The 72,089-nt window shown below is 35.7% G+C and overlaps 1 protein-coding gene and 2 non-coding genes across 4 annotated transcripts; 2 read left to right on the top strand and 1 right to left on the bottom strand.

Annotated features, from left to right (window-relative positions):
* Positions 1 to 36,982: 36,982 nt before the first annotated feature.
* LOC141669592 (small nucleolar RNA R71) lies at positions 36,983 to 37,089 on the top strand. Its single transcript, XR_012553862.1, has one exon. It is a non-coding gene; the product is annotated as a small nucleolar RNA R71 (small nucleolar RNA).
* A 15,159-nt stretch (positions 37,090 to 52,248) lies between these two features.
* Positions 52,249 to 63,009, top strand: LOC141666774 (putative magnesium transporter NIPA4). Of its 2 annotated transcripts, XM_074472955.1 has the most exons (10): positions 52,250 to 52,846; positions 54,311 to 54,367; positions 55,307 to 55,397; positions 55,471 to 55,631; positions 55,822 to 55,949; positions 56,057 to 56,194; positions 57,311 to 57,403; positions 59,600 to 59,705; positions 60,084 to 60,772; positions 62,508 to 63,009. In XM_074472955.1, the coding sequence occupies exons 1-9, from the start codon at positions 52,666 to 52,668 to the stop codon at positions 60,191 to 60,193; spliced, it is 1,065 nt and encodes a 354-aa protein (XP_074329056.1). In that variant the 5' UTR covers positions 52,250 to 52,665; the 3' UTR covers positions 60,194 to 60,772; positions 62,508 to 63,009. The 2 variants fall into 2 exon arrangements, with proteins under 2 accessions (XP_074329057.1, XP_074329056.1); XM_074472956.1 differs by lacking the exons at positions 54,311 to 54,367; positions 62,508 to 63,009 and having other exon boundaries at positions 52,249 to 52,846; positions 60,084 to 60,482.
* A 5,842-nt stretch (positions 63,010 to 68,851) lies between these two features.
* LOC141669267 (small nucleolar RNA R71) lies at positions 68,852 to 68,958 on the bottom strand. Its single transcript, XR_012553555.1, has one exon. It is a non-coding gene; the product is annotated as a small nucleolar RNA R71 (small nucleolar RNA).
* Between the last annotated feature and the right edge of the window lie 3,131 nt (positions 68,959 to 72,089).

Below are 72,089 nucleotides of genomic sequence, written 5' to 3'. Positions count from 1 at the left end.
AGATCATTTGCATTTTGTCTACTTTCTTTTCAAGGCAATCTATGGTCTCAAACAGTCTCCAAGAAAATGGTATGACACTCTCTCTGAATTTCTTATTGAAAATAGCTTTGTTAGAGGTGTCATAGACAAAACTCTCTTTTCTAAAAAACATAAGAATGATACTATATTAGTCCAAGTCTATGTGGATGATATAATATTTGGGTCTACTAATGATAATCTCTGTAAGAGATTTGCTAAGTTAATGCACAGCAAGTTTGAAATGAGCATGATGGGAGAGCTGAAGTTCTTCCTTGGATTACAAGTAAATCAAAGGTTAGATGGAACATTTATTTGTCAATCCAAGTATCTCAAGGAACTCCTCAAAAAGTACAATCTAGAGGACTCTGCATCAGCAAGGACTCCATCAACTACAGCTGTCAAGCTTGGACCATGTGAAAACTCCATTAAGGTAGATGTCACAAGCTACAGAGGTATGATTGGCTCGTTACTCTATCTTACTGGAAGTAGACCAGATATTATGTATGCTACATGCTTATGTGCAAGGTTCCAAGTGGATCCTAGAGATATTCATCTCATTGCTGTTAAACGAATCTTAAGATATCTTAAGGGAACACCAAATCTAGGTATTTGGTACCCTAAAGAATCTGGTTTTAACCTTGTCGGATATACAGATTCAGATTATGCAGGAAGTGTTGTTGATAGGAAAAGCACCTCAGGGAGTTGTCAATTCCTAGGTAGCAGACTAGTCTCATGGTACAGCAAGAAATAACAAACAGTTTCCAACTCAACGGCCGAGGCTGAATATATTGCTGCTGGAAGCTGCTGTGCTCAGATCTTGTGGATTAGGAACCAACTACGAGACTATGGCTCTGTATTGAACAAAATTCCTATTTTATGTGACAATACAAGTGCAATAGCCATCACCAACAACCCTGTGCAGCACTCGAGGATAAAGCACATTGACATCAGGTATCATTTTATTAGAAAGCACGTCATGAATGGTACTGTTGAACTATTTTTTGTTCCAACAGAAGAACAAATAGCAGATATTTTCACTAAACCACTTGACGAATCCACATTTACCAGATTAGTTGGTAAATTGGGCATGTTGAATAGTTTTAGTGATTAATTTAGTTAATATCTGGGATCTGTTCTTGAATGAATTTACAAATGAATTTTTCATAAATGAAAAATTCATTTGCAAATTTATTTTATCATTTTATCATATTTCTTGCTTATTTCTATGTAATTTATATTATCTTATCTGTTTTTATTTTCCCTACTTGTTAATTTAAAATATCTCAGAATATTTTATTTTCTCTAAAAATATTTTTCTATGAATTTTATTTGCTAAAATTCAATAGAAATCTATTTTTAGAATAAAAATAATAAATTCTGATATATTGTCTTTGTTTCTGTAAATATTATAGGTCTGTATTTCAGTTTTACTATTTTGTAAATATTTTCTGATATTTTTACTAAGTTATATAAGTCGTTATTCCAGTACATATTTATATATGTGTGTTTCTGTGTTTAAAGCTGATATGACAATCGGGAAGACAATTAAAATTGTCTTGCTGAAAGTCATTTCAGTTTATAGTTTGTTTATTATGTTATTCAGTACAGTTTTATACTGGCAAGACAATCGGTATGACTATCAATTGTCTTGCCAGTTATAAACCTTATATATAATTATTTTCCTTTTATTATTATACTGGTATGACAATCGGTATGACTATCAGATTGTCATACCAGTTATAATTTTAGTATTTATTCTTTTATTTGTTTTCTTTCTTTTTACCTGGTATGACAATCGGTATGACAATCCCGGATTGTCATACCAGTTAGACTACTTAATCGTTTATGTGTGTTTTTATTTTCATTCAGTTTCTCTCTTTTCAAATTCCAACAGTTATCTTTTCTCTCTTCTCTCTCTTCGATCAAAATCAAACTAAACTGCCATTTGATTCTCCTTTGCTCGAGTTCTTACTCAGCATACCAATTCATCACTCTGTGATATATACATACAAGTATATACATACAGAAGTGCTGTTGGATTTTTGATAAAAGAAATCAAACTAATCAAAATCAGTTTCTGTTTTTTGATTTTGGGTATTTTTTTATTTTATATTTATTTTATTATTTATTTTTAATTTTTGATTTGTGTCTTTTGGGTTTTTCAACTGTGTTTGTGAGTTAAGGATTTTAACGAGATACATTCCTGTCTAAATTTTTCGATTATAATTAATTTAATTCGAATTATTGAATTAATTTAATTAATTCGAATGTTCTTAATATTATTCTTAAAATTCTGAAAGTGTGTGTCTTATTATTATTTTAAATGGCTCTCAATTTCCAAATTGTCGCGCATAATCAGGTTGGTTATTTTAATCCAGAAAAATGTGATGTGGAAAAATTTAAGCCATGGATTAGATTTTTAAATGACCATTCGATTGTTAGCTCTTCTATTAAATCAAATGTGATTTTAAACGTCGATCTACTTAGACTGATTTGCACAACCTCTACTGTGGCCGATGATTCAAAATATTTTTCATTCACCGTCGCAAACACACAGTATGTAGTTGATGAAACAGTCGTCAATCGTGCGTTAAATTTTCCACTAAACAATTTCTGTAATTTACCCTCTGAAAATGATATCACAAATTTTTTCCATGCTATTCACTATCAGGGGGTGATCAATTTAACCAAACTTTCTAAATCCAATTTGGTGTCTGAATGGGATATTTTCTTCGATACACTTTCCAAAGTGTTTGCCAACTGCACAAAATCCAATTTTCATAACATCACGTCCACTCTGCAGTATATTGGTCTTGCGGTTGTTTTCAATCAAAGGATCAATTTTGGCAAACTACTTTTTCCCATTCTCTTGAGACGTCTAACTTCTGCTTTACGTGATCATTCTACAAATCGTAGGGTATCATGTTACTATGCTCGTTTTCTCATGCTTATAGCAGATCATCTTCTCACACCTGAACACAAAGCCCTTTTTGCTAACTCTGCAGTAACCGAACCCCCTCCAGTTAGCAAAAAGATTTACACTCGCCAAGACATAACCTTCAAATTCATGCAAGTTCCAGTACTTGTATCTGCTTTCATGGCCACTTATATTCCTTTACCTATTTTTAATCTTCCCGGTCATGAACAGCAACCTCAACCTCCAGTGGTTCAAGCCACCCAGGCTCCTCCAACATCAGATGCTCTTCCATTACAGGTAGTAATTCCTCACTCTCACTCCCTTCCTACTTCTGTTGAAAGACCCCCAGTGGTTGATAGGGCTGACCATGAAGTTGTAGAACCACAGCTTCAATCCCAGGTCATAGAGCCAAACACAAAGTCACATTCTATCTCAACCTCTCCCCCACTGTCTAAAATGTTACCCAGAAGATTACTAGGAAATAGTGCATTGTTAAATATGAGTGAACCCTCAGCTCTGCCTCCTCCTAAGAAAAGAAGAACATATAATGAGGCATCTGAAAGCCCATCCTTATCCTCCCAACAGGACATGGACTTTGAAATGGCCAATGAACAGTTACTAGAGGTATTCTCTCAATAGGATACATCTATTGAAATTCGCCATAGGGCCATGGCATCTTGTACTGAGTCAAGCACAATTCCATTACTCACAATGGAACCATACACTTCCCCAGATCATACTCAGGACACAGAGCGAGGAGTGCACGTAGAGTCGGTTACAGTGTCTGCCATAGTTGCGGCAGAAGAGCAGTCACATGCTTCAGAGGGAAAATCTGACTCTCCGCCATCCTTAATAGAGTCATTTTCTCCCCTCCCAGATCAAACACCTCTGGCTCCCTCACGGGATTCTCCACTCGCAGATTTATCTGGAGAAAGTGGAGGGCAACTCGGTCAATCTATCCCTGAAGCAATTCAGACATCTATTTTACATGAAATGATAGGTTTGACTGAGGATCGGGACTCGCGAATTCCCATTGCACTACCACTGACCTCTCTTGAAGAGGCTAGGGTGATTTTTACTGCAGGTACAGAAGAACAGCAACAGGAAGACTCCTCACGAGCAATTATATTGAGAGAAACACAAGCACGTGAGGTGAGTGAACCAAACATGAGTGAAATTCAGGTGAGAGCACACACAGACACAGATACTCAAAACCTGTTAGCTCAAATTGCTGCTCTAAAAGAAGAACTTGCTAAAAGCCAAGCTGAAGCTCAAGCATTCAAAGCACAAGTGGTTGAACGGTCTTCTTCTTCCACCTCTGTCAACAATCAGCTGGCAATCATCAGGAATGACATCTCAGATCTCAAGACCACTGTAATACCAAAGCTCAATTCCATTCAGGACACTCTAACTTTATCAGCTGATGACATATCCAACTTCTGCTCTCTACACACAAGAACGACTTCTCTTGAAGACCTCGTTGAGATGAATCATTCACTGGATTCCTCTAGATTTCTGAAGATAGAGACAGGTATGGAACATCTGAATGAAGGGATGAAGCACCTGTACTACATGATCAAAAATTCTCACTGTCCCAATGAAGAACAAAGAACTTACTTTGAAGGGCCGTCTGGTGGAGGCTCAGGCTCGGGAGGTGATGGAGGTCATGGAGGATCTAAAGGAAAATCAGTAGAGGATCCCTCAACTAAGGGGGAGAAGAAAGGGAGTAGTGGAAAGGGGAAAGAAAAAGATACCTCTGCTGGAGATAAAGGAAAGGCTGATGATGTCTACTACAGTGGAGAACAGGATGACTTTGATATTTTTGACATTCCCACTGAACCAGTTCAGGAAGATAAAGATGGTTTATTTGAAGCTGAAGAGGAAAGTGATTTTGGAGAATGGGAAGAAGAAGCTCAAGTGGATCCTCTGTTTGAGAAAGAATTTCAGAAGGAGCAGTCAGAGATGAAAAGAAAAGAAGCTGAACTCAAGAAGGTCTCTCAGATCATTGACATGAGGAAAGACATTCAAAGAACAGAAACTCTTCAAAAGCAACGTCTTCATGACATTAAGGCTCAAGAAAGGAGAAGAGATGTCAGACTGAAGATTGGTGAAAAATGGGATGAAGCTAGGAGAGTACTTGATATGCCTCAGCTGAGCACTAACAATGATAGGCAGTTCTTACATCTTCTTGACAAGCTGGAAATCTCAAATCCTAACAATGACATGTATATGAATGCTATCAAGACTGAAGTCTCAAGGATCACAGCTGCTTTTGATAGATCCCTAAATGAGATGAGCATTTTTGTATATTGTCAGAGTGAAGGATCTTTCAAGGTGTCACTTCATCTATTTGAGAATCGTTCTTTGTCAGAGATTTGGGTTCTTTTAAACAAAGTCAAAAGAAGCTCAGAATTGAATGAAGTTCTTCGAGAAAGGCTTAAAGAGTTTGCCAGCAGGGCTAGTCCTCAAGTGGTCAACAATCCTCATCAGGTGAGATTCTTTAAGTCTGATTGTCTTCAAATCTGTCAGCTAGATGTACAATCTCTTAAAGACTACTCAGCTAAGCATCTGGTCTGGATGGAACATCATTTAAGAACTGCTGGATACTCATCCATGTTGAAGACTCAAGCTGCTGATTTGATTCAAGCTTATTGTGAAAAGAATATTAAAAGGTACAATCAGATCAAGAATAAGCAGAAGTCAATTGGAGTTCAACCAGTCAGACCAGCAAGCTTCACTTCAGAAAAGGATCGTGTCTTTGACAAGGAATTGCTTCAAGATTTAGAAGAAGGTGAAGTCAGAAGAGAAGACAACTGAAGTCAATTAGCTCAAAACTCAATGTAATATGATTAGAGCTTTATGAATCAAGATAGTCTAATGTAGTTATATGTTCAGGCTAGAGGAACATCTATCTTGTATTCACTTGTAAATTTCATTTGGAATCTGGAAAATGTTAAATATAATCCAGAACTTTTCTGCTATTTACTTTGCATTACTGTTTATATCTTTTTCTTATTTGTTAGTTGAGTTATCCTCTAGGTATTTGTTGTTATTGTCTAACAAGCAAATAGGGGGAGATTGAAAGGCATATGTCATAGCCTATTCGTTTATTCGAGGATTTAACTCAACTCAAATAAGAATGTAATAAGTAAATAGTGGATCTATCATCAGAGAGATCTCACAAAGTAACATATGTCAAAGGATAAAGATACCTGCAGACTTGAAGATTCACTGGAAGAAGTTCAAGAATTTGATCATGCCTCAGTGATATAAATCAAGATCGTGGATTTAATCAAGTGACAGAGATCTCGTCAGGGTATCATTTATTACAAGGATTTAATCAGAGTATCAAAGTCAAGACATGAAGAAACGTCACGGAAGTTAGTCACTCATGAACCAGACAGTACATCGAGTGTCAGCATTGAAGTGACGGAATTGATTCATAAGTCTCAGTGATTTTCAGAAGATTGTCAGAAGAATGGATGCTGCTCAGGGTTAGTATTAATTCTCTATTAATTAATTAAGTCATATAATTTAATTAAGAAAATAAATTATATCTGCAAAGATTAATTTATTGATTAATTGAATTAAATTGATTAATTAATTTAGAATTAATATTGAGGATTTACAAGATTTTAATTGGTTTAAAATCTGCTTAAATTCAAAACAAGACAATTCATTTGAACTAGTATGACAATCGGTATGACAATTGATAGTCATACCGAAAGTCATGCCAATACATTTAATTGTCTTATTAGAATTTCTGTTTAGATTAAAATCTGTTATTAATTCAGCAAGACAATTTATTTGAACTAATATGACAATCGGTATGACAATCAATAGTCATACCGAAAGTCTTGCTAGTTCATTTTGATTGTCTTGCTAGTTGTAGATATTGTCATACCGAAAGTCTTGCTGGCCAAAGAGATTGTCATGCCAGTACATTTTTCAGTTCGGTGTTTGATAAAAGCAGCAGAAGACTTTTGTTGATCAACTAACAGAATCCAATAAAACAGAACTCACAAGAGAAAAAGGAGCAGAAAACAAAAGCATAACATTTTATTTTTCATCTGCTTTTCTTCAAGATTAAATTTCTAGATTGTAAAGTTAAATCCAATCAACTAGAAATATTTATCTTGTTCTTGTGTATCAATCTAGCGGATTAAAATCCCTAGAACTTAATCTCAAATCGCATTTAGCATTTGATCTTTTAATTACAAAAATAGAAAAAAAGTTCATGTCGAATTTATTCTAGATTTGTAATAATTGATTTGAGATTAATCTCTTGTAACCGATACCGTAGTTGTAACACCTTTCAAGTTTAATAAAAGTTTTATTTAACTTGAATTTTGTTTCACAATTTTATTCCACATTTTATTCGATTAAACGGTATTGTTTGCATTCAACCCCCCTTCTATAAACAAATTGGGACCTAACAGTAACGTAGCAGCTCTTAGTGATATTTGTTCATCACTGAGAGAGAACAACAGTTCATATAGTAACAGAGTTTATTGAATATACTTGATCTTTTTTACATACTTATGTTCAAATCGATTTAATTGTATAAACACTGTATTCAACCCCCTTCTACAGTGTTGTGTGACCTAACAATCTATTTTAACTTAACTTGTTGTATTAGTTGTTTAAAATAGGTATACAGAGGTTGTTGACTGCAAATTTTAAATAGATTAATTTTGACATTCATTTTAGAGGTAATGGGTATGAAAAACACACCTTGTGTTAAGTGCATTTTCTAGTTTAGCCAAAAACTAATCAGTACGAAAAAATATTGGATCTTAAAACTAGGCAGGGGTGAATGATTATTTTAAAGACTTTTGGACAGTTTTTATAACTTGACAACAAAATATGAAATTAACTGCAAAAATATAACTATGCAAGAACACTGAGATATTTTACTCAATTTACTTTATATAAAATAAAGAAATTGTGCTACAACTTCCAATAAAAATAATGATGATTTTCTTGACTTCTTTTCAATAACAAGTCCTCGAGTTTGGCTTACAAGGTGAGTAAAAAATATTACAATTTGAATCTCTTATCTGCTACACACAGCTAAGAATGAAATATGCACTATATAAATAAAATATTTTACTATAAGGTATGCTTGTTGGACCGCGAGTAAACCATAACTCCATAATAGTATGATATTGTCCACTTTAGGCCGAGACCGCACAGATTTATATTAGGAACATCCCAAAAGGTCTCATTCCAATAGAGATAATTGATTGCTTTATACAAAAGAGAATTATCTCGGTTATCATCGATTTGGTACTTGGGTTGACACCATCCAACAATCCTCCCCTCAAACAAAGAACTAAAAATACTATGGTATTGCCCGCAATTAATCTATCTACATCGTGCATCACCACAAGGAACCAACAGATTTCCCAATCGCTGCGATTAATTTGTCTACATCTTACAACACAACAGGAAACCCGACAGATTTCCCAACCGCGTTCATACCGAGGGGAACCACCCACATTGAACTGTAACGGTCTAACACCCGACAAGGTCTATGTCCGAACCTTTGACTCTGATACCATTTGTTGAGCTGTGGGCAATTCATAACTGAAAGGAATATGTCCTAAGTCCAATCATGTATTAGGATTTAGGAATAACTTTTATGTAATCTGTTTTGATTTCATTGATATTAATAAAAGACTAGTTTTGTTTTTATTACGGGCTTTATCTATTTAAGTGTTTAAATAAGATATACCATAGTTTAGAGTAAAGCTTTTTATGGATTATGATGAGATCATAATAGTGAGACCTAAAAGATAATAACTCTAAACTTAAATTGTTCCTGGTCGTAGGATTACTAACTGGTAATTAATAATCCGTAGAGATCGGTACATACTATGCTTGCTTCATTATGAAGGATGTTTGTTCTCATAGACATTTGTATGGTGACACTATAGCTAGTATGTAGGTGCTTATTATAGAATAAGTTCACTGAACATGACTCGCACAGCTGAACAACTGATGGAGTTCACTCACGTGTCAGCAGTTGTTCACATAGTGATAGTTGTACAAGTATCCTTAGACTTGAGGTCATCATAGTCATCTTGTGTACACTGAACTATGCTTTGGTTTAGTTCTTAGTCTCCAGGGACAATTATTAGGGCTCTACTGGGTATAGGAATTTGTACACGAAGATAGTGTATGATCAATAAAGGATCTACCCCTTCCAGTGAAGGAAGCGCATGTTCAAGGCTGATCCACTTATGCTAGTTCAGGAATCTCTGGCCAGAGTGAATGAAATTAGAAAGGAGTTTCTAATTTGCATAGAACTAAGCATAGTAAATGGTAAGCAAGTGATTAAATTAGATAGGCTTGACACGAGATCCATGCCTTGTATTTAATCGGGACATTGTAGGGTAGAAGGAGTTTATTGTACGGTAACTATTCACTGAATAGGTTCTTGGTATTCTAAGCAGTGAATTCATATTATCCGGATAGTCGCGATATGCTGAGAAGTATCCCTCACGATGTAGAATAAACGTGATTAATTAATCATATTTAATAAATTAGAGAATTTATATAAATAATGATAAAATAGTTTTATTATTATTTATTTCTACTACCGGCTTAATATTGAACCTACAGGGTCACACCATAAAAGAGAATGATTTAATGGTGGAGAAATTAATTAATAATGGCTAATAATTATTTATTTATGAAATAAATAATTAATTGGCAAATTTAATAATTGATTAAATGAGATTTAATTGATTATAAATTAATTAAGAAAAGTTCTTAATATTATTAATTAAGGATTTAATTTTTGGAAATTAAATCAAGAGAGAGAATTATTTCTAAAGTGTTTAGAAAAAGAATTAATAATTAAAAGGTGTTTTAGTTATTAATGAGAATAATAAATGGGTTAATAATAATAATATTTTTTGGGAAAATTTCAGCTGAAAATTTTGCCTATAAATATACTATTATAAACCCTATTTTTATTCTAACCCAAAAACCCAAAAGTTTTTAGAAAACCAAATTCTCTCCACCTCCTCCTCTTCCTTAGCATCGTTTTCTTGGTGGATATCGGTCGAGTGCTTCACGTTTGAGGAGAAGCTACTAAGGATCTCCGATCGTTGTTTTTGGATCGCATATTAAAGGTTAGTAATCGATCCATATGTTTTTACCATGATTTATATGCTTTTATTTGGATTTTATGTGTGTAAAAGTGTTTTACCATGCCTCCGCTGCGATTAAAATCCAACAATGGTATCAGAGCATAGGATGTATGCATATATATCTGTGGTAAAAATTTCAGAATTTTATGTGCTTGTATGAATTAATTATGATTTTTACAAGTTATATTATGGATTAATTTTTTCTGATGAGAAATCGTTTCTCAGAATAATTTTAAATGTTGATCTGGGTTCTACAAGTGTTGTAGATCGTCTGGGTATTTTTTTCATAATTTTATGATGTATAGATTTTTTATTATAAATTTTTGAAGTTCTTACAATTAAATTCATAATTAAATAAAATATATGTATATATATAATCTGTTGTATATATATTGTGTGTGCTGTTGTTTTGTTATGCTGTACTGTTTGTTGATTGCACGGAAAGAAAGAAGACAAGGAACAATCAAGTACGGCGGCACGCTAATCGAAAAGACGGCGACTGCTGAAACCGAACGAAGGACCGCGCGTCGACCACGCGCGCGTGGGGCTCACGCGCTGGCGTGCCACGCGCGGCGCGTTGTAGACACGCGCTGATGATGTCGTGCTGACATTATGCTGACGTCAATATAGGAGTTAGGGCGCGTGAAGCGCGTGGTTGGTTGTCGGACACGCGCCTGACAGCGCGTGTGCGCGTGTCGACGCGTGGGGAAGCTTCTTTCGGCACGTGAGGGCGCGTGCCAGCTCAGAATTGGGCGATTTTGGTTCCGTTGGATTTGTCTTTTCGAGACGCTTCTAATGGTATATTATATGATATTTTATGAAATTGTTTCATACTGTTTATAGCTAACAGAAGTATTTTAAAGCTGTTTTTGACTGTTTTAAATGCTTCATGTGATACATAGAGATGTATAATGCTTAGATCTATATGCTAGATGATGTAACATGCCTACCTTGATGTTTATTCATGTTTATATATGTGATATATGCTTAGTTTATCATGCGATTATAGATTTAGGTGAACTTAAATGAAGGCGTTTGTTAGACAACCTAGTATAGTGAGAGTGTTTCATAACCTTAATAATAATATTATGAATACAATCATGAGATTCTTGTGTTTATGAAACACGTAATTGAATATGAATTTTCGATATGAGAGAAAGGATGATTCTGTCAACAACAGATTTCTATCTGTAAGAAAGGGTTATTAAGTGACGCCTCTTGATAATGCTCCACCCGATCTGGAAATCATCTGATTATTGATTATTGATTTGAAATATTTAATTTAAAAGGAAGAATCTCTTTATAATATGATTATGATTGTAACGTAATATAATCCCTCTAAAATTAAATAATATCAAGTAGTAATTGGCCAATGACACAACGGGCTTGTGTCGGTCATAGCCTTCCAACATGATAGAAAATAGTTCTTATTTTCAAATCATTGTCGTTTCGTGCCACAGCCGAGGGCTTTGATTTCGGAATAAGAAATACTTGTCTATTACATAGAGATGTGTACATTGAATAAGAATCTAAAGGTCGTTACGTGCCACAGCCGTGGGCCTTAGGGGACTGATTCAATTGTACGGAATGTTGGGTTAGACTTGACTTAGAATATTGAGTTTGTCATGCCACAGCCGTGACTCAATTATTCAAGAGGCTAAAGTTTGATTAGGGAATAACATTAGATGTAATTGACAAGAGTTGTCTACCTATTGAACATTACATGGCGTTTCGTGCCACAGCCGGGGTTGTGTAATGGAATGTAGGATCCCTATTCCCACTAGCATTATGAATGCTTAATTTTTCACGTAGGGGGTTGAATAAATTAGGTAAACTAGTGGGAGCCACTTATGAATAAAGACCCGATTCATATAGTGTTTTAAAATGAAATCGAATATTTGCTAAGTGTTGTTATGTGTTTATCATTTACAGATTTACAATATACATTATGTCTTCTGCACTATCACTCAGGAGCATACTGGATGCTCACAAATTGACTGGTCCTAATTATGCTGACTGGCTTCGAAACTTGAGAATTGTTTTCAGGATTGAGAAGCTGGAATACGTGATTGACTCACCTAAGCCTACTGAACCTGCTAGTGATGCACATAATGATGAACATGTTGTGTATCGTAGGTGGATAGATGATGCAAATGTTGCTCAATGCATCATGCTAGCTTCCATGAACATTGAGCTACAGAAGCAACATGAGCATATGGATGCTCACAATATCCTCATGCATCTACAAGATTTGTATGATGTGGCGGGGAGGACAGCTCGAAATGAGATATCGAAGGAGTTGTTCGGTTGTAGGATGTCTGAGGGATCATCTGTGAATGACCATGTACTTAAGATGATCAATTTGATTGAACGTCTTGGACAACTTGGTTTTGCCATGGATGGGGAGCTGAGCCAAGACTTGGTCTTGCAATCGCTTCCGAGTTCGTTCTCGCAGTTTGTTGTGAACTTTCACATGAATAAGTTGGATGTCAGCCTGCCTGAACTCCACAACATGTTGAAGACTGCGGAATCGAATTTTCCCCCTAAGAAGAGTTTTGTTCTTCTAATTGGTGAAGGTTCCAATCCTAAGAAAAGATAGAGGAACTCTTCCAAGAAGAAGAAAGTAGGTGAAGAAAATCCGGTTCCACCAAAAGCTGAAGACCCCAAGAGCAAAGTTGTTTGCTTTCACTGTAACAAGGTGGGGCACTGGAAGAGGAACTGCAAGGTTTACCTTGCAGAATTGAAGAAGAGGAAGGGTAGTAAGACTACCGCTTCTGATTCAGGCATGTTCATGATCGAAGATAATATGTCACTAGGTCAAATTTCTACTTGGGTATTAGATACCGCCTGTGGTTCTCATATTTGCAATTCGTTGCGAGGACTAAAGGGAAGTAGGAATCTTGAAAAAGATGAGGTGATTCTACGTATGGGCAATGGAGCAAGGGTTGCGGCCATAGCTGTAGGATCATTTAGTTTACATATGCCTACGGGCAAGACTATTATTTTGAATAATTGTTATTATGTTCCCTCTATTGTGAGGAATATTGTTTCTATCCCTATGTTGGATTTGGATGGTTTTTCATTTATTATTAAGAATAATGAATGTTCTATCCTTAGAGATAATGTTCTTTATGGACGTGGAATTTTAAATAATGGTCTGTATGTATGTGACGTAGAGCATGATTTATTTCAGATTGAACAAACTAATAAAAGTAAAGGGATGATGAAAATCTCACTTTATAGTGGCACTGCAGTCTCCATTTAGTAGACATGGAGAGAGGGCTGCAAATTTGCTAGGAATGGTACACACAGATGTATGTGGACCAATGTCTACGCAAGCCATGGGTGGATTTTCATACTTCATTACTTTCATGGATAATAGATCTAGATTCGGATATGTGTTTGATGAAACACAAGTCTGAAGCCTTTGAAAAGTTCAAAGAGTATAAGTATGAAGTGGAGAAACAAACCAAACATAGTATTATAATTCTTCGATTAGATCGAGGTGGTGAATACTTGAATGGAGAGTTTCTAGATTATCTCAATATAAATGGTATAGTCTCCCAGTGGACTCCTCCAGATTGGTATCTGAAAGGAGAAATTGAACTTTGTTAGACATAGTACGGTCCATGATGAGCTATGCAAATCTTCCAGTATTCCTATGGGGTTATGCATTGGAAACCTCAGCATACTTACTGAATAAGGTGCCTTGCAAATCTGTTCCTCAAACTCCGTATGGGATAAGGAAAGAATGGAAACCGAGTTTTAAACACGTTAAGATTTGGGGATGTCCAGCTTGTGTCAAGTAAGTTGATCCAGATAAGCTGGAATATCGATCCGTAAAATGTAGTTTTGTGGGATATCCTAAAGAGACTTTAGGGTATTACTTTTACACCGATCATCGGGTGTTTGTCTCCAGACATGCTACCTTCTTGGAAAAGGAGTTTATCCTTGAAGGAAACAGTGGGAGCAAAATTGAACTTGATGAAGTTCAAGAAGCACAAACTGCTACGGACCAAGTGGAAACACTTGTTCTGACTGAACAACCTTTTGTGGAACAGCCCATTCATAGGTCAGGGAGAGTGTCTCACCAACCTGAGAGGTAATTTGGCCTTGTCATTGAGAATGACAATGAGTTGTCGATCATTGATGATGACGACCCTGTGACCTATAATGAGGCTATGAGTAGTGTTGACTCAGAGAAATGGCATAGTGCCATGAAATCCAGAATGGAATCTATGTATACGGTATACAAAAAATAGATTATAGCAGATGGCCAGGTGGAGACCTATAAGGCCAGGCTTATGGCAAAAGGATTCAAACAAAGGCAATGGATTGACTTTGATGAAACCTTTTACCTGTAGCCCTGTTAAAATCAGTTCGGATTTTGCTTGCGATTGCTGCTTACTACGACTATGAAATCTGGCAAATGGCCAGATGGTTTTCTTTCCAAGGGAAATGAAAACCTAGTGTGTAAGCTGCTGCGAACCATATGTGGTTTAAAGCAAGCTTCTCGAAAGATGGAACATTCGTTTTGATGAGACAATCAAAGAGTTTGATTTTATCAAAAACGTAGATGAACCATGTGTCTACAAAAAGGGTTAGTGGGAGCGCGGTAACATTTCTTATATTGTATTAAATTAGAGTTGACACACATAACAACATAGCAGACCCACTCACAAAGCTACTTTATGCAAGTCACTTTGATCGTCATAAAGACAAGATGGGTATTAGATACCAGAGTGATTGGCTTTAGTACAAGTGGGAGATTGAAAGGAATATGTCCTAAGTCCAATCATGTATTAGGATTTAGGAATAACTTTTATGTAATCTGTTTTGATTTCATTGATATTGATAAAAGACTAGTTTTGTTTTTATTACGGGCTTTATCTATTTAAGTGTTTAAATAAGATATACCATAGTTTAGAGTAAAGCTTTTTATGGATTATGATGAGATCTTAATAGTGAGACCTAAAAGATGATAACTCTAAACTTAAATTGTTCCTGGTCGTAGGATTACTAACTGGTAATTAATAATCCGCAGAGATCGGTACATACTATGCTTGCTTCATTATGAAGGATGTCTGTTCTCATAGACATTTGTGTGGTGACACTATAGCTAGTATGTAGGTGCTTATTATAGAATAAGTTCACTGAACATGACTCGCACAGCTAAACAACTGATGGAGTTCACTCACGTGTCAGCAGTTGTTCACATAGTGATAGTTGTACAAGTATCCTTAGACTTGAGGTCATCATAGTCATCTTGTGTATACTGAACTATGCTTTAGTTTAGTTCTTAGTCTCCAGGGACAATTATTAGGGCTCTACTGGGTATAGGAATTTGTACACAAAGATAGTGTATGATCAATAAAGGATCTACCCCTTCCAGTGAAGGAAGCGAATGTTCAAGGCTGATCCACTTATGCTAGTTCAGGAATCTCTGGCCAGAGTGAATAAAATTAGAAAGGAGTTTCTAATTTGCATAGAACTAAGCATAGTAAATGGTAAGAAAGTGATTAAATTAGATAGGCTTGACACGAGATCCATGCCTTGTATTTAATCGGGACATTGTAGGGTAGAAGGAGTTTATTGTACGGTAACTATTCACTGAATATGTTCTTGGTATTCTAAGCAGTGAATTCATATTATCCGGATAGTCGCGATATGCTGAGAAGTATCCCTCACGATGTAGAATAAATGTGATTAATTAATCATATTTAATAAATTAGAGAATTTATATAAATAATGATAAAATAGTTTTATTATTATTTATTTCTACTACCGGCTTAATATTGAACCTACAGAGTCACACCATAAAAGAGAATGATTTAATGGTGGAGGAATTAATTAATAATGGCTAATAATTATTTATTTATGAAACAAATAATTAATTGGCAAATTTAATAATTGATTAAATGAGATTTAATTGATTATAAATTAATTAAGAAAAGTTCTTAATATTATTAATTAAGGATTTAATTTTTGTAAATTAAATCAAGAGAGAGAATTATTTCTAAAGTGTTTAGAAAAAGAATTAATAATTAAAAGGTGTTTTAATTATTAATGAGAATAATAAATGGGTTAATAATAATAATATTTTTTGGGAAAATTTCAGCTGAAAATTTTGCCTATAAATATACTATTATAAACCCTATTTTTATTCTAACCCAAAAACCCAAAAGTTTTTAGAAAACCAAATTCTCTCCACCTCCTCCTCCTCCTTAGCATCGTTTTCTTAGTGGATACCGGTGGAGTGCTTCACGTTTGAGGAGCAGCTGCTAAGGATCTCCGATCGTTGCTTTTGGATCGCATATTAAAGGTTAGTAATCGATCCATATGTTTTTACCACGATTTATATGCTTTTATTTGGATTTTATGTGTGTAAAAGTTGTTTACCAAGCCTCCGCTGCGATTAAAATCCAACAATAACCCCATAATAGTATGATATTATCCTCTTTGGGCTGAGCCCGCACGAATTTATATTGGGCACATCCCAAAAGACCTTATTTTAATGAAGATAATTGGCTGCTCTATATACAAGAGAATTATCTTTGTCCTCATCGATGTGGTACTTGGGTTGTCACCACCCAACAGTGTACACCCATTCACAGTAAGTTGTCTTATTCTGCAAGGCGACATACTGCAGCTTTTCAGGACCACTTTGTTCTTCCATACGCTCCTCTACTTTTGTTGTGTGTTTGTTCTTTTCTTCTCTCCAATTTTAAATGTATGCTTGACACATGTCCATGGACCACCTCCATGTACGATATGTTGTAGTGATTTGTTTCTTTTTTCTTATAAATTTGTACCTTAATCTGTCTTGTTGTGAAATGACCGAGTAAAGATATTGTGAACTCTACTGTGTTTGAATTCACGATATAGTTCACTTTGGACTTCATGATCTTGAATAACTCCGATTTCTCGACATAACATCTTTCTTGACGTCACGGTATAGCACAGAGTTAGACTTCTCGATTTGGAGCAAATTTGAACTTCTCGACATAGACCAAATTTGAATTTTATGATATGACTGTGAATTAGAATTTACTACTTGGCTTTGATTAACTTCACTACATAGCTCTTCTAGACTTCACAATATTGAACCTAGGGCAATTCCTGTAACTTAGCGACTTCAAAAGCCTTCTTTTCTTAATTTGCTGCTTGAACAATCTTCATTGAATTTCTTCCAAATTGATTTATTATGTATCTATTACATACCGAATTGTTGCATAGAGATACCTAAGCTCTTATAGTATTATGAGCTATCTAGAAGGTAAACAAGACATGTACAAAATAAACCTATTACTAATCCAAATGTCTGAGTCCATTTGGCCATGTAAAGTGACATTGTCACTTGAGTAGGCTTGTTATGTTGTTATAGACATGTCACGTGCCTAACAAAAATATGTAACAAGGATCGCTTAAAACGAGGATCACTTAAAACGTAATATATTTTATGCCTTAGGGGTATTTAGGTAATACTTGGTAAATATGCATAATTTTATAACTTATATATATAATGGTTACACATAAATTAAAATTTAACTGTAGAACATAGTAATAATTTTTGAAATGGGATATATTTATAAAGTAACCCATTAATTTGGGACATGTTACACAAATTCCCTTAAAAATGGTAAGATTAATTATATTTTATTATGAAACAATTAATTTTATCCCAAAAGTGTATTGTTGAAGGTGGTTAAATACAAAACACACAATCAATTCAAAATTAAAGAGCACCAATATAAAGAAAGTGTGGTTTTATTGATGATATAAAAACTGATAAAAACATGCAATATATTTTTTTAATTAATGAACAATATTTTTTAGAGTTGTTTGGTTATACGAAAGATAATCATTGTAAACAACATATATAGTGTAAACCTAAAAATATAGTGTTTATATAATGATAGACAACAACGCTATAAATTACAAAAGATATGATTGCTATGATTAATTAATTGCATAGAAAGTTCTACGGAGACCGCATTTTTAATGGATACCTCGGAGACCACATATGTTCTGCAATCAAAACACTATGAAATATATTATTTTGTGAAGTATGTTTTATGAATATCACTATTTCATTAAAATTATTGAAGATCATTTAAGTTTAATAAGTATAATGTGTATGTTCTACAATTTAAACAAATATTCTGCAAACTAAACATGTCTCGTAGAATAAAATATTTTGTAATGTTTTACATGTTGTACATATATGATATTCAAGATTTTGAATAAAATAATGATCTTTGTAGAACAGAATTCACAAAATAGTACATTTTGCAATGTTTTTATGCAAGATTTTAGCTGCAGAACGTAAGTGGTCTCCGTGGTCTCCAACAAAAACGTGGTCTCCATAGAACTTGACGCATAATATATCATATAACTGATAGTTGCTTCTACCGATTTTCTGGAACCAACATGTCTAAAAGGTTTCGAGGCATAAAACACAACGAAAACTTAGAATTTTGAAATCCTAGACACGATCCATGCAAAAAACTAATTAATTACGTTATTTGTGTGTGATACTAAATCAAGTAAATACTCAATTAATTATAAATAATTCGAATTACTCTAGTTCAATTTAAATCCAATTTAAATTAAATAATCATTGAAGCAATATTTTTGTGTGACCCTATAAATTTTAATTACGCTGGAAACAAATTTAATATCTAATTTAAAATCGTACAGAATAAGCGGCATCTAGTAATACATCATTATTACCTAAAAATAATAATTAAATCGGTGATTGATTAAACCTTTCATTAATGATACACAATGTAATCCCTTTAACAATATGATATAGATTAAACTAGAGGCATGTATTGTGTCATCCTCATCATAATTTAATACATGTTTTCTTGATCAATGGGTAGACTATCATATCAAAACAACATTTGAGCGCAGCCACACATTTCATAGTCTAACTCACACAAGAGGCCAATAATATCACTCATAAAATAGGAGGGTTAAATCCTTTTCTAGATCATTCATATTTATCATATGATTCATAATACACCCGAAGTACACTTTTGTCATTACCCATACACATGTAATTTTTAAGGTAATCAAAGTACATTATTTCTCGTATCGAAATCTAATGATTTCAAGTTTAAGGACAATTATATCATTATCATTGTGAGAATTATTTATGACACTATAAACATGTAGAAATATCTTATACTGGGTCAATCCAACACCATGTACATTTACATGTGTTTGTATTTTTTAGTTACTTTAGTATCACTATACCTATGATCAATGAGATGTGATCATTGGTTAACAAACACACTAATTTTAATGTATTATTATTGTCCCTTAATAATAATACTCGACTAGGAACCTTTAGAAATACTAATACTATTCTTATAATCTTATTTCTAAGTCACATACTTAGAAAAATAGAATGCATATCATATTCCAAGGACATTTATTAATCTAACATTTATATCGCATCAAATAAGGAAATAATAAATTATAAATGGAATAATCGATAGAACAAAAACGTGAATAATCCAAATGTCTTAAATTAAAACATAATTAGTGTAGTCTCTAGGGTACAAGCACTTACAATATCTTGTTAACATATATAATATTCTTATTATTCGATAGTTTCATTATTGTAATAGTTTCCTTGTTATGATGCTTTCCTTTATGATTGTTTGGTTGTTGGTTATCTCTTCAATTGTAATTGAGAACAAGTCATATTATAATAAAACCTACTTTAATATCTTTTCTCTCTAAATTTTTCATGATATCAAGAGTTATCGTTCGATCCGGGATAGGTTGATAATGAGTTATATTGGGTTGGCTTCCACATGTTGGGTTTAAAACATATGTTATGATTATTATTTCTTTTCGTCTTCTTGTTATTCAAATTAGTTAATTTTTTTCTTGGATAATTTTGAGTTTTAATCATGACTATTATTTTTTTCTTCAATTCGGTTGGATTTCATCTCATGGATAAACAAAATTGATTTTGGTTGAAGTTTTTTTTCCTACTGATTTTTGTTGGGACTCTCATACAACTTTTCTGCTGGTTTTGGTTGGAACTCTCATACAAATTTTCTGCTAGTTTTGATTGGGACTCTAATACACATTATCGGTCTCTCTTTGATGATATTGGCTCCTTGATAATATTGTATTTTTTCTTTCTTTCCCTCTCATCTTACTTTCCTTTTCTTGTGTTGATGATGGGGGTAGCCCTAGACACACCTGTATACTTTTCCACCTTTTATTTTATTTTATCTGGTGCTTTAGGCATATTGGCCTTATGATGGACTTTTAAATTTATTTGGTACTCTAGGCACATTGGCCCTTCGAGGGATTGTTTAGTTTATTTGGTGCTCTAGGCACAATGGCCATTCACGAGGATTGGTTTAGTTTATTTGGTGCACTACGCATATTGGTGTAGTTTATATGGTGCTCTAAGCACACTGACCCTTCGCGAGATTTGATTATATTTGGTTATAGTTTGAATTGAGATACAATTTTTATTTGGTTGAAGATTGGACACAGTTTGTTGACCTGAATTCGGTTATTTGGAGTTTGTTTGGATTGATTGTTGGGTTGGATTTAATATTTAGATTTAGTTTCGATGGTTGCAGATTTATTACTTGAATTTAATTCGATGGTTGCGGATTTTGTTTAGTTATTAAGTTGTTTTGGTGGTTAGATAACGTGGACGGTTCTTCTCTTGATGATTGAATTTCTTATTAACTCTGATTTTGGGTAGGATACACTTGAATTGATATGTTTTATCTTGTGTTTCTACATATTTGGACGATTTCTCTTATTGGATTGCTCTATTTTCTCTTGTGTTGCTGTGTATTTGGACGATTTCTTTTATGTTGTCGCACTATGAATTCTGTTGGAAACTTTTGGTTGTTTGAATTTGTGACTATGTCTGGATTCGTTTGGATACTTTTATTTTCTCTGCAGTTTTAGATCGTTTGGTTATATGACCATGTTTCCTGTTTGGCAAACTCTCGATTCACCATCATGAGTTTGAGGAGGGATGTTAACATATATAATATTCTTTTTATTGCATAGTTTCGTTATTGTAATAGTTTCCTTGTTAGGATGATTTCCTTTATTGCTGTTTGGTTGTTGGCTATAAAGGCCCTTTTTCTATTGTAACTGAGAACATGTAATATTATAATAAATCCTACTTTAATATCTATTCTGTCTATACTTTATCAATCTTCAAATATCTTATCTCTTCGAACAAAATAAATTACCTCTTGTAGCATGAAAGACTTTGATAGTAAAAAATGATGATGGTAAACTCCGATTGGGTAAACACTGATGACATGTATGCTAACGTTAGACTCTGATGATAAATACTGATGATTAACTCTGATCCCAAAATACTATAATCATCAATTATATCCAACATTTAAATTTGTGAAATAAATTTAAAACTTGTGATAACCATAATTTTACATATAAATTATATAAATGATTAAGAATTTATGCATTCCATATATAAGAACTTTTTTCTTCTTAAATACTAAAAGCAAGAACGAGTTTGATAGGGTAATATCATATTACCCGATCCAGTCTGAAATTTTGAATTCATTTTATAAATGAAGTGATATCCCATCTTGTATTCAAAACATTTCACCAATTTCGACACAAATGACTCATATTCTTTGCAAGTGTCTTATGGTGAGATTTTTTTAGGATTTTAAATAGATTGAATATAAGGGTCTGAAAGCGAATATAAGTATTTTTTCTAGTGTACTTCCATTAAGCTAAGGGTTAGTTACGTTTCGTGTTAGTGTATCGATTCACGGGTTTGCGATAAAATATGGTTATCTTTTGGATCAAAATTATTTCATACTTTGATTTATGTGTATGGTGATGGGGTGGAATTTATCTATGTCTAGAAATATCTTTGATTGTTTATCACAAATAATTGTTACGATTTGGAATGTTATGATCTCTGCGTATACATGAAACCATAATTTGAGGATGGCTTTTGACTGTTTCGTGAAATGTTTCAGGATGATGTGCAACTTAGTATGGTAACATTTGTATATACCGAGGAGAAACATTGGTCAAATTTTCATATTTAGCAGTGCTTTACTGGCACCAGTTCTTATGTCATTTTTATGGAATACTCGAGAAAATTAATTATCCAAAACACAATAAGAGAATATATTTTTGGGGTCCTAGAGACTTCTACTTCTACACTTGATACCTTAAATATTGGAACACTAGAATTAACGAGCTTGTTGTTTTGCTACATGGAGCTGGTGTAATTTCGGGGTTAAGCCATCCATCTACGGGGTTAACTGTCAATGGGGGATTTAGTGTCAAATGTTGTTTTGGAAACAAATGATGGCGAATGGAGTACATATTGCATTATCTTGATGCTACGCAGGTGTAATGCTTGAATACTCTAATGCGGAGCTACATTGGGGCGAGTGGGGATTATAGCCCCCCACTAGGTTAAGAATAAACTTAATACTAAATTATTTTAACCTCACTAAAATTAAAAAAATAGTCTGATATAATTATTTATTCTTAATATTTAAAATTTACTTAATTTTATTCCCAATTTTCTATTTTTGTACATATCATTTTTATAATTTTTTAAAATTTTCTTACAACTTATTCGGCCCCTCATTAAAATTAAAAAAATTTAAATAAAATTAGAATTTTTTATACTATATGTTGTATCTTACACAATATATATATATATATATATATATATATATTATTAAAACATAATTATGACTTTTTAATCTATCATTTCTAATATCAAAAATACTAAAAAACACAATTAATATTAATATATTCTACATATTTTAAAAAAAATAATTATATTATTAATATATTACAGATGTTACCGAGTAATTTTTTAAAATTATTTTGTGATGTGTAAACTCTAGCATATTTTGAAATATATTTATATTACGTATTTTTTTGAATATTTGAATATTTAAATTTAAAAAGATTCAATAATTTTTAGGATAACTTAGGGGTCATTTGGAAAATATGAATATTTTATTTCTGAATGAATAATATTTCTGAATAATCTGAAGGAATCAAAAATCTGAATTTTGAATGAATAATATTGTTTGGTAAAAAAAAATTCTTATCTGGATGCCCTTTTTAAAAAAAAATATTACATCTAATTTTAACAAATTTTAACAAACAAAAATATAAAATCATAACAAGTAGTTATCATGTCATAATAAAACTAAAGTGGAGTACAAAGTGTTAGGAATATGTGTATTAGTTTGATGATAAGTTAAACAAAACACTTAAGTAGAAATCTAGTGTTTGTAGTCTCAACGGATAAGGCCATCTTGGCTATCCGTTGAGGGAGTAGCTTTACTTAGCAATAAGTTTAGTATTGTAGCACATTTCATTCTCTAGATTCAAGTTGTAATTCTTAGATGTTGTAGGAAATTATCAGTCATGTTGACCACTAGTGGATATGCAAATAGGAGGGCTAATTGTAAATATTTCATGCCTTGTAATTTTGTATAAGTGAAGAAGTATCAACTGATATTGAAGACCTTCAACGGATAAGAAACAAAGCTTCAACGGATGTCTCAAAAGCTTCAACGGATAATATCCATCAACGGATAAGTGCTTCAACAGATAAAGACTTCAACTGCTAATGCATCAACGGATAAAAGCTTCAACGGATAAAGCCTCAATGGATAAGGCATCAACGGATGAAAGCTTCAACGGATGCTTAGTTCATTAGCAGTTGATAGTGACAATTCATAAGCTGACAGAGGCACATGGGTTGACAGAGACAAACTGGAATGTGGAAGCCTCTAGGAGGAATCAAGAAAATGCATCATTTCCATTCTGGTGCAAACAAGGAAGCATTCAAAGATTAACAGCTAAGCCTAAATTGCATTGGATAGAGAAATGAAGAAGAAACATGTGAAGAGCCTTTTTAATTATATTTTACAGTTTTGTCTTCACTTGTAAACTTGGTGATATATAAACCAAGTAGCAGCTAGTAATTAGATGTGAATTTTCCAGAGCTGTTTAGAAAAATCCAGAGAGAAAATCATCTAGTTTGTACTAGGAAGCAACTGTGATTTAATTATTTGAATCACAGATTTTCTGAAATAACACATCTCTGGTGGAACAACAAATCCACCAGAAAAGTTTTTAAGTTCTTTGTGTTCTTTACATTTGTGTTTGAATATATATCTGTCTGTATTAGCTTCAAGCCATTCACACACATTTGCTCACTAAAACACTTAGCCTTAGAAGCTACTCAAAACTTGAAAAAGTTTTGAGATTTACATTCAACCCCCTTCTGTAAATCTCATTGTTAGTCCACTGGGAATAACAATTGGTATCAGAGCAAGCTCTTAACATACAAAGAGTTTAAAGATCTATTCTGCTAACATCATGAGTAAGAAGGATATTGGTGTAAAGATTCCAATCTTGAAAAGAGATAACTATCATCACTGGAAAGTGAAGATGCATTTACATCTTCTCTCTCAAGATGAAAGCTACATCAACTACATTGAAAATGGTCCTCATATCCCTCATAAGGTGGCCACAGCTGCTACTGCAACAGTTGTTGTTGGACAGTCTATTCCCAAGCCAAAGGCAGAATGGACTGTTGAAGATATTGAAGAGGTTCACAAGGACAAGAAAGCCATGAACATTCTGTTTAATGGCCTAGATCAAGATATGTTTGACAATGTCATTAACATCCAAACTGCTAAGGAAATTTGGGATACTGTGCAGCTTATCTGTGAAGGCACTGAGCAAGTTAGAGAAAACAAAATGCAGCTTCTCATTCAACAGTATGAATATTTTCATTTTGAAGAAGGAGAATCATTAAATGATACCTTCAACAGATTTCAGAAACTGTTGAATGGATTGAAGTTGTATGGCAGAATGTACCAAGTCAAGGACTCCAATTAAAAATTTCTAAGGTCTCTACCAAAGGAATGGAAGCCTATGACTGTTTCTCTAAGAAATTCTCAAGATTATAAGGACTTCACACTTGAAAGATTATATGGAATTTTGAAGACATATGAACTTGAGATGGAGCAAGATGAGCTGTTGGAAAAAGGGAAGAGAAAAGGAGGATCAGTTGCACTTATAGCTGACAGTGAGAAGGTTGAAGCCAGGAATGAGGAGAAGACAATGCCAAGTCTCAAAATTGGCACAAGCAAATCAGAATCAAGCAAGGGTAAAGAGCAAGTAGCTGAGGATGAAAACAATTCCAGTCAAGATGACTTTGATGATGTTGATGAACATCTGGCTTTTCTGTCCAGGAGGTTTGCAAAGATGATGTACAGGAAAAATACAAAATTAACTAAGCCAAACAAAAACATGGTGGACAAATCCAAGTTCAAATGTTATAACTGTGGCATTAGAGGACACTTTGCAAGTGAGTGTAGGAAGCCAACCTCTGATAAGAAGAAATTTGAGCAAGTTAATTACAAAAAGAAGTATTTTGATTTGCTCAAACAAAAGGAAAGAGCTTTTCTCACTCAAGATGATTGGGCAGCAGATGGAGTCAATGAAGATGATGATATGGAATATGTCAACCTAGCCCTGATGGCTAATTGTGATGAAAATGAAACTAGTTCATCAAGCAACCAGGTAATTACTACTGATCTCTCTCAGCTTTCTAAAAATGAATGCAATGAAGCCATAAATGATATGTCCAATGAATTATATCATTTGCGTGTTTCCCTTAAATCACTAGCTAAAGAAAACACTAGGATCAAAGAGAATAATGTGTTTTTAAGTGATAGGAATGCTGTGTTAGAGGATCAGGTAATTCAGCTTGAAAAGATTAAACTTAAATGCTTGACTGTTGAGAGTGAACTAGAAGAAGTTGTTAAGAAAGTAGAAATTCTTTCTAAACAGTTAGAAAGTGAGCAAGAGGTAATCAAGGCCTGGAAAATATCTAGGGATGTTAGTGTTCAGATTGCCAAGGTTCAGGGAATTGAATCATTTTGTGAGGATGCATGGAAGAAAAACAAAAAGGAGTTAGAATTAATTGATGGATTGTCAACGGATGTGGAATCAAAGGATGATGAAAGTTATCCGTTGAAGGAAAAAAAAGAGCATCTGTTGAAGGCTCGTCAATTAAAACAGGCAAGTAATGTTAAAAATAAAAATCTCAATAAGAAGGATGATTCAACTTTCAAGAACTTTGTCAAAGAAAGAGCTAGCACATCCAAAGATGCCAGTAAGGTGAATATAGGACACATGACTTTGGATCAGCTAAAAAATAGGCTTAAGTTGGTTGAGGATAAGAAGGAAACTAAAAGAAAATCTAAAAGAAATGGGAAGGTAGGGATTAATAAACATAACAATTACACACCTGATAGGTATGCTCCTAGAAAAAGCTGTGTGCATTGTAAAAGTGTTAATCACCTATCTGATAATTGCAAATCTGTTAAAAATGCTCCCATGCCTTCAAATCCCTCCATGCCTAACATGTCTATGTCACCTCTGCATGTCATGCCTGTTATGTCTCATCAGAATCCCCATGCACATTTTGCAAACATGCCATATATTAATAATCCTTATTTTACTGCATTTAGTATGCCTCAAATGCCATACAATATGCCTATATGGAATAACATGTTTGCACAATTTATGCCTTATCAAATTCAATCAAATGTGTTAAATGATTCTGTGACTAACCCTATACTTCAACCAACCACATCTGAGATCAAGGTTGACCCAAAGTTACCTAAGTCAAAAGATGCAGGAGGAATGAAGTCTAGGAAAAAGACTAACAAGGCTGGATCCAAGGAAACTTGGGTACCAAAATCAACTTGATTGATTTTGTTGTGTGCAGGGAAAAAGAAGGAATCTATGGTACTTGGACAGTGGCTGTTCAAGACACATGACAGGAGATTTCACCCTGCTCACAGAGTTTAAGGAGAGAGCTGGCCCTAGCATAACCTTTGGAGATGACAACAAAGGATTCACTATGGGATATGGCTTGATTTCAAAAGAAAATGTCATCATTGATGAAGTTGTATTGGTTGATGGTCTCAAACACAACTTATTGAGCATCAGTCAACTATGTGACAGAGGGAATACTGTTTCCTTCAATTCTGAAGCCTGTATTGTCACAAGTAAGAAGGACAATAAAGTGGTTCTAACTGGAATTAGAAAAGGGAATGTGTACTTAGCTGACTTCAACTCTACAGATGCAGAATCTATTACTTGTCTTCTCAGCAAAGCAAGCTCAGTTAAAAGTTGGCTATGGCACAAGAAGCTGTCCCATTTGAATTTCAAGACAATGAATGATCTAGTCAAAAAGGACTTAGTTAGAGGAATGCCTCTAGTAGAATTCACAAGGGATGGACTGTGTGATGCTTGTCAGAAAGGAAAGCAAAAGAAAGTATCATTCAGTAAGAATCTTGAATCTGCAATTGATGAACCATTACAACTGCTACACATGGATCTCTTTGGACCAGTCAATGTATTGTCAATTTCAAGGAAAAGATATTGCCTAATGATTGTAGATGATTTCTCAAAGTTTTTATGGGTTTATTTTCTTGGATCAAAGGATGAAGCTAGTGAAATCATTATCAATAATATCAAGCAAGTCAACAATCATCCTGATTTCAAAGTAAGGAATATTAGGAGTGACAATGGAACTGAGTTCAAGAATTCAACCATGAAGTTGTTCTATGAAGAAAATGGGATCATGCATGAGTTCTCAGCTCCAAGGACTCCACAACAAAATGGTGTGGTGGAAAGGAAGAATAGATCACTAATTGAAGCTGCAAGGACAATGCTTGAAGAGTCAAAACTCCCAACTTACTTTTGGACTGAGGCTGTTAACTGTGCATTTTTCACTCGGAATATTTCTCTAATCAATCAGGCAAAAGGTGTTAGGGCGAAATCACGCACTAATATTCACACAAGTATACGCGTTCGCAAGTAATATAAAATACTTTCTAGTTCGTTCCCTCAGAGACTCAGACTAAGTTATTGTCTAATTTAACTCACTCACCAATGTATGATTACTTCTCAATGTTAAGATAATAACACTTAAAATTGTTGATTAAATATTAACTATAATTAACTACTTAATTAACCACTTAACTAACACTGCAATTTATCAATAATAAAACACTCATGAGATCACAACTTCATTATTACTTCCTTCTATAGCCATAGTTATTACTTTTAGCATGTGACAGTGATGATATTAATCGAATAACACAAAACTGATAAAAGCCAACTTTCATTGTACTAATACCATTCTACCAAACATCCACAATTAAGATAGAAATTGAATAGTCATCAATTATGTTGAGTTCCTATATGTCTACAGAAATTGACAACACAACGATTTAAGCACAAGTTACTCCTTTTGATTACATAGGGCAAATAAAACTGTTAGAGTTACCCACTAATCATGCACTACGTACATGAACCTATGCTAGCATGGCAAGTTCTAAACCTCAAGATCCACTGTCGCTTCACAAGAGATTAACACCCTATCTTATATGTTCGCGACGCACATAAGACGAATACGCACAACCAATACTAGATATCATGCAATCATCACACACTAAAGTATTAAACAATTAACTAAAGAATTCCATAATAAATCCATTGCAACCCCATGATCACGATTAGCCCATAATAGAACTTATCGCCATCATGGGTTCATATGAAATCATGATAAACGAACACAAGAAAATAACAACTAAACTAATTATATTAAAACAGAGTACGTCACAAGAGTAAATAAGTCAAAGCAAGAAAACTAGCATCCAACGTTACAACGAAACAAGAATCACAAGAATATATGCTTCCTCTTCGTTGCTGTGTGCTAAATCGGTCTTCTTCCTTATCTCCTTCGCTTCTTGCAAAACACAATCTAAAACATAATCCCCTCTTAATACCCTGTGAAAAACGTCTCAAATCTACTTATATAATAGTCCCATAAAACTCAGATTACATAGAAGTTGGAAGCCAAACAGAAGTAGAAGTCTAAAATAATATATTATTTTCCCCGACCCTGCGCGGCCGCTCAGCATTTCTGCGCGGGCGCGCAAGGCTGCTACGCGGCCGCTCAGCATAGCTGCGCGGGCGCGCAGGACCCTACTGGAAAATTTCCAGGTTTGCTCCGTTTCTTCGCCGTAATCTGCCCGTTCTTTTCCTCTCGCAATGGTGAACACATGCCAAGGCTTATTCTTGATGATTCCTCCTCCGAAATGCAACTAATACCCTGAAATACATAAACACTAGAAAAACGCATCAAATACACAAAATACTTGATTTCAAGACACCAATTTAAGCCATTTTAAGACGTTCTAAGTGATATAAAATGCCACTTATCACACCCCCAAACTTAAATCGATGCTTGTCCTCAAGCGTCACAGACTCAAAAACAAATAAAAATATGCATGAATGCAATCTATATGAAAATGCAACGATCCCCCTTACTACAATTGACCAATCAAATTGTCACGTCTCAACGAATGTAGTTAGACACTAAAGATCAAGAAACTCATGCAAACGGACATACCGCCAGAAACATGGTGTGTGCAAATGCTGAACAGATATGCTTCGGAACTAGACCAATTACTATGACTAGACTTTCCTCAAGGCAATCCTACGATTATACAAAGAATAAAAATTCTAGGCACAAAGCGATATACAACACTACAAGAACTTTAGAGCTTACTACGGAATCGTGCTTTTTATTTACAACGCAAATGCTTATTTGACCGTGCAGTGAGTGAGGTCCACAAAAGACTTATACAATGGTATCCATGTAACGAGCGTTAGGTTAGCGGATCCCAGACTCTAAAAGCCTTAGGTCACTAGGCACAAAGTCCCCTAAGAACTTAATAACTCGAATACCAAAGAGCCCACTCTTGATCAATTACGCAAATTTTTTTTTTTTTTTTAATTCTGAGCAAGTGCGTTTCGCTCCATCTTGCTCAACCCTAGACTACTCGCATAACATGCGAGCCGGCTACTAGCCAATTGACGCCTAGCCACAACTAGCAACAAATTCCATTTTTACTCCATTTTTTTTTCTTTTTCATGCCTTTACCACTAAGAACCTATTATCAAATTCTAAGCATAATAAATAGATTATCCTCAAAAATAATCAGATCATAACAACAATTTAGTCCTTCAGCATTCTCTAAGATTTAGTGACAATACAAGTGCTTCTAGCATGCATATCAACCTACACAACTTAATATCACTTTAATGCTATCACTACACTCGCATCAATATCACAATTCAGTCGATAAATCATTGCAAAAGGGATCATGGTATATGCATGAGCTATATGATATGACAACAAATAAAGCTATAAAAAAAACTATATGGCAAAAATTATGCAACTATATGAACTAACTATCATGAATATGCAACTATATGACACACACAAAATATTCCTTAACTACCACCCCTAAATTTAAAATCTTCACTGTCCCCAGTGAAGGTAGTAGAAAGGAACACAGGGTATACATACTCGGAGTCATCATCATCATCACCCTCAGTGGGTGGAGTATCAGGCGGCGGGTATGCAGAGTCCTCACCAAAAACTGGCCACTGGATATCAGCTCCAAGGCCTCGAAAAGCAGTCCCTAACGCAAGGGTGAGCTCCTGAGCAAACCTGCTCTGCGTCTCATACATGGCATCCATCCGCCGTGAAAGCCTCCTATACTGGGCATCACCCATCCCAGCACCCTCCTGAGCTCTCGAAGAACTAGCCTCACCACGCCCTGGCCTGGCCATAGTAGCACCTCGTGCTGGACGCCCTCCTGGAAGATGATAACCCAGCCCATGCTCCTCAGGCTCACCACCGGTCCACTCCTGCATCCCATTCAGAGTGACAGAATCTATAGGAGCTGCTGGCAACTGCAACTGCTCATGAGCCGGCCAGTTCACTCCTACTGCACGGCATAGCTTTGTAACCGTGGATGCATAAGGGATGTTCATATGCTTTGCTCCCCTCAAAAACTTCAGAATTCCTTGGTAGATAAACTCACCAAGGTCCACATAGTATTCCTCATTCAGAATTCCCCACAACAACTGTGCTCTCTCAACTGTGACCTCGTGTGCATGTGAAGAAGGCAAGATATTAGCACATATAAATGCGTTCCATGCACGGGCATACCTGTTCATGGCGATCGCCGGAAAGTGACGATACTCATTATTTGCTGGACTGCGGTTCCAAACTGTGCCCGGTCGACAGAGAGTCGCACAAATCAAATCCAAGTCAAAATCCTCAGCAGTCTTTTCATTCCAGTTCTCCTCCTCGGGCTTCCTCTCTCGCTGTCCAATCACTCGGCGAATCGCCGCAGGATGATAATCAACCGTCAGCCCCCGAACTACAGAAAACCCATTCTTTTCAGCCTTCGCGTTCGCGTAGAACTCGCGAACAACACTCATCGGTACTGCTTCGGGCGACTCACAAAAAGCTATCCACCCCTTCTCTGCAATCATGGGCAACAACTCACCATCCCTCCCTGATGGTAAAAACCCCCTCTCCTTCAGAATCGGCTTCCCCAACAGCCTAGTATACTCCTCCTCCGCGGCTCTGTCAGTTAACCGAGGCCTCGCAGCAGTACCCCTTGATGAATCAGCAGTAGGAACTGTGCTGCTGCTGTCAATAGTGCGTGCTCTCTTGGGTGCCATTGATTTGTGAATAAAAGTGTGTAAGAACTGATTTTTGATGTTTATGAGAGGGTTTAAGTGTAGGAAGTTGTGGGAGATATGTAGGATAGGTGTATGTATATATAGGGTGTGGAGTAGGTTAAATTATATTAGGAGTGGGGTTGAGGGATAAAATCATGGGGTAATGGGAAAAGAATTCGAGGGTTTATGGGCTGTAATGGGTTTTTGTGTTTTTGTTTTTTTTTTTTTTCTGAACTGTAAAAAAATTTCTGGAACTCGACCCCTGCGCGGCCGCTCAGCATTTCTGCACGGGCGCGCAGCAAGCTGCGCGGCCGCTCAGCATAGCTGCGCGGGCGCGCAGAGGGTCTCTGGAAAAAAAAAATTTTCAGCCCCTGTTTTCTGATTTTTTTGTGTTTTTGGATAGGTTATTAACTTCTAAGGGTTCCTGTAACAACAATTCATGGGTTGCCTCCCACGCAGCGCTTCTTTTTCGTCATTAGCTTGACGTTCCGTTCCTTTCTCACGTAGTCAACAAAATGGCACTAACCACCTCTCGGTTTGCCATGTCCCCATAGTAGTGCTTCAACCGCTGACCGTTAACCTTGAATGCTTGGTCCGAATCATTCTCAAAAATTTCCACCGGTCCATGTGGAAACACAGTTTTGATAATAAAAGGTCCAGACCACCTTGATTTCAACTTCCCAGGAAAAAGTCGGAGCCGAGAGTTGAATAACAGAACTTGTTGCCCTGGCATAAACAACTTAGGATGTAGCTTCCTATCGTGCCACCTTTTCAACTTTTCCTTATACATTTTGTTATTCTCGTACGCTTGAAGTCGAAATTCATCAAGTTCATTAAGCTGAAGCATTCTTTTCTTACCAGCTGCATCTAAATCCAGGTTCAATTTCTTCAATGCCCAGTAGGTCTTATGCTCAAGCTCCGCCGGTAGATGACATCCCTTACCGTACACCAACTGAAACGGTGACATCCCAAGTGGAGTTTTGTATGCTGTTCTGTAAGCCCAAACAGCTTCATCGAGCTTTAAAGACCAATCCTTCCTTGATGGACAAACAACCTTCTCTAGAATGCGCTTTATCTCTCTGTTAGACACTTCCGCTTGACCATTTGTTTGCGGATGATAGGCAGTAGCTACTCGATGATTCACATTATAACGCTGCATCATAGAAGTGAACTTACGGTTGCAAAAATGCGATCCTTCATCACTTATGATTACCCGAGGTGTTCCAAACCTTGTGAAAATTTGCTTATGAAGAAAATTTAGCACTGCCTTTGCATCATTTGTTGGTAAAGCTTTAACTTCGACCCATTTTGAGACATAATCGACTGCCAGCAAAATGTACTGATTATTGCAAGACGAGATAAAAGGCCCCATGAAATCGATTCCCCATACATCAAAGACCTCGACTTCAAGCATCACATTTAATGGCATCTCATCCTTCCTTGACAAATTTCCCACTATTTGGCAACGATCACACCTTAAAACAAACTGATGAGCATCCTTGAATAAGGTGGGCCAGAAAAAACCTGCTTGCAGAATACGAGCTGCCATTTTCTCACCTCCATAGTGTCCACCATAAACCGTGGAATGGCAGTCTCGTAATATCCCCTCCGTCTCACAGAACGGGATACATCTCCTGATGATCTGGTCAGTTCCCTGTCTAAACAAATATGGTTCATCCCACATATACCACTTCACCTCATGCAGAAACTTCTTCTTTTACGCGGATGTCAAATTGGGAGGCATTATATTGCTGACAAGATAGTTTACAATATCTACAAACCATGGTTCTTCCTCCTGAATTGCAAACAACTGCTCATCCGGAAAAGATTCATTGATTAACGTCCTATCTTGTGAAGTAGAATCGGGATTCTCCAACCTAGAGAGATGGTCAGCTACTTGATTCTCGGTACCTTTTCTATCTTTGATCTCTAACTCAAATTCCTGAAGTAAAAGCACCCAACGAATGAGTCTCGGCTTCGAATCCTTCTTAGAAACCAGATAGCGAATAGCTGCATGATCAGTGAATACTGTCACTTTCGTACCAAGCAGATAAGATCGAAATTGCTCAAAGCCAAAGACTATAGCCAAAAGCTCCTTCTCAGTAGTGGTGTAGTTCAATTGGGCCCCATTTAAAGTCTTACTCGCATATTAGACCACATGGAAGAGATTTTTCTTGCGCTGTCCCAGAACTGCACCTACCGCATAGTCACTCGCGTCACACATCATCTCAAACGGTTCTGTCCAATCTGGTGCTGTAATAACTGGTGCCGTGATCAAACTCTCCTTGAGAGTCTCGAATGCTTCCAAACATTCATCATCAAATTTGAAAGGCACATCTTTCTCAAGTAAATTGCACAACGGCTTAGATATCTTTGAAAAGTCCTTGATGAATCGTCGATAAAAACCCGCATGACCGAGAAAACTACGGATTCCTTTCACTGAATTAGGTGGGGGAAGATTTTCAATGACTCCCACCTTGGCCTTGTCCACCTCCAGACCTTTGCTAGAGACCTTATGCCCAAGGATAATACCTTCACGCACCATAAAATGACATTTCTCCCAATTAAGCACCAAATTAGTTTCCACGCATCTTTTGAGTACGGCGCGCAGATTATTCAAGCATTCATCATATGAGTGTCCAAAGACGGAGAAGTCATCCATGAACACTTCGACGTTATTTCCAATCATGTCAGAGAATATAGCCATCATACATCTCTGAAAGGTGGCCGGGGCGCCACATAACCCAAACGAAACTCTACGAAAAGCAAATGTGCCAAATGGACAAGTGAAGGTAGTCTTTTCCTGATCCTCTGGTGCAATACAAATCTGATTATACCCGAAATACCCATCCAGAAGACAAAAATACTCATGTTCCGCCAATCTGTCAAGCATTTGATCAATAAAAGGGAGAGGGAAGTGATCCTTTCTTGTGACTTTGTTCAATTTTCTATAATCCATGCATACTCTCCATCCTGTAACTGTTCGAGTAGGGATGAGCTCATTCTTTTCATTTGCGACCACAGTGATACCTCCCTTCTTAGGAACACATTGTACAGGGCTCACCCACGAGCTGTCAGAAATAGGATAAATGATGCCTGCATCTAGCCATTTCAGAATTTCTTTCTTCACCACCTCCTTCATGATTGGGTTCAGTCTTCGCTGCTGTTCCACAGTTGGCTTACTACCTTCTTCTAACAGAATTTTATGCATACAATATGAGGGACTTATCCCCTTGATGTCTGCTATAGTCCATCCTATAGCCGATTTGAATTCTCTCAAAATCCTTAAGAGCTTGTCTTCCTCACTACCTGAAAGGTCAGCTGAAATAATAACAGGTAACGTAGATGAATCACCTAAAAAGGCGTACCTCAAGTGTTCAGGTAATGGTTTGAGCTCTAAGGTAGGCGCTTCTTCTATTGATGGTTTGAGCTTCCCTTCAGCGTTCTTGAGGTCAGAAGTACCAAGAGATTCAAATGGTATATCTAGCTTTCGCTTCCAGGGAGAAGCGTTCAGATATTGTAATTGCTCGTTGCTATCTTCATCATCACTGTCAAATTCCCCCACTAAGGCCTTTTCCAATGCATCAGACATTAGCATGTGATCGAGTTCCGAAGTAACCGCAGAATCAATCACATCCACTTTTAAGCACTCCTCATCTTCTGTAGGGAATTTCATTGCCTTGAATACGTTGAAGGTCACATCCTGATCTTGAACCCGCATAGTAAGTTCTCCTTTTTGCACATCTATCAAGGTACGGCCAGTTGCCAGGAAAGGCCTCCCCAAGATTATGGGAATCTTTTTATCTTCCTCAAAATCCAGAATAACAAAATCAGCAGGAAAGAAGAGCTTATCCACCTTGACGAGCACATCCTCAACTATGCCCCTTGGGTAAGTAATGGAACGGTCCGCCAATTGTAGCGACATGTATGTGGGTTTTGGATCAGGTAGGTCCAGCTTTTTAAAGATTGACAACGGCATCAGATTAATGCTTGCTCCCAAATCACAAAGGCATTTGTCAAAGTTAGATTGCCAATGGTGCAAGGAATGGTGAAGCTTCCTGGATCTTTCAGTTTTGGTGGTAACTTTTGTTACAGAACCGTGCTGCATTCTTCCGTGAGAGCAACGGTTTCAAGGTCATCCAGTTTCACCTTCCTTGAAAGAATAGTCTTCATAAACTTCGCATAACTAGGCATTTGTTCCAGAGCCTCAGCGAAAGGTATATTGATGTGAAGTTTCTTGAACACCTCCAGAAACTTCCTGAACTGTCTATCCAGCTTTTGTTGCTGCAATCTCTTAGGAAAAGGTGGTGGAGGATAGAGCTGTTTCTCCCCTGTATTAGCCTCAGGCAGAGTGTGTTCAACAGTAGTCTTCCTTGGTTCCGCCGCTTTCTCCCTTTGCTTAGATTCTTCATCTCGAACTTCAGCTTCGACTTCTTTTGCCTTTTCAGCATCAGCTACTTTTCCAGACCTTAAGGTAATAGCCTTGACTTGCTCTTTAGCTTCCTTCCTGCCTGGTACTTCCGTGTCACTGGGAAGAGTGCCAGGTTGACGATTGAGCACTGCATTGGCTAATTGACCGATTTGATTTTCCAAGGTCTTGATAGAAACCGCCTGACTCTTGCACAACAGCTTAAGTTCCTCAAAATCAGCACTAGTAGGTGCAGCTGCACTTCCCTGTTGAGGATATGATTGTCTTGTAGCATACTGCTGTGGTTGCTGGAATCCAGATGGGTTAAACTGTTTACTCACTCCTTGCTGATATGGTGGCTGAATAGCATTCTGATTATTTCCCCAGCTGAAATTTGGATGATTTCTGTTGTTAGGATGATAGGTCGCTGGCACAGGCTGCTGTTGTCGCTGATAATTATTCACATACTAAACAGATTCGTTGACAAGAGAACACTGATCCGTAGCATGAGAACCTGCACAAAGCTCACAAACCATAGCTATTTGATTAACTCCATACGTAGCCAAAGAATCAACCTTCATTGATAGCGCTTGGAGCTGGGCTGCAATAGCGGTGGCTGCATCAACTTCCAGAATACCTGCTACCTTGCCTGATGTCATCCTCTGAGTTGGGTTTTGATGCTCATTTGCAGCCATCGTCTCAATAAGATTGTACGCCTCAGTATAGCTTTTAGCCCATAAGGCGCCTCCCGCTGCTGCATCGAGCATGGGCCGAGATTGAGCCCCCAAACCATTATAAAAACCAGTGATTACCATCCAATCCGGCATTCCATGATGTGGACATTTTCTCAACATTTCCTTGTAGCATTCCCAAGCCTCGCACATAGATTCTGTAGGTTGCTGCGCAAACTGAGTAAGAGCACTCCTCATAGCAGCAGTCTTTGCCATTGGATAAAACTTCACCAGAAACTTTTGCGCAAGATCTTGCCACGTAGTGATTGACCCAGCTGGTTCAGAATGTAACCAGTCTTTAGCCTTATCCCTCAGTGAGAATGGGAAAAGCCTCAACTTGATAGTCTCATCAGTCACGCCATTATACTTAAAAGTGCTGCAGATCTCGACAAAATTCCTTATGTGCATGTTGGGGTCTTCAGTTGCCGCTCCTCCAAAAGAAACAGAATTCTGCACCATCTGAATAGTGCCCGGCTTGATTTCAAAGGTGTTAGCTTGAATAGCCGGATGAAGGATGCTTGACTGAATGTCATCAATTTTAGGCCGAGAAAAATCCATAAGAGCTGGATCAGCTTGAACAATATGATCTCCCATATTTATTGGTTCTTTCTGCTCAGTTCCTGAATCCGAATCCTCAAAATCTAACTTCTCCGGTGTATCAAGAACTTCGTCTTTCTCCTCAGTTGTATCTAAGGTCCTCTTGCGAGCACGAGAACGAGTTTGCATAAACGCACTAAAGTACCTAAAACACAACCGAAAAGAGTAATTAACTACTACGTCCTAATCACTGAGTCCTAATGACCAATGATGGTAAGTACATAAACTAAACAAATACGCCGAGTCCCCGGCAGCGGCGCCAAAAACTTGTTAGGGCGAAATCACGCACTAATATTCACGCAAGTATATGCGTTCGCAAGTAATATAAAATACTTTCTAGTTCGTTCCCTCAGAGACTCAGACTAAGTTATTGTCTAATTTAACTCACTCACCAATGTATGATTACTTCTCAATGTTAAGATAATAACACTTAAAATTGTTGATTAAATATTAACTATAATTAACTACTTAATTAACCACTTAACTAACACTGCAATTTATCAATAATAAAACACTCATGAGATCACAACTTCATTATTACTTCCTTCTATAGCCATAGTTATTACTTTTAACATGTGACAGTGATGATATTAATCGAATAACACAAAACTGATAAAAGCCAACTTTCATTGTACTAATACCATTCTACCAAACATCCACAATTAAGATAGAAATTGAATAGTCATCAATTATGTTGAGTTCCTATATGTCTACAGAAATTGACAACACAACGATTTAAGCACAAGTTACTCCTTTTGATGACATTGGGCAAATAAAACTGTTAGAGTTACCCACTAATCATGCACTACGTACATGAACCTATGCTAGCATGGCAAGTTCTAAATCTCAAGATCCACTGTCGCTTCACAAGAGATTAACACCCTATCTTATATGTTCGCGACGCACATAAGACGAATACGCACAACCAATACTAGATATCATGCAATCATCACACACTAAAGTATTAAACAATTAACTAAAGAATTCCATAATAAATCCATTGCAACCCCATGATCACGATTAGCCCATAATAGAACTTATCGCCATCATGGGTTCATATGAAATCATGATAAACGAACACAAGAAAATAACAACTAAACTAATTATATTAAAATAGAGTACGTCACAAGAGTAAATAAGTCAAAGCAAGAAAACTAGCATCCAACGTTACAACGAAACAAGAATCACAAGAATATATGCTTCCTCTTCGTTGCTGTGTGCTAAATCGGTCTTCTTCCTTATCTCCTTCGCTTCTTGCAAAACACAATCTAAAACATAATCCCCTCTTAATACCCTGTGAAAAACGTCTCAAATCTACTTATATAATAGTCCCATAAAACTCAGATTACATAGAAGTTGGAAGCCAAACAGAAGTAGAAGTCTAAAATAATATATTATTTTTCCCCGACCCTGCGCGGCCGCTCAGCATTTCTGCGCGGGCGCGCAAGGCTGCTGCGCGGCCGCTCAGCATAGCTGCGCGGGCGCGCAGGACCCTACTGGAAAATTTCCAGGTTTGCTCCGTTTCTTCGCCGTAATCTGCCCGTTCTTTTCCTCTCGCAATGGTGAACACATGCCAAGGCTTATTCTTGATGATTCCTCCTCCGAAATGCAACTAATACCCTGAAATGCATAAACACTAGAAAAACGCATCAAATACACAAAATACTTGATTTCAAGACACCAATTTAAGCCATTTTAAGACGTTCTAAGTGATATAAAATGCCACTTATCACATGACTCCCTATCAATTATTCAAGAGAAGAAAACCAACTTTAAACTTTCTGCATGTCTTTGGTTGCAAATGTTACATCTTAAGGAATCAATCTGATCACAAAGGGAAGTTTGATGCAAAGGCTAATGAAGGAATATTTGTTGGTTATTCTGCTGGAAAATCATATAGGGTCTACAATCTAAGAACCAACATTGTCATGGAATCTGTGCATGTTGTGTTTGATGATAAAAAGATTGATGGACTAACATATGAGGGACATCATGAAGGACTCAAATTTGACAATATTGAGATATATTATGATGATAGTGAAGATGAGAATGATGAAGAAAGCATCTCAAGAAGAATTCAAAATCTGCCTTTGGATAATGCACAGAATGCTGCATCCGTTGAAAGTCATAATTCAATTTCCATTGAAAGAAGCAATGCAGCATCCGTTGAAAGACAAAGTGCATCATCCGTTGAAGTTCATAATGAAACATCCGTTGATCACAGTCTGTCAACGGATAATCAATTCACTTCATCAGTTGATAGAGCTCCCAATTCCTTTCAAAGGATCAGCAACTCAGGGGGAGTTTCAACCAATCAACATTCTATCTCACATCATGACAATACTGAGGCAACCTCATCTAGAGCTAATCTACCACCTCAAAGGAAATGGACCAAGAATCACCCTTTTGAACTGATCATTGGTGATGCTACATCTAAAGTGCAAACTAGAAGGGCTACTCAAGATGAATGTCTGTATAGTAGCTTTCTATCACAGGAGGAACCTAAGAGAGTGGAAGAAGCTCTATTGGATCCAGATTGGATTTTAGCAATGCAAGAGGAGCTAAACCAATTTGAGAGGAACAAAATATGGAAGCTGGTACCCAAGCCAAAGAACAAGAGTTCTATTGACACAAAATGGGTATTCATAAATAAGATGGATGAAAATGGCATTGTCATAAGGAATAAAGCCAGATTGGTTGCTAAAGGCTATTCTCAACAAGAGGGAATAGATTTTGATGAAACATTTGCTCCAGTTGCCAGACTTGAGGCCATTAGAATCTTTCTAGCCTATGCAGCCCATGCCAAATTCAAAGTCTATCAAATGGATGTCAAGAGTGCATTTCTAAATGGGGAATTGGAGGAAGAAGTTTATGTAATCCAACCTCCAGGGTTTGAAGATCCAAACTTTCCAGACTATGTGTATTATCTGTTGAAAGCACTCTATGGACTAAAGCAAGCACCTAGAGCCTGGTATGAGACTTTGTCAAAATTCCTTCTAGATAATCACTTCACAAGAGGTACTGTTGACAAAACTCTTTTCTTTAGAAATGTTAATGGCTCTACAATACTTGTTCAAATTTATGTAGATGATATTATATTTGGATCTACAGATGATAAGCTTTGTAAAAAGTTTTCTAAGTTAATGCAAAGTAAATATGAAATGAGCATGATGGGAGAGCTAACTTATTTTCTTGGTTTACAAGTTAAACAAGTTAGTGGTGGAATTTTCATTAGTCAAACTAAATATATTTATGATCTTTTAAAGAAGTTTGACTTAATGTACTGTTCATCTGCAAAAACTCCCATGGCCACTGCCACCAAGCTTGAATTAAACAAGGCTGAAAAGTCTGTGGACATTTCAAGTTATAGAGGCATGGTTGGCTCACTTTTATATTTAACTGCTAGTAGACCTGATATAATGTTTTCTACATGTCTCTGTGCTAGATTTCAAGCTGACCCTAAAGAATCTCACTTAGTGGCTATTAAAAGAATCTTCAGATATCTCAAAGGGACTCCAAATCTAGGAATTTGGTACCCTAGAGAGTCTGGTTTTGATCTAATTGGCTACTCAGATGCAGATTATGCAGGCTGCAAAATAGACAGGAAAAGCACAACTGGCACCTGTCAATTTCTAGGGAACAAGCTTGTGTCATGGTTCAGCAAGAAGCAAAATTTTATTTCTACATCAATAGCTGAAGCTGAGTACATTGCTGCTGGTAGTTGCTGTGCACAGATACTATGGATGAGGAATCAACTATTTGACTATGGACTAACTGTTGACAAAATACCTATATTCTGTGACAACACAAGTGCCATTGCCATTACTGAAAATCCAATGCAGCACTCAAGAAACAAGCACATTGACATCAAGTACCACTTCATTAGGGAACATGTGATGAAAGGTACAGTGGAACTTCATTTTGTTCCAAGTGAAAAGCAGATTGCAGACATATTTACCAAGCCACTTGATGAATCAACATTCACAAGATTAGTAAGTGAGCTAGGTATGCTTAATTATTCATAAATTTATGTCCTCTATATAATCTGCCTTGAAGCCTGAAATGAATTTGCTGCAAGAACAAAGTTGGCTTTAAGTAAAACTTATTCTATCAACGGATATTCCCTATCCGTTGAAAGCCAAAATTGTTCTATCAACGGATGTTCATTATCCGTTGAAAGACAAATACATTTCTGGTAATTTTATCCCTCAACGGATAAAATAATGTTGATCATCAACGGATAACTATTTACCTTATCCGTTGAAGTGTCACATCAGTTACTTTAAGTGAGTCACAACCGTTGATTCTTTTACTTAACCGTTGATACAGATATACACTGTTGTATGTATTTGTATTAAAGGCAGTTTTCAGAATTTCTACAGTTTTTTTTATTCTTAAACGGCTGTAATTTATTTAAAAGTATCATTTAATCATTTTATTTACGTTTTAATTCAAGAAAGTATAAAAGCCCATTGAATTCTTATTTTCACTTTACGCTTTCTTGCAATTTTTATTCTCAAGTTTTTCCCAAAATTCTCAAGTTTTTCTCTGCAACCTCCACTCACAACAATGGCACCAGTAGTCAAAATTATGTCTCAATCTGGATTTGTTTATGAAAAGAATAATTTCGTAGCCTTGGTTGAAAAGAATGAAGCCCATTCTGATTATCACAAGATGATGGACTTCATCAAAAACTGCAAACTAATCTATGCAATGCTGGAAGCCCCAACCATCTACTGTGAGGTGATTGAGGAGATTTGGACAACTGCAGAGTTCAATTCCACAGATATGACTATTGCCTTCTCTCTCAAAGGTAAGGATTATTGCATTAACTGTGATGATATACAGTCTTGCTTTAAGTTGCCTAAGAATAATGCCATGACACCACACACTGATAAAGATGTATCTGCTATGTTAGATTCCATAGGCTATGCTTTTGATTTTGCTAGTTTAGGTAGTATTAGAAGGAAGGGCCTTAGGAAAGAATGGAGTTTTCTTGGAGATGCCTTTATCAAGGTTTTCTCTGGGAAGATTAGCAATTTTGATGCCATAACTTCATCTCTTGTTAATATGCTCTATATGCTAGTTTCTGATAGGTACTTTAATTTTAGCAACTGTGTCATGCTAGAATTAGGTTCCAGATTATGTAACAAAGCTAATAGACCACATAACATCTACTATGCTAGATTCTTTATGTTATTGGCTAACCATGTTGCTGAAGGATTGGTTATATCTAATGAGAACAATAAACTCAAATGCTGGGCACAAGAGAAAAGGGTCCTTGCAGACCTTTTGAGAATGAACCTCAACAGCCAGGTGCCATTGGTATATTTGCCAATCATGAATGCACCACATGTAAGTGAGGTAAATACTTCTATAACTCCTACTGTCTCCAACCCCATTGTTTCTTTGCCTTCCAGTATGGCAATGGAATCTGTGTCTTTGTCCAAACAGGTTCCTACCAAAGCCACCAAAACTAAAATTTCAAAACACAAGCCAAAGAAAACCACCTCTGTTGTCTCTCAAAAGACAACAGTTGTAACAACTACCATAAACCCTGAAGGGAGTGAACAGGGTGTGAGTGGTGAGGGGAGGGGTGAACATCAAGAAACCCCCCAGGATAAGGTGGGAGAGGTGAGTGGTACCCCAGCCAGCCAAGCCACAGTCTCTCAAAAGACTGTGGTGGTGGTTCAAAAGGAGTCAAACACATCCCTAGTTGCATCCTCCCAAAAGGGTGCAACTATTGAAAATAGTCCCCAACCAGGGACACAGAACAAAAGAGGGAGGGACACTGAAGCCACAAATTCACCAATCAAAGCCTTTTCAAGGAAGAAGGCCAAGACCCTAGTTTCCACACAAGGGGCACACACAGCACAGATACATCCACTTGTATCTTTGCCTTCTCAAATTCAGCTTGATGTGACTCCAGCAAATGTGGAGTCACAGCCCCATTCTCTCATAATAGAAACACATCCATCATCAAACTCTCCATCACCCTCTCTGGATGTGGATATGATATTCACATCACTTCCTGATTCTCCGTCATTAAAACTCAGGGAGGAGCCCCACTCAAAACCTGATGATCATCATCTTTTAGATAATTTGTTGGATCATCAGCCAATTCTTTCAGATATAGTTGAAGAATCTGTGTCACCTCACTTAAAATCAATTCACACAGATTCAACAATTATGTCACTTTCTATATCTACATCTTTTCCTTCTTCAACGGATATCTCTCATCCATTGATAAGTGGTTGTTCTTCGACGGATAAGCTTAACAACAGTTATCCGTTGATACCATCAGTTTCCACTTCAACGGATACTCCCTATCCGTTGATGGTCTCTACACATATAACATAAACACTTCCAACTGTAGAGGACATGGTTACTGTACAATCACTTTTAGGTTTGAGGGAAGGGAGTGCTAATTTGAGTGAGAGGCTGGGTTGCTCTCAGGCAAAAGGAGAGGTTGAGAGTCACCATATGCATGCTATTTCTTCCAGCATGGCAAAAGTGAGTGAGGGGAGTGCCACCTTAGAAGGTGAGGGTGAGGGTGTGTGTGAGGCAGGGGGAGCCCCTGATGCAAGAAAATAGAGAAAATGAGAGAAAGGCAGGTACAGAAGCTATAAGGGTTGATCCAGCCATTGCTAGTGAGTCAATGATTGTGGATGATGCAGACAAGGGAAGACAATTTCAGCAACATTACAAAGCTGTAATTGATAACATTTCCTTGGATGCTGACACTTTTACTCACCCTGTTCCAGCCTAATAATTGTTGGCTGCTCAGGACAATGTGGAGGCAGAACAGACTTTAAATATTGTACACATTTCAGAATCTCTTCTCAGAGACAAAGCTGCTGTTAACAGGCTGCCTTCTCAAGCTGGTGAGCCATCTGAAGAATTTGGAGTAAATTCTAATGATGATGACTCTAATTCTTTGGATGAGAGCATGAACTTAGGGGGAGAAGCAGGACCAAGTTCTGTTCCAGATCTACCTGATTGGGCATGGGCAAAGGCATCTACACCAGGAGAGTTTGGTGTAACTTTGGTCAGGCAAGTAATGACTATTCAGAAGGCCCTTCAGGAGACTACAGATGCTGGTACCAAGGCAATTCTTCAAGCTCATCTGGACTCTCTGCATCTCTTGCAGTTGCAGCATTTCAAACAGAATATAAGTGTGGATGAACTCAAGCAGGACATTGCTGATCTAAAATCCTACAATGCTGAGAAGATGGATTCAGTCATGCCTTATGGTACTATGCAAGATTTGTTGGGGAGACTGAGGAAATCATCTGATGCTGACAAGAGGCTGGCCAGGTTGGAAGACAGAGTTCAGATCATTGAAGACTCTATGGTCACCATTCTTCAGAATCAACAAACTCAGACAAATCTACTAATGCAGCTGGCAAAAGCACAAGGCTTGACCCCTACCCTTGATGATAACAAAAAGGGGGAGAATAAAGGGGTAGGGGAAGGAGAGCCATCAACAATAATTCAAATATCTCAAGTGCTAGTTCCTGCCATCACCACTTCTCCAACTATTCAAATCAAAGGAAAGCTTGATGGAATTGATCTAATCCAGATACAGCAGCTGAATTGCAAGTCAAAGAGCAAAGGAGGAAAATTGATGAAAAGATGCAACAAATTTTTGGTTCTACAACTTCTAAATCACAATCTGTGAAGCATAGTACAAAGGTGGAACCAATTATTATGGAGCTCAAACCAGTAAGGAGGAATAAGGTTGGAGAGACTTTTTCCAAGAATCTGAAACCTATGGTTCTCAAGCCCAACAACAGATCCAATAAGGACTCTACAAAGAATCCTCTAAGCCTTGCTCAGATGAAAGAAGTGGATTTTCCTCTTCCAAAACCTGATGAAGACAAGGTTTTGGGTGGAAGTATCATAAAGCACAAAGAGACCATGGATGTGGTTGTAAGGAGGAACATGGCTATTATCTTTAGAGAGGGAAAGAGCATCTGTGTGATGCAAGGACATCCCAAATTCTCAATAGCCAAGAAGGAAGAAACCAGAAGGTTGAAGGAAGAAGCCAAAAAGCTAAAGGCTGACAAAAGAGCACAAGCAAAGCTTGAAAAATAGCTAAAGTCAAGTCAAGCTGAAGAAAAGAAAGAAATTGAAGACAAAAGTGAAGATGGAGGTATGGGGGACATGGTTGATAATGATATGGAAGAAAGAAGTAAGGAAAGAGAGGAATGGCAGAAAGGGAACAGAAAGAAGGCCAATGCAAAGAGAAAGATGGTAGATGAGACTGAAGAAACCCAATCAAAATCCAAACCACTACCTTCTATTCCTGAACCCATTGTGCCTGACCCCTTCATAAATATTCATGGTGAAACAATCATTCCTAAGGAGGAACCAATTGATTGGGACACCATCAAATTGCCCACCTTCTTAACCTCTTCTCCACCATCAAAGAAGCAGAAAAGAAGAATCAAATCAACACCCTCTAAAACCTCAATCAAATTTACTCAGAAGCCTAAGCCTAAGCCACAAGCCTCTAAGGATGATTATGTTCACATTTGTGACATAAAAGAATTTTCAGACATTGAACTCTATCTGGATGAGCTGGAGGAAGTAAGGGGAATAGCTGCCTATAGACAACTACCAGAACGACTAGTGTTCAAATACAAAGGAAGTGGGGAAAGAACTTGGCCTCTCTACAGGATTCTGAATGAAGGCTACTCTACCTTGGTTAGAGTCTACTCAGCCATACAAAGGGATTCTGGCTTTACTAGGACTGCCAAGACTGAGATTCTCAACAAGATTGCCAACATAAGGATAACTTGGTGGGAGCCCAATGCCTTGCCTAGAACATTACTCATTCAAGAAAGAGGAATTACAGTTCACAAATCACTTCATTGGTTGATGGAGTTCAGAGACAACAAAGGAGTCAGAAGATTTTTCAGACTTGAAGATCAGCTCAAGATTGCCAGTAATGAAACTCTCAAGGATAAGCAATCTAAGTTGGACATCAATGAAGAAGATGAAGTTGAGTTCTACAGACAACTTCAACTTCAAATAGAGGAGAATGACAGGAGGCTAGGAAAGAAAACAAGGGATCAAAGGAAAAGAAAATAATCTGCTCAGGCTAAAGGAGCACCCTTGGAAACAATGTAATTCTTCAATTCCATCTCAGCATACACATTTTTGCAGCACTTTTGAATTTCTGCTTTATTACAGTTAATATATTTGTCAAGTGTTTTGTTATCATCAAGCTAAACCCAAATTTATGCCTACAGTTCTATTAGACATAAATAGGGGGAGATTGTTAGGAATATGTGTATTAGTTTGATGATAAGTTAAACAAAACACTTAAGTAGAAATCTAGTGTTTGTAGCCTCAACGGATAAGACCATCTTGGCTATCCGTTGAGGGAGTAGCTTTACTTAGCAATAAGTTTAGTATTGTAGCACATTTCATTCTCTGAATTCAAGTTGTAATTCTTAGATGTTGTAAAAAATTATCAGTCATGTTGACCACTAGTGGATATGCAAATAGGAGGGCTAATTGTAAATATTTCATGCCTTGTAATTTTATATAAGTGAAGAAGTATCAACTGATATTGAAGACCTTCAACGAATAAGAAACAAAGCTTCAACGGATGTCTCTAAAGCTTCAACGGATAATATCCATCAACAGATAAGTGCTTCAACGGATAAAGACTTCAACTGCTAATGCATTAACGGATAAAAGCTTCAACGGATAAAGCCTCAACAGATAAGGCATCAATGGATGAAAGCTTCAACGGATGCTTAGTTCATTAGCAGTTGATAGTGACAATTCATAAGCTGACAGAGGCACATGGGTTGACAGAGACAAACTGGAATGTGGAAGCCTCTAGGAGGAATCAAGAAAATGCAGCATTTCCATTCTGGTGCAAACAAGGAAGTATTCAAAGATTAACAGCTAAACCTAAATTGCATTGGATAGAGAAATGAAGAAGAAACATGTGAAGAGCCTTTTTAATTGTATTTTACAGTTTTGTCTTCACTTGTAAACTTGGTGATATATAAACCAAGTAGCAGCTAGTAATTAGATGTGAATTTTCCAGAGCTGTTTAGAAAAATCCAGAGAGAAAATCATCTAGTTTGTACTAGGAAGCATCTGTGATTTAATTCTTTGAATCACAGATTTTCTGAAATAACACATCTCTGGTGGAACAACAAATCCACCAGAAAAGTTTTTAAGTTCTTTGTGTTCTTTACATTTGTGTTTGAATATATATCTGTCTGTATTAGCTTCAAGCCATTCACACACATTTGCTCACTAAAACACTTAGCCTTAGAAGCTACTCAAAACTTGAAAAAGTTTTGAGATTTACATTCAACCTCCCTTCTGTAAATCTCATTGTTAGTCCACTGGGAATAACACAAAGTTTATGAACTTGGTGAAAGTTTCAAAGTAATTTGATCACGTAAACTACTTATGAATTGTATTCCTTGTAAAGTTCGTTGTGATTCATCTTCGGCCTCTTCTGCCATTTCTTCATTTTCTTCTCCATCACTGTCACTCGAGACATTGTTGTCACATTGATCAAATAATTCATCTTCTATTTTTTGCAACCTTATAAAATTATGGACCGTAAAACATGCAATGACAATATCTTTTTGCGTCGAAAACGTGTAAGGAGGCATTTATTTTAATATAGGAAATCATGCTTTCAAAACACCATATGCACGCTCTATAATATTTCTCAGTTGTGCATGAGCATGATTAAATTTTTTCTCCTCAATCAAAGCACGCCGTCCCCGAAAATCAGCTTACCAATATCTTGTGTTTTTATATGGAGTTAGAAAACCACGAGTGTTTGCATATGCAGCATCATAAAGATAATATTTATCTGCAATTAATATAATAATATGTTTGATATTATTAATATGAAATATTTATTAAAAAATAGATTGTAAAGCATATAAAAAGATACATACTTGGGGGTGGTAGTGGAAAACCAGAATCAGTATCAGCCACAACTTCTGTCAATATTCTTGAATCATGTGCAACCCCTTCCCATCCGTCCCAAACAAATGTGAATATCATGTTGAAGTCACATATTCCTAGTACATTTTGATAGCATTCACCCCTTCCTCGTCCTCTATAGGGAGCTTGTTGACTAGCTGGTACAATCGCATGAAAAAGGGTTCCATCTAATGCACCAATTGCCCCCTGTAATATAAGGATATATCTATTTTTTTATTACTATATTGATACATTATATTTACTTTGTAATAAAATAATTAAAATGACATTTTATAACTTACTGAAAATATTTTTAGTAGCTTTTTCTGTCTTTTTGATATATTGGTATTTTGTTCATATGGCGTAGGGACTATGACTTCTTTGGCAAACTCCATCATTCCATTCAACACCTCATGAAAATACCTGTGAACTGTTTCCATGGAGTGTTGAAATCCGTTTTTCACCTTTATAAAGCGATCATTATGGCTTATAACATGCAAAAATATAGCAATTTTCTCTTCAACAGTTGCATTTCAACTACCTTCAACCCAACTTCGCTGCTTAAAGAGGTTACAAAGTTGTATATATGCAACACGAGAGAGACGCATCATATCTTGACATTGTGTATTTGAACCATTTAACAACTCAAGTGTATATGCATGTCCACCCAAAGCTGAAGTATTGTCTTTTAACCTTGGTATATTCCTTGCACGAATTTTTTTAAATAATAATACACAAGCATGAAACATAAAAGTTGATCTATAATCTCCATATTCAACCTGTAGAAAACAATAGTGAATGATTAAAAAATGTAAACTGAATTACATTGTACTGAGAACCATATCAATGTTCACTACAAGAAATTTAACTAAAATAAAATATAAAATTACTGAACTCATAATCCTAGCAACAATGTTCACTTCAAGAATCAAATAAATCACAAAATCCAAACAATTTTAACATTCGAATTTGAAACCTAAAAAAACCTAAACTTTAAATCCTAATTGAGATGAAACCATCTTAACCCAAGGTTCTATTTCATCTTCCTCAAGCAGCATCCATTGTGTCCTATAAGTTGCACTTTCGCAGAAGATACCAAGGGCCATTTGGCGTAATGGATTAGTTGATTCCCAACCAATTTTGTTTAATTTTTCTTTGCACTCTTGAAGAGACGGTCCACTATTATTTTGAATCATAAGGTCTAGTGCATTAGCTATTTTATCTTCAAGTTGTGAATTTTTGGATGGTTTTGATGAGCTTTTAGCTTTTTTTCTTTGGTCTTTCTCCTTCATCGTGTGTATCTGAAACATTTGACTGTGTGCTACCTTGAAATGTTGAATTAGAGTTCGAGTGGTTTGTTCTTAGTTGGAGCCTGGAGCATTAGCTAGTACTGCTTATATTTCTTCCAATCAATATTCCAGGCCAGGGGTAGACTTGCACAACTGGCTAAGACAAAACTCAATAAAAACCTAGGGGAGAGATGAATGAGGGGGGTGTATGATACATAACTCATAGACCATATAATCATACGAAGCCATATGAAGCTTTGATAAGTCAAGAACAAGAGTTAACATGTGCTTAAGGGCAGGGTCAACTGACCTGTTTTCATAAATTATACACTATTTATTGTTTGCACATTATACCTATTTAGCTTTCAACAAAAAAGAGAAATATATACTGCCTGGACTTTTTATCTCCTTTTCTTTTATCTCACTGTAGGCTTTAGCTTTCCATTTTTTCATACAACTCAGATAAGATGTCAATCTACACTATTTTCTGGGGAAACATATTGTTACAATCTTTCTTAAGTTACATAAAAAATAATAAATATTGAATCAATAAATATATATACTTAGAGAACTTAAAGCTAAACTAAATATCCAGAACTATATTACAACCACAATCAAATTACAACTACAAAGCTACACTGAATATCCAGATTATGCAAGAACTTAAAGCTAAACTAAATATCCAGAACTATATTACAACTACAATCAACTTGCAGAACTGCAGAGCAAGTAAAAACACATTTTTTATTTCGCAAGCATAAGCACTAAATATCCAGAACTATATAACATAAAAATCAAAACAGGTGCACAATAAAGTTTAAACCTTTCTAGTTCAATTAAGCATCCAATCATAAGTATTGACGTCAATCAATTACTACCCACCATGCCCTGACCCAGGCCTGTCACTGGGATTGCCAAAACACAACGATCTCAATCTTATTACTTAGCTTCTTCAAGCAGATATTGATGGCCAAAAATACAATGAAGTCTAAAATATTCTAATCTAGTTCTACATATAGACAACCACTTGCAACTATGATATCTAGAATTCTGAATATAATCAAAAAATATGATAAGCATGTGGCTAAAAAGAACACAATCAAATAAGCAAGCACTTGATAAAAATCATACAATTAAAACTATGGATATCAAAGATGTATATGATTTTACCTCTGTAAGTACTTGTTCATGATGCAACGGTTGTTTTCGCGGAATATATCTCATTAATATTTGAATATAAATATATCTTTAAATAATACAATAAATAAACTATTTTTTTGTGAAGAAACATCAAATATATTACCATTTTTTAAATAACATGTTAATGATAATTATTAATTTTACTTTATAGTTGTAATTTAATTTTTTCTAAAGAGAATGAAAAAATAGGACTTTATGAGCACCTCTTTATAAATTCACCATCATTGAATAACATTCTAAACCTAATTTTTTTTAAAGTGAAACATTAATAAATAAATCGATTTAGTATATCTTCGTAGTTTTAAAGGAGCTTGTCACATCTCATGTCAAATTTTGAATATATTTAAATATTGGGTTAAGTTCCAGATGTATTAATGTAAAACCAGTCAGTTAGTAATTTTGATACATAATATCATTGACTTTATTGTATAAATACCTCAAAAATAGTAATTTTTATTTATATAAGATATTATAAAATTTATCCTTATGGGTAAGATATTCTCATCGAGATCGTAATTTAAATTTATTAAACCCAGATGGTGATGATGTATTTTCGGCTGGGTCATGTAGTCAAATTTCGAGTATTTTTTCAAAATGGATAAAATTATTGATTTTGAAGCTAGTAATTTTGATATATATTATCAATTAACTTGATTCCATAAAGACCTCAGAGATATTAATTTTTACCAATATAAGATATCACAAATTTTTTTTTTGTTGGTAAGATTTTCTAGTCGAACTCGTAATTTAAATTAAATCTAGGTAGTGAAGTGGTATTTACGGGCATGTCATTTAATCAAATTTCGAGTATATTTTAAAAAATGGGTCAAGTTCTAATATTGAATTCGAAATTATTTGAAATACGCTAATTATAACTTATCTAAATATGTAGTACACATATATATTATTTATATAATTGTATCTATTAAAAATGTATGAGACATACTTTTGAAATTAAAATTTTTTTAATAAAAAAGGGAATGATCTGTTTATGTACTATGTTTAACTTTATATCTCAAATTTAATTGTTCAAAATTAATTCTACAAATATTTTAGCAATCATGTTTAAAGTTAAATAAATTGTCGCTATTTAAATAAATTGTCGCTATTTACGACACTCACTTATTATGTGTATAATAAAACTTAAGTAAGTTATGTGTATAATAAAACTTAAGTAACATCTTTCTGCAATGGTAAAATGATGTGTTTGTGAATGTAAAGTAAAGTTGAATTCCTCTCAACAAGTCTTTTATATAGATTTAATCTCGTCAGTATTATCACGATGTTCTTTTATATAGATTTAGCCATTTGTTAAACCCGAGTAGAGTAACCATGACTATGAAAAAGTGAAAAGCAAAAGTAAGCCACAAATAACCCGGAAGATACTTTTGTTGCATACATTCCAATTCTCTGCATCATCATACATGAGTAGTGGAGATTTCGTGTAATCTTGATTAGAGATAATACCAAACAGTCACACACCAGTCTTTAAAACTTTTACTATTTTTAAACCTCCCCCACCATTTCTTTCCGATCTGTACTTACACATACAAACACACATTACTCCCCAGCTCCATTTCAATCTCTTTCATGCTTCAAGATCTTCAAAACCCATCTTTTTAACCCCCAAATTTAAGTGATTGTGGGTTCAAGTTTGTGAATTTATTAGGTTTAAAGCCTACCCAGAAGATGAATTTGTGATAAAGTTAGGATTTTTATGTTCAAGATGGCCATGGAAGAGGCAATTCATCATAGCTGGAGAGATTCTTATAGAGGAATGTCATCTGATAATGTAAAGGGTTTAGTATTAGCATTGTCTTCTAGTCTTTTTATTGGTGCTAGTTTTATTGTCAAGAAAAAGGGCTTGAAAAAAGCTGGAGCTACAGGTGTTAGAGCAGGTAAAAATTAGGCTCTTTTTGTTAATTAAAATCTTGGGTTTTGTTGGTGTTTGAATTTGTGGGTGCAATGCAAATGTATTGAGTTGTGTGTGTGTTAAAGGTGGTATTTTGTTGGGTTTATGATATTGGTTGATTCAGTTCCTGATATTTGTTTTACTTGGTCATATGTTGTCGTTTCGTGTTGCATTTCAGGCTCTTTATAGTCTGTTTAAGGAGGAAGATAATAGAATTCCCGGGAACTCGATGTGAAACTGGAGAAATAATGGAACTAAACTAGATGATCATAGTAGTTATCTGTTAGTGCTAGGTGATAGGATATTAGGATTTAAGATATGTTTTCTAGACGCCGGTGACTGGTGAGCTCAGTTTTGTTTTTATCTTGGAAAATAGCACACCTTTATAATTTAGAGCTCTCGCCTTTGTTTTTAATCATGCTCAAATTTTCTCATAGTTGGTGTGGAGTTCTCTTAGATGTCTTATTCTATTGCAGACTCTTGTTACTCGTCTTCTGTGCTTAAAAATTAATAAAGAATAAGAAGGGCAGTTTGATAGAAGTTCACTACCTTTCTGGGTATGTGCAGTCTAATGTTATTTAATAAGCTAATATTGGATTTTCAATCTGAGCATCGGAATATCAGCAGACACTAATTATCTGACTTGTAAGTCTATCTTAAGGTTAAAACAAACAGAGTAATCTCAAAATGATTTTATATTCGTTTATTTATGTCTACCCTATCGACTTATCTTTTGATTTTTCTGGTTTCTTTATATTATGAGTTTATGATGCATTGCACCATTAATTATGTGTCTTCATGCATTATTCTCACACTGAAACAACATAATGTTATTTGAACTTCAGCTTTTGTTGACTGGATTGTCAGTTTGTCATCCATATTGATGCCTTGGCATGCAAGGCTGAACGTAGTCCATTGGTTTCCATTGATCGTCTCTCAATAACTTTGGTAAAGGGTATGCTACAGGGGGTTTGAAAGCAAAATAGGTCCTTACATTCCAATTGTATGCATGGCCCTAATAGGTCAGCACGACAATATATAATGATCGGTGTAGATCATTTAATCTAGTTTATGATTATGCTTACTAAAGCTGAATTAGAGAACAAAATTTTATTGGTGATCAGTGTTCTAACACGCTAAGCCGCTCAGTAGGAAACATTAAACTGAGTGCTGTACTTGCTATACAGCGCTCAGAATTATTTTCCGTAGGACAATCAAAACTCTACTAAACTGTGGAATATCTGTCTCTGTTTTATTTTTATGTTTTACTTGGAAACATATTCCATCTTTTCTTCTATTTTTTGTGTTACTTTGTAATTTATTCCATCTTTCCTTTTATATAGTCCCCGTCCCAACCCTATGTCAATAGCTGCAAGCCTGCAACACATACTTTCGGATTAGAAATTTATTTACTCTTGACTTCAAATCTTTTAACCCTTTCTTTCCACAGGAGTCGGAGGATATTCATACTTGTATGAGCCACTATGGTGGGTGGGTATGATAACCAGTGAGTTCTTACTTCTTTTTGTTTATGTAAGCAATGCTTACATCAGTGTACATGTTTAGGAGCCCAGTTAACTTGCTTGAAAGTGCAGTAACATTGTGACGATATGACGTTAGACTTATTTGGCAGCAAGGGTTGATATGCTCAGGGTATAATCTTACTTGTTCATATCGTCATCGTTGGGTTTTAATGGCTCTACCGTCAATTGTGATCATTTGTTTAAAAGAAGGAAAATTAACCTTGAGACACAGAATAAAATAGTAGAAGGTAATTAGATGTAGGCTAAAATGTGTTGCATTTGTATGATCAACTTCTTCCGGCTCAATGTATTTGTGAATGAAATTTATGGGAAGAGGGATAAGTAATTTATCTATGATTAGTCTGATCAAACCCTGTTAAAATCACAAGTTTTAAAAGTGCAGTCCAAGATATGTAACGGCTTTAAAGAAAAAATTGGAGTACATTAGTTATTTAGCTTGTGACTGTCTAATGAGAAAGAAAGTGTAGCATGGTAAATTGTTTCAGATTTTTAACACTATCTCTTAAAGTTCATGTACATGTAGGAAGAGAAGATGCGCCATTTATTGTATTGTAAAATGGAATGAGCCTGGACTCCATTCCCATTTTATAGACTATGTGTAAGATATTAAATTCCTGGTTTAGTGGTACATAGGACATTAACTTGTCTGTAGCCAAGGGTTGCCTAAGAATTGGATTGATGGACAGTGGAAACTTGTGATGCTTCAATTTTGTAGGACTATATACATCCTATTATTCTTCTGTTTCTTGCTTCTAATTACCCTTGTTGTATAAATAGCGTTTTACCCGCTCCATGATTATACAATATTAAGAAAGTTCGTATTGTCCGTCTGCCATAGTACTTGTCACTTTTAAGTTCTCGCTTGGAATCTGGATTTTAACTGCTATTTGCTAATGCAACAGTGATTGTTGGAGAGATTGCAAATTTTGCAGCTTATGCATTTGCACCAGCTATTCTAGTCACTCCTCTTGGTGCTCTCAGCATTATTATCAGGCATGAAATAAACTCACAAGTGCATCTGGGATCACTGTTTTGAGACTACTAATATCATCTCGTCCTTCTGCAGCGCTGTACTTGCACATATAATGTTGAAAGAGAAGCTGCACATTTTTGGGATTCTTGGTTGCATATTGTGTGTTGTGGGTTCAACAACCATTGTTGTACATGCTCCTCAAGAACGTGCCATCGAGTCTGTGAAGGAAGTGTGGGATCTTGCTACAGAGCCAGGTATCTTGTTTTCTAGTCTTAGTGACTAGGTATTCATGAATTTTATTCTAAAAACATGTTAGTACTTACCTTATACCTATATACAAGCGTGGGTTACACGTAGCCCTGTATGTATATGCTACCTTCTATGTCCTTATATGTCCAGCAGTACAATTGAATTAAGCTGCCGTACATATTGCACGCACTGCAGGTTTTCTCTTGTATACATCAATGGTGATAGCAGCGGTCTTTGTACTCATATTCCGCTTTGTGCCCCAGTATGGCCAGACACATATAATGTGCTATATTGGAGTTTGTTCGCTAGTTGGTTCTTTATCAGTATGTTGTGGTACTTTTTATTGTTACTTTGTAATATGTTCTCATATGTTTTACATACGAAGTCTTTCACTAGCGAGTTACACTAGTTACATCACACCATTTAACAGGTCATGAGTGTCAAAGCAATTGGAATTGCATTGAAGTTAACATTATCGGGATTGAATCAGCTAATTTATCCCCAAACATGGGCCTTTACAACGGTGGTTATCTTTTGTGTGCTGACACAAATGAATTACTTAAACAAGGTACATAATCTGACTAAAGGTTGGGTTTTTTAATCTTCTTCACTTTCTTGATTTTCTGGTGTCAACCGGCTAAAATTGACATTTACTTGATGATCATTGATTAGCGAGTTTAAGGCTTCTACTTGTTCCATAAAATAAATTGGTCTTTCTGTAGATGGAAGAGTTATTAAAATGCGGAAAGACAAACATGAGCATAGATAAAAGATATTGACGTTCCCCATTAGATATACACCATGCATTAATCTTTACAAGTGAAACTTAGATATACTTAGTGGACTTGCAATTTGATACTAATGCATACTTGTCAAAATTTCAGAAATATTAGTGTAGTGGTTGTAGATGGCCGTTTTTGGCCTGGTTGTCAAGTGTGTGCTCTCCATTCGCTAGGTCACTAATTTGAAGCCTCTTTATGAAAGTTAAGGGTTAAAATCACACTCATCGGAAGCTGCTGATGCAGGAACTTTTTGCACTGGGTCTTTTTTTTTTCTTTTCTACGAGTGGATTGTTGTAATCGAATCCATATACGGCCATACCATGCTGATGCCGGATCCTTGAGCGTTGGGTACAAGTTATTTATTAATTTATTGAGGAATTACTTTATGCATATATGAAATAGTATTCTGTTAATGAGGCACAAATGGAATTTCATTTTGTGCAACTCTAGTAGTTGATATCTTTACTCATGCACTGAATGCATTTGACACTGGTCCTTTGTAAGTGTATATTTGAGTTTAGCATTTAAGAATGGTTTACTCGATGACCTAGGAGTTTGGGATTGTTTGGTTCATGAATGACTTTGGCCTAATGTTACAGAGCATTTTAACCTCTTAATGTCGTGCAATAAAAATATCAAGTGTAGGTCCCTACAAATCTATCTAATATATGATGATGATCATTGTACTTTAATATGTAGAAACTAGATAGAATTTAAACCTGAATATGACTTCCCCTATAATTAAATAATGTCGTCTGATGTCAAGGAAAACAGTATTTAACCCATAGTTTCTACCTAATTGTGTGTTCATGAGCATATATATATTTTACATAGGGACTTATAAGCATTCCCCCCCCCCTCAACTGGATAACATATTATTCATGATATAATCTTGAATGCAGGCCCTTGACACATTTAACACCGCTGTTGTTTCCCCGATATACTACGTTATGTTTACATCACTAACTATTTTGGCAAGCGTGATAATGTTCAAGGTAATATATGCTTGAGTAATTTTATTTAATCTTATCTTTCTACGAGTACGATTTTATGCTAATATTCCTATTTAAATTTAGAGTTAAATGCACTTTGCACACTCTTACTTTGTTCCAAAAACAAATTTGTACCGGAACTTTGGGAAACTCATGCTGCAACTTGGGCATTCATTATGCACCCCTTTTTAGAATTTTATCAAATTGGGAAAGGTCAAAACCGGAAATTCAACAAAAGACTTAATTGAAATAAATTTCATATTTTTCAAATAATTTTAAAAATTGATTTTTATCTTAAATTAACTATAAAATAATAGATTTTGAATTTTCAAATAATACTATTAATTTCGGTTTCGATTTTCATTTTTATAGTATTAGATTCAAAATTTTATATCTCTACTAAAATTAAATCTAAGTATATAATCAAAATTATTTGTTCAATTTTTTTAGTAGAATTGTAAATATTGGCATTAATCCTATAGAATGAAAATCAAAACAAAAGTACTAGTATTATTTGAAAATTTAAAATTTTACTATTTTGTATAAAAATTCAATTATTATTATTATTTGAAAGATATAAAATTTTATTTTAATTATTTTTTTTGCTGAAGTTCCGGTTTTGCCCCTGTCCAAATCAATGAAAATATAAAAGAGATGCATAATGAATGCCAAAATATAAGCTAAGTGGTGCAATATGTTTTTCCCAAACTTCTGGTACACCGTATTACTGCTGAAAGTGACGTTCCATTGCCGTTACGCAATGTGTATGTCATGTTGCCGCATATTTTCCCGGAATAAGAAATTAATTGTTTTTTCACTCATTTGATAGTTTTCAACATCTTTGCTTCTCTTCTCTTGTCTTTCCATTATCTATTTGTTCCATATACCTCGTGCATAGATTTGTGTTAAATAGTTTATGGTTCGTAAGTACAAATATTATATACTATGTTATTAATTTGGAAGAAGAGCTGCTTGAAGAAAACCACATACTTGTCTCATGAGTCATGATATGCTTATATGCGCGGAAAAAAGAGAAAAATTATTAATTGTTTAACAATTTGCGTCCCGGTAATTATTGTCAAATAGGATAGGAATAGTTATATTTTTGACGTGTGACCCCCCTTGCCCCTGTGTTGATCTCAGAAACCCGACCTTCGGGTCTGTCAAATCCTGAATAATTTAAACTCAATAATGGTCATCTCAATCCATGCTTACAATAATTTAAACTGAATTCCAAAAGAAGAGTTGCATATCTCGTCTTATTATTTGTCAAAACTTCACTATACATCTAAACTCTTATATGAACCTCAAAATATATTGCAGTCCTTATATATTATTTCCAAATGCGGTAACTCTTGACTTTGTCATGTTCCTATCTTTTTTCCGATCTTCACATGTCTTTCCTATATAAATTATAAAAATGAAGAAAGAAAAAATGACAAGAATAACAAGGAGTTTAAACTGAGGTTTATTTAATAAATTAGAGTCCTCTAATTCAACACTAACAAGGAGTTTTGGTACAAGGAGCATCAATAAATTATGAGAATTCAGTAACTCAAGGTCCGAGAATATTCTGATAAGCAGAATGCCAGAATCAATCTGACAACACAAAATGTCCTAAGAGCATCTCCAACGATGTTAGCTAAATTGGTTACCTGAATTCCTGAAATAATATAAGATAATGATTATGTAAAACTTTTGTTAAAGAGTTTATGATTCATTAGTACAATATTATGTACTATGTTATTGATTTAGATGAATAGTTAAAAGAAAATCACATTCTTGACTCATGACATGCTTAAATGCACACAAAAAATGGAAAAATACATCAATTGCTTACCGAGTTGCGTTCCGGTAATTATTGCCCAATAGGAATAGTTATTTATATTGCTTTCAGGACTTGTCTTGGTTTCTCACGTACATGGCAGAAGCTTTGGCAATGTCACAAAATGACTGGAATGTTTTATTATGTAAACAAATCCATTACATTTTTTTATTGAACACTTTATAAGAAGTGAGTTGCTTCAGTTTTGTACATAGTATTAGTCCTTAACTTTTACCTGAGGCATCTCTGATGTACCACATGTATCTGATCAATAATTTCTGTTTTAAGTAGTAGATTGCAACTATTTGGTGTTTTTATTAGTGACGTTTCCAACTAAATATCTTCTTTGCTATATTTCTTCGTTGGTTAAACAGGATTGGGATAGGCAGAGCCCAACCCAGATTGTCACAGAGATGTGTGGGTTTGTGACAATCCTCTCTGGAACATTTTTGCTTCACAGAACAAAGGACATGACTGATGGTATTGATTTTTGTATTTTACTAGTTATGCAGCATAGTGAACTAGTTTTGTTTAGCAAAAGAAAATATAGAGCCTTAGATTGGGTAAATTGCTGAAAATAAGTACCCACTTTTGCTCATCTGTGTACCTTACATGGTACTTAATGAAATAATAATGCATGTTAGCCAATCCAAGCAGGATCATAATCTGATTACTTCCAGCTAATTTCTAGCTCCAGGTTACTAATGATTTCTAGTAGTGAAAACAACTTAGTAGGACAGGCTTTTACTTGTGGTTGTCAATGAGCTGTTTTATAATTCAAAGAGTATGCGATGAACCACAGTGGCTTCAAATTAAACTTTCTGTATAATGAGCTTTCTTCCAAATGTTATAACACAGGTCCAGCGCCTCTTCCGGTGCGTCTGCCGAAGCACACAGATGAAGATGATGCTTTTAGTCATGAAGGTATTCCTCTAAGACGACAAGAAACAGCATCAAGATCAACGTGATGATTTCTTCAAGATCATTGCATGTACACAAGAAAGGACCATACAAGAATCAGAGCTGCATCCTAGTTAGAGTTTTGAATGTGCTTCATCCTTATATTGGAACGGCGCAAACAAGAAATTATTTTTGTCTTAGCCCTTTTCCTTTTGTTTTGGAGAAAAGGCTAGGAGCAGATTTTTGCAATGAGATTGTAATATTTGCAAAAAGTTCTGGTCTTCGTAGAAGATGCAGAATTTGCCTATGTAAAGCTGAAAAAATATCGATCATACAAAAGGTGTATGATTCTTGTCGGTTTGAAACTGGAAAACAATTCATACCTTGCATCAACAAGCCAAAACTCTTGATGTGGCCAGATTTTCACCGTCATCTCATGAAGATCTCTAGGCATGAGGACTACATAATCGACATAAAGAGGTGTTGCTAACAGAGGACACGTGAATAATCGACATATGAGTGAAAAAGAGCTCATGGACGTGAATGTAACAACTTCAAAAATTGGACATCAAACATCCTAAAAAATAGGATTTGGTAACAATCTTACCCTTACAAGATTGGATCATGAAGAAACTCTTACAATTAAGGTACGTGCTTACGGGAGTTGGGGGAATAATATATCATCGGTTAAGATATGATGTGAAGGTACTCGCATGAAAAATTAGTCTTAAAACATTCCTAAAAGCTAGGGGGAGGTTATTCCTTATCATTAAATTATAGGAATGAGTGAAAAACGCGCGGGAACAATTAAAAAACGTACATAAGTGGTGGAAAGGAGAAAAAACACTATTAATTGATTATCTTCAATTTCACTCACACACTTCTACCTAGACTAGGATTCCACTACTTCATCTTTTATACTAACTCTCTTTATTACCAATCTAACCACTTTAATTACAGATGATTCTATATAATTCATCTATGGTCGATAACAACACATTACTTACACATACTTCTACTTAGAATAAAGTTCTACTTCATCTTCTACACTCACTTTTTTCATTACACACATCTTATCTATTATCACGTATAATCCTTATATCACCTATATATACACATAACTTACACACTTCTATTTACACAGATCTCTACTATTCTCTCTATTCCATATCTTCTCACCCGAGTTAGTAGCTCAGAATATATATTTTACAATATCTCTTGATAATTATCCCTTAAACAATCTAATCTACATATCATACTATACACTTCCTCCTCAAGAAAAATGATCTCTTTCCACATCAAATTGTCATACTCAAATCAGAAGTTTTACAATATTTTTCCTTACTATTTTATTGATTGTAATCACTTGCAACATAATATATATAAATATGATATATATATATATATCATATTTTCTATCAGCCGACGAGTAGGTCTACATGATCGACGAGTACAAACTGCACACTCGACACGTCTAGACCGAGATTCGACACAGCTAGACAACATACTCGAAGAAGGGGTTTCTATCATGTTTTATTATCATTTCATTGAAGGTAATCACTTGTAATGATCTTGATATCATTATAATGGAATCATTTCGTTTAGCTATCGTCCCACCCGCGATTTTTATCATTTCTCAAGGTTTTACGCGTCACCAATTGCTTGTATCCATTTATTTTTTTGCACATGTCGATGACTTTTATTTTAACAACTTTGCCATGATTAAATCTATTAGACTTAACTTTTAACGCACAAATTTTGGCAAAAAGAATTGGCGCCGTATGTGGGAAATTAGCTAAGAGTCTATACGATTTTCAACATGGGTGACGATTCTCGACATAAAGGTACAACAAACAAGACGATAATGTGGATATGAATGGGTACATGGGTTCACCCATTAAAAAGCTTCAAAATGCTCTCCTTTCAGAAATGAGACACTCAAGATGAAGTTATGCTCTATTAAATCACCAGAAATGGAAAGGAAGACCATATGCAATGGTACGACGACTTGACATGGATGACATATACGATGATGAAAAGCAACACTACAAAGAGGAAACTCATATCATCGACCTTGAAAGTCCTAAGATACAAAAATATGGGAGTACAAAATGTGAATGATGACCAAATCTATGGTACAATTTAGATTTGAAGAAGGACATGAATATTCTAAAAATTACTAACATTTTAGTAGGAAGTCGACGACACACAAGTCGAGAGTCTGTTGTCTTTCGTGAGTTTGGGCGTGAGGCTACTTTAAGGATGAACGATGAGAGGAAAACATCAATTTCTTATAAAAACATGCATATTTTAATGACATGTACACATATTGACATGACTTGTATCCAAATATAGTGTCTAACTTCATTAGCTTCTTGACAGATTTACATATTGCATGAAGATCAATATGACGACTGAGTATAAGTTGGTGACATTTTTGAAGGTGTCTAACGGCTCAAATATGAGTCGTATACAACATTCACACGACATGAACAACATGGTGACAAGAGCTAAAACACCCAGTAGTCGTTATGATGATCCTAAAAAACTTGGTTAAGGTCAGCTTGATGATAGGGGACACAAAGTCGTTATTGGACAAGATGTGACAGCAAAGATATAGTCTGACTTGATTGATTTTCTGAAAAAAATGATGCACGCCTTCACTCGGGAACATGAGGGGTACCGGCCCTGATATGAACGCACACAAGTTGAGTGGCAACCCAAACCACAGGCATCTCAGAGAGAATTGAAACAAAATAAGTTAATCAATGAGAAAGTGGACAAGTAGCTTAAAGCAGGAATGTTATGTGAAGTCGAGTATTCAAAATGGCTAAAAAACATGGGAAATGGAGAGTTTGTTTACATCATACAGACTTAAAATAAATTTATCTGAAAGATCCTTTTCATTTACCACACATTGACATGTTGATCGATATGGCGCCTAGACATGTACTCTTGTCATGATGATTGACGCGAAGCTGGATATAAACTCTTGACAATTCTGGATGCATAAATGGTTATAAATAGATTCAAGTCCATTCTCCAAGAAAAAAAAGATATATTTTATAACAAATAGGGGCATCTATTGCTACTTGACCATGCCATTTGGTCTAACTAGTTTCGGTGCAAAATTTTAACGGCTTGTCAACATATGTTTAAAGATTAAATTACAAACATAATAGGAAAATCCTAGATATTTGAAAATTGGACACATTCAAGAAAATCATGACGTCTTATTTTGATTTATGATGTCATTGAATGAGAAGACGGCAAGTTGTCCTGACTTGACGGCAAACATGTTCAAAGGAGTTGAATTGTTCTCCATTTGAAGGCACTACAAGTAATCTCTTTTCATACCTGTCTGTCATTTCTTTTTTATTCCCAGTCATTTCTGAATAACTCATTATAACTTTATGATAATTGTCTTTAATTTTCTAGATTTTCTTTCGATTTCTATCTTTTGTGTTGAATTAAATACATTTGATTCCTGCAGTATCATCATGTTGCGTTGTTGATGAATTTCGTTAGATGTTTGGTTGACGTTTTACCATGATATTGATCCATGTTTCATTAATGTAGAGTCGAGAATCTGTGACCTTTTTTGGCATTATATCATTCATGTGCTTATATTTCAAATATTTCATTGATGCATGTTATTCACATATCATGATGTCATGTTGATTCTTGTTATTTTACCCTTCAAACTTCACAAACATGTTATAAGCCCTTATATTGGCATGACATAACGTGACATAAATATTTGTATTAAATATGCATCGATTTCACCCTAGTTTCACAAGTAGTTGTACTATTGTTATGACTAGACCATACGATCATAATTTCTTATCGTCACATCATATGTAAATTAGTTTATGTGTGGACAAATCAAAGTAATTTCTGATTGAACAGATTTTTTGCATATTTTTATTGTTATTATTATTTTCATAATTTTTGTTATGTCGTATCAAATTATACTTATTATATGATCAATAAATGATATTTTTGTCATGAGTAAGATGCATGTGAACGTAAAGGTGTTTTATAATAAATTCGTCATGATGTGTCTATACACAAAGTTTGATGTGTACGAGGCCATCTAAACGTGACAACCCACGAGCCTACGCAAAATCAGTACTATAATCAAACCTTTATGATGACTATGAATACAAGACATATGAATGCATAACGCTGAGAGAGAAAATATAAGTATTCATCAAGAGAGGCTACTTGACAAATAATATGTCGAGATGTGCGAACGAGTACGATAAGACGAAGATGACACCTTATAAACGACTACCTCCACCTTCACAGTAAATGAAGCCTACAACTAGAGCAAATAAAGATATTCATTCTCACATTGTTATGCCATCTAGGCTAAAGAATGCAGGTAACCTATTTCGACCACTTTTTGTGTTAATGAAGACATGAACTCTAAGCATACAGCTGATCACGTCGAACACTTGACTGAAGCTCTTGAGTTGACATCTCCAACATCATTCAAAGACGTCCAAATATTGACATACAGACTAACTTCTTGGAACAAATTCATTTCAAAGTCATTAGATAAGTGGGGACTGTTCTACGATATATTACAACCAGTATTCTAAAAAGCGCAAATCGGTCCCAAGCGGCGGAGAAACCTTCTAGCGCTTAAGCGGTTAAGCGGACGCTTAAGCGGAATTTTAAGCTGGTCTATAAGCGGATACATTATATTTATTTAAATTTTAAATATAACAATAATTTGTGTAATACTAATATTATGAAAATTAATAAAATATCAAGAGTACAAACATATATTTTTCTTAAAAAATATATATTTTTTAATTTTTTAATCAAGATTGTTATTTTATTAAAATAAATAATAATATTTACAATTAAAAATTTGACAAGTTAAAATCGGGTTGACCACATAATGACCGTTTAATCCACTTAATAACCGCTTAATCCGTTTACAAGGCCGTTTAATCTTTAAAAACGCTTAATCATCCGATTAGTATAAAATCGAAGTGCTTTAGGGTCCGATTCCGCTTAATGCGCTTTTTAGAACACTGATTACAACATAAAAAAGATACCATTGGATGAGATAACATGAAGAAACCTTCACACAGTTAAAGGTATACTTGACAACTATGATCTCGCAAGCCCTGATAATTTTGTGGCTGATTTCAATCCAATTCTTTTGAAACAAATGAACGAAAAAGTAAAGCAATTCATGACATTTGCAAATGTCAATGGACGTGATCGAGACTTTTCTTAAAATCTTCACAAAGGGACATTAAAGCATACTTTACCTAGTTGTGACTTTAAGGAGATGTACAACAAGGACATGTACGACACATTGAATATGGGCTTGAGAACCGCAAGAAACAAGAAAGTTGACAGAATACAGTCACAATTCTTCACTTATTTGAATCATTTCAATAAATGTGAAGAACAAAATACGGGAAGAGGTTAGCTTAATTAAAATTTTCATATTTCTACAACTTGAATTTCATGTATTCTACATATGACGCATTCTAAGAGAGTCCTAACATATAATTCGATGCATAAGCTGAAATAGGGGAAATATTTAGACGTCTCAAAATATTCAACATTCCGATTACAAATGTTTCAAAATCAACAATTGAGAGAGATGACAACTTAGAAGAAATCATGAAAGTTACAACACATGACACTAACATGACAATTTGAATACAACAATTCAAAGATTACTTAACATATGACATCCAACCTATTGACAAAAATGAAACAAGTGTGTTAAGAATAAAATCAACTACAGAATTACTACAAAGATGTTTGAAAATAAAACAAGCTTAGTATTATGACCCATTGTAAAAAGATGACAGTAGTAAAGTAGAACTCATCCATGACTTGGACACAATTAACGAATGATGCGACATGGGAAAGTACGAGAGGCCTTGTACCCACATCAAGTGTCAAAAAGTTACATCAATAACTTGTGAATTAGAAAATTTCAATAAGATTACCTTATCCTACGAAAGGTATTCCTAAATAAAGTAAACAACACTGTCGAAAAATCCACATTTATACAGGACCATACATCATTGACAACATAACTAGACAAGGAGCTTACTGCCTTATAACAATAGACATGATACAAATTCTTGGAAGATGAAATATGATCCAGTTGAATGCGTATCATGTTTAACGTCCTTGTCAATATATCTTTCCAATAACTATAATATGGTACGTTCCTCTCCAAATTACTTTCATCTCTGTTTCTATCTCAACAAGTACGCGACGTATTTATATTTTTATGAATACTATATGCTGTCCTCTCTATAAGTAAATATATATTTTTGTGAGTTATGTGAAAGAATGCTTGATAATGTGTGTTTGTTATAATACATGTCTGATAAGCTTATCTGCCACGTCTTTATACTTATGCTAGATTTATTATTTTTTCTTTACATGTTGCATTAAGTTAATTCATATGCATTATATATCATTATGACATGTTCAATATACTACATATACAATGAATATAATGCACGGGGCTATACCCCACATAGTAGATGAGGGCATTGTATCCAAACTTTACTACTATGACAAGATTTATCATCCTATTACGTAATAAGGGCCTGCCTTGTTCCTACGAATTAAATATATAAATGATGGATAAAGGGCATAATATCCCAAGTCCATCAATATAAAATTTATAAGAATAAATACATTTCAAAAGGGAAAAGGCCTCTTAGCGACTTACTATAGTGCATGCATGATAAGTGGATTTTATATCTACTTGGAACGCGTCATATCGGCTTAAGTTGGTGTTTTGGACTCAAGTATTTGGTATTTTTTAATATGTTTTGTGTTGAGTCATTGCAGGGCACTAGTCAGAGGTGGAAATGAGTATTTAAATGATTATATGTTGATAAGAGATCAGGAAAGGAGTCGTGGAAGTTTGTACGAAGGACGGAGCGCAAAAAGAAGAAAGCTGCAGAAATTCTACAGAAAGCAGGCGTGTCCGCGCCCCATTCGTCAGACACAGAGCGCGCCCCCGCCTGTTCAAATGCGCCCCCACCAGCCACATTCTGCAGAATCCTGATTTGATTATAATTTGGTTATTGCGAGAGTCCAGGTCAATCAGGGCTATATGTATAAAGAAAAGAAGACGTTTTTAAGAACAAGGAAGCCATGGAGAACATAGAGAAGACCTAAAGCACATAAGACGGCTAATGAGAAGAAGATTTGGTTTTCACTTTTGTATTCTTCGATTTAGGCGATACTTTTGGATGCTTATTTTTGATTTATTCTAAACCCTAGTACTTTTATATTATCTCATAGTATTCTGAACTTATTTATTATCATGTTTTCATTGGAACCCATGGTGACGATGTGTTCGATCATGAACTAATCGTTGTCATGGGGTTCTAGCGGATTTGTTTATGGATTTCAATAGTTGATTGTTTTAAATCATTAGTGTGTGGTGATTTATGATTTTCTAGTATGTTTGTACTTATTCTTCTTAGATGCGTAGCTAACATCTAAGTTATTTGTTAATCTTTATTGAAGCGAAAGTGGATATAGAGGTTTAGAACTTGCCATGCTAGCATATGTTTATGTATGTTGTCATGTATGATTCGTAGTGTAATTTTAACCATCTTACGCTGCCCTATGTAATCTCAATAGATAACTTGCTCATTAAACCGTTATGTTTTCAAATCTTATAGACATATAGGGTCTAAGCATAATTGGTATCTGCTCAACTTCTATCTTAGTTGTGGATGTTTAGTAGTAGGGAATACGTATATCTGATTAGTTGTCATAACCATCACATGCTAAGATTAAAGGCATAAACTCTGAATGAAGTATTTAATGAAGTTAGAATCTCATGTTTTATCTCATATAAGTAAATCAGTTTTATTCTCTTAGTTAATGCATGCTAGTATAATCATTTTAATTAGTTAAAACTCAAAATTGATACTTGCCTTAGCAGTGATTAATAACCATACATTATTGCATAAGTGCATATTCTGTTTAAACCAGTCTCTGTGAGAACGAACTTAACTTAATCTTATACTAATTGTGATCGCGTACGCTTTGCGTGGTTTTGTGCGAATAATTTTTTGGCGCCCCTGCCGGGGAATCGGTGTTAAATTTTATTTTAGGTGCTTGTTAATAGTGGTCGTTAAAGTTCACTGACTCGAATAATTTTCTTACAAGGTTTACTTTATTCGTGTGTTTCAGGTACTCTAGAGAGAGTGTATGCGAACACGTTCTTAATCTCATAAGGAAACACTAGACGAAGTTGAAGAAGAGGAAAAAGAAGTTTTTGAAGAAGTTGAAAAAGTTGAAGAAAAAGTTTTTGTTGAAATGGGAGAACCAATAGCATAAACGAAAGCGTTGAAGGATTATTCTCAACTAAAGATCAATGACATTCAATCTAGCATTTCCATGCCAACTATTACAGCTAATACCTTCGAAATTAAGCCTGGCACGATTCAGATGGTACAAAATTCAGTCCAGTTTGGGGGTGCTCCAACGGAAGATCCTAATATGCACATTAGGGATTTCATCGAGATCTGCGACACCTTCAAATTCAACAATGTTTCTGAAAATGTTGTGAAACAGAGACTTTTCCCATTTTCTCTGAGGGATAAAGCTAAGAGCTGGTTGCACTCTCTACCAGCTGATTCTATTGCTACTTGGGAGGATCTTGCTCAAAATTTTTTTACTAAATTCTTCCTATGACAGATACAGCTGCAATCGGGAATGCTCCTACTCAATTTACACAGCAATCAGGTGAACCTCTATGTGAAGCCTGAGAGCGCTACAAGGAGATGCTTAGGAAGTGTCCTCATCATGGAATGCCTGACTGGATGGTGATAAATTACTTTTATAATGGTTTGGGAACACAGTCAAGACCTATGCTCGATCCAACATCATGTAGAGCTTTATGGGCCAAGAGCTATGAGGAAGGTTATGAGCTAATTGAGATGATAGCCGCTAATGAATATCAGAATTTAACTCAGAGACTACCATGAAGTAAGGTAGCAGGATTTCTGGAGGTGGATACAGCCACGACTATCACTGCTCAGCTCAAAATGTTGACTTTGAAGGTCGATTCTCTAACCAACTATGGTGTTCATCAGATAAATAGTATTTGTGAGCTTTGTGTAGGTTCGCATGTGACCGAGCAATGTGCTATATCTAGTGAATTAGCTCAGTTTGTGAGCAAATTTCAGAGGTCGCCGCAACTAGTTCCTGCCACTTATCATCCTAACAACCGTAACCATCCTAACTTCAGCTGGAGCAATAATTAGGGTGGTATGCAACAACCTTACCAGCAGTTTGGAAACAAGCCTTTCAATCCTCCTGGTTTTCAGCAACAGTTTGCACCACGACAACAATTTCAGCCACATGGAATGCAACAACAATCTCATGGAGGTGCAGGTCCATCTTCGAATGAAAAATCTGAATTGGAGGAGTTGAGGATGATGTGCAAAAGCCAAGCGGTTTCAATCAAAACTCTGGAGAATCAAATAGGGCAAAATGCCAATGCTTTATTGAACCGACCACAAGGAACGATCTTCTTAGTGAAACAAAAGCTAATCCAGGAAATAGGGAAGTCAAGGAATAGTTGAAGGCAATAAACTTGAGGCCCGAAAAGGTTGCTAGCCCTAAAAATCATCAAAACAAAGAATCTGAAAAATTTCTCCAGAAGGTGGGCGCGCCCGCGCCCATATCAAGCGTGCCTGCGCCCTTATCGGCTTCAGAAAATGCAATTCTTGAGGAAACAGCTGATCAGAAAGGGGTCGAAGCAGAAACGAAGAAGACTTCTACTGAAAACACTACTCCTGAGAAAAATACAGGAGATAAACAAGTCTATCCGCCTCCTCCATATCCTAAAAAACTTCAGAAGCATAAGTTCGATAAATAATTTTCCAAGTTTCTGGAGGTTTTCAAGAAATTACATATTAACATGCCTTTTGCGGAAGCTCTAGAACAAATTCCGAGCTATGCTAAGTTCATGAAGGGTATTCTTTCTCGGAAGCTTAAACTTTAGGAGTTGGAAACCGTTGCTCTAACGGAAGAGTGCAGTGCGGTGCTGCAAGAGAAACTGCCTCCTAAACTTAAAAATCCAGGAAGCTTCACGATACCATGCACCATTGGAAACTTATATTTTGACAAGTGCTTGTGTGACTTGGGAGCTAGAATCAATCTGAAATCATTTTCTGTCTTCAAGAAACTTAGTCTACCTGATCCAAAACCTGTAACTATGTCCCTACAACTGGATGATGGATCCATCACTTATCCGTGAGGTGTAGTGGAGGATGTATTGGTTAAGGTGGACAAACTCATCTTCCCTGCTGATTTTGTCATTCTGGACTTTGAGGAAGATATGAAGATTCCCATTATCTTGGGGAGACCATTCTTAGCTACTGGTCGAACTCTGATCGATGTGTAGAAGGGTGAGCTTACTATGAGGGTTCAGGATTAGGATGTTACCTTTAATGTCTTCAATGCAATGAAATTCCCTACTGATAAAGAGGAGTGCTTTAAAGTAGAGTTGGTCGACTCTTTAGTGAATTCGGAGCTTGATCAATTGCTAAGGACTGACCCCTTAGAGAGAGCCTTAACAGGGGAATCTGATATTCAAGATGAAGAAGGGGAAGAGAAGAGCAATTGCAGTATTTGAATGCATCTCTGTGGAAAAGGAGATTAGTCTTGCCATTCGAGTCTCTTGGATTATCAGAGCTTAAAAATTCTCAGGAGCATCTCAAACCATCTATTGAGGAAGCTCCCACACTTGAACTAAAACCACTGCCTGATCACTTGAGGTATGCGTTTTTAGGTAATGCATCTACTTTTCCTGTTATTATCGCATCTGACCTTTCAGGTAGTGATGAAGACAAACTCTTGAGAATTCCGATAGAGTTTAAATCAGCAATCAGATGGACTATAGCAGATATCAAGGGAATCAACCCTTCTTATTGCATGCATAAAATTATGCTTGAGGAAGGAAGTAAACCAACCGTTGAACAACAGAGGAGACTCAATCCTATCATGAAGGAGGTAGTGAAGAAAGAAATTCTTAAATGGCTGGATACAGGGATCATCTATCCTATTTTTGATAGTTCATGGGTGAACCCAGTGCAGTGTGTGCTTGAAAGGAGGTATTACAGTTGTTGCTGATAAAAAGAATGAGCTCATTCCTACTCGGACAATCACATGATGGAGAGTATGCATGGATTATCGGAAGTTGAATAAAGCCACCGTGAAGGATCATTTCCCTCTTCCATTCATTGATCAAATGCTTGACATGTTGGCTGACCATGAGTATTATTGTCTTCTGGATGGGTATTCGGGCTATAATCAGATTTGTATTGCCCTAGAAGATCAAGAGAAGACCCCTTTTACTTGTCCTTTTGGCGCTTTCTCTTTCTGTCGAGTTTCTTTCGGACTTTGTGGTGCACCTGCTACTTTTCAGAGATGCATGGTGGCCATATTCTTAGACATGATTGGTACTAATGTGGAGATGTTCATGGATGACTTTTTCGTGTTCGGGACTTCTTATGATGAGTGTTTGCATAATCTTGGCTTAGTTCTAAAAAGATGCATTGAGACCAATCCGGTGCTCAATTGGGAAAAATGTCACTTTATGGTACAACAGGGTATCATTCTTGGGCACAAGGTATCTAGAAAAGGTATTGAAGTGGATAAGGACAAGGTGGGGGTTATTGAAAATCTTCCTCCAACAATCTCAGTTAAAGGAATCCGCAGTTTTCTTGGTCATGTGGGCTTTTATCGGCGATTCATCAAAGACTTTTCCAAAATCTCTAAACCTTGTGCAATCTGTTGGAGAAGGATGTTCCCTTCAAATTTGATGAAGAATGTATGGCTGCTTTCGTGAGTTTGAAAAAGAGTTTGAATACATCACCTGTTATTACTGCACCTGATTGGAATGAGCCTTTCGAGATGATGTGTGATGCTAGTGAT

The sequence above is a fragment of the Apium graveolens genome, chromosome 6, assembly GCF_009905375.1.
Source record: "Apium graveolens cultivar Ventura chromosome 6, ASM990537v1, whole genome shotgun sequence".
Classification (NCBI taxonomy): domain Eukaryota; kingdom Viridiplantae; phylum Streptophyta; class Magnoliopsida; order Apiales; family Apiaceae; genus Apium; species Apium graveolens.
This window is presented reverse-complemented; position numbering and strand designations above follow the sequence as displayed.

Coding starts and splice junctions, on each gene's coding strand:
- LOC141666774 (XM_074472955.1), top strand. CDS start 52,666: ATGTTCAAGATGGCCATGGAAGAGGCAATTCATCATAGCTGGAGAGAT. Junction 55,398..55,470: donor GCTCTCAGCATTATTATCAG/GCATGAAATAAA, acceptor GTCCTTCTGCAG/CGCTGTACTTGCACATATAA. Junction 56,195..57,310: donor AAATGAATTACTTAAACAAG/GTACATAATCTG, acceptor TCTTGAATGCAG/GCCCTTGACACATTTAACAC.